The sequence below is a fragment of the Gallinula chloropus genome (genome assembly GCF_964237585.1).
Source record: "Gallinula chloropus genome assembly, chromosome: 10".
In the NCBI taxonomy this organism is placed as follows: Eukaryota; Metazoa; Chordata; class Aves; order Gruiformes; family Rallidae; genus Gallinula; species Gallinula chloropus.
Genome location: NC_140095.1, coordinates 18,086,653 through 18,158,208, shown reverse-complemented (window position 1 = coordinate 18,158,208; position 71,556 = coordinate 18,086,653). Strand labels below are relative to the sequence as shown.

Sequence of the window (71,556 nt, the reverse complement as noted above, 5' to 3'; positions counted from 1 at the left end):
GTAATTTTAAAAATCACCAATTTGACTCACATAGAAAATCTAAATGTTTTGATCCCCCCCCGCTTTGGGATGTATGTTTTTCAATGGGAAAAAAAAAAATTGCTAGGCTCAATGTACATCCAGCCAACCTACAACTTCCTGGTTTGTTTTCCTTCAGCTGAAAGATTTTCACCAGTTCCATCTCCAATTCTCCCCCAGACACTGGCAGAGACCCTCACTGCTGTGGGCTGACAGTGGGCAGCTCAGAGAAGAGCACTTTGCTATCCTGGTATGAAGAACTGGATAATCTCACTGGGCTGAGACATGGAAGCAAAGGCCATGGAGAGCAGTGCAGATTTAGAGGAGTGGTCCCCAGAAATGCCTGTTTTAGGCAAGACTGTACAGGGTGGCTTGTGACTGCTGAGATGGAGCCACTGCAGCAATAGGAGCTCTGGCTTATAGAAGCTGCTAATGGAACAAAAAGTTCCCTCTGTCCCTGGCGTGGATTGAGATATGGCCGGGCGGTGAGCTATTGACCCAGCACAGGATGTCTGTGGGATGGGAGGGAGATTTTTTTGGACAAGAACTTTGAGAAATTCTGCAGGAAAAAGTTCTGCAAACAACTGTCTTTAATCTCGGTTTCAGCTCAGATGTGGATGCTCGTGGTCTGCAAAGTTTGTTCAAGAAGGGGTCAGTCGTGTAACTCCATCATGATGGACACTGGAGGCGTCTTACTCCTTTACATAAAAAAGATTTGAACAGGGCAAAATAGCTCTCTGCTGCCAGTGGAAGTGACCTCTGAGCATTGGCTAGCCTCAGTTTGCAGTAGGTTCAATAACAATAAATGTGTGTATTTTATGCTCCCAGTAATAACCCAATTAGAGGCACTTTGAAAGGAGATAGTGCTTGATCTTTTTGTTGAAAAGTTGTCCAAAGTACAGGAACTAAGAGAAGAGAGAAAAGAACAAATTCTTTGCAGCTCACATCATGAATAATGTTTAGACAGAGCAAACAGACCTTGGTTCAATAGGTTCTCTCTCTCTCCTTTTTACCACTTACGGGAGGGAGGATTAGAGAAGTATAACTAAGACATTCTGTGCACGCAAACTTCTCGAGTTCCCTTTTTCTCCTTATCTTGCCATAACACTACATAACACAGACTTAAAAAACCTGTGAAGCTATTATAACCCCTCTAGCTTGCAGCATTGAGAGGCTCTCCCTCCATTTGTAATGTCCCAACCGGGAGACCTGTTTATACACTACTCCCATGGTTTAACATTTCTAAATCTTGTGTGCATATCTGCACAATGCTTATTCCTGGGAGAGGATCCAGCTTACTCCAAACCTGTGAGTGTTAGCAGCTGAAGCTTTGCTCTCCTGGACCGTGCACCAACACTGAATGTGATTTATCAAATAAATAACATCAAGGTAGTACTGCAGCATGAGAAATAATTATATAGTATAAGGAGAAGTATGAGATTAGGGTTGGGTGGGAAACTGTGGAAAATCTTGAGGTAGCAAATGTGCTGAGAAGAATCTGTAGGGTGGTGGGGTATTCAAAGTAACCATTAAGATACGTTATATTCTACCTCTAGGAACTGAGCGAACTGTGATTTAGATTCATAATTCCTGGTTTTGACTGGAATGGTGGGTGAAGGAGCTCTCATCTCTGAACCCATCAAACCTGTATTTTTCACTCTAAAGGCTGCTATGAAAGACTTGTGGTCAGACCTGTGTCAACTGTTGGCTTCTTTGATAAGGCTTGTAGTTAGGGAAAGCCCATCTGCTTCTGGCACACAAAGGCAAGACAAAAAAAAGCAAAGGAAAAGGGACGAAGGAACAGCAGAGAAGGTGAAAGGAGTAAGGAGATGGGATTGGGTAGCATGAGCGTTGCAGAAGAGAGAGACCCACAAAAGAACAAAAAAAGGTTTGCATTTGGGCTAGCAGTATCTGCGGGCTCTGGAGATCTGTGTTCTAATAGGTGTCTCCAGAAGAAGACATACTTGTTGCTTTACGTGGAATGGAGTGGGAGATGGATGATGAGAGAGAAAAATCCATACAGTGTGATAGAAAAAAAGCAAAAAAGCAACTCTCTTCATGGAAGAACCATGCTGGGAAAAATGTGAACAACTTGTAAGGATGTTGCTGTTATTTGTTCCAGTACTTAATATTCTAGACAAAGAGGGCTGTTCTCTGTATTTTTGTGTGACCTTATTGTGTATTTGGATATATTTGCTGGTGACCTGGAGTTTTGGATGGGCATTGGCTGGAAAATTTTTCCTTACAGAGATTGTTTTCCTGTTTCATAATAGGAGAAATTTAACTCTTCTAAGAAAGGACAACTGGGGCTTTATTTCTGTGATAATGCCAATAATAATAGTTACTATTTTCTTGTCCAAACATTCTTTCAACACAAATGACATTTTGTACAAAATTTATTTTTTTTCAAAAATATTTAAATTCTTTTCTAAATGCAGTGGGACTTTTGACGTTGATTTAATGGTTGCTGTATCAGGCTCTTGAGGGGAAAAGGCAGTATGTTCTCCTTTGATCTGCTATTCATCTTCTTGATATTGTTATCTTCATTTCAGTGAAACTTTCTGCACAAGGATAAAGTTTCTGTCCTGTCCTCAGAACCTCTGGTGGTCCTCACTCGTTTTGATACACGTGAGCATAACTTCAGTTACTTTATTTTGGCACATATATCGAAGTAGTTGAAGGAACTTCCTTCATCCTGTTGGCAATAGAGACATGGATACCTCTTCTGACTTAAATAGGTGATGAAGCAGCAGATCCTGGGTAACTGTTCATATCATAACCAATTCTAGGTAATGCTGTTTGCATTTCTGCTTGTTTATATGTAAATTGGTGAGATGAACTTGCACCACATATCCAAATCCTCCTTTTCTGGCTGCTGACATCACCTTTCCCTCATGGTGTTGGCAGCAATAGGGCCAGAACCTGGGGCTGTTTGCTGGGCTCCTTGCTTGGAGGTGTATCCTCCTGTGGTGGTGTCAGCTCTCTTTGATGGAGACCACCTTCAGCCTTTGCATCTGTGGCATTGTCAAGTGGAAGAGCAATATCTGGAGCTATTGCTTGGTGCTGTGAGTCGAAGCAGCCTGTATCCCTGATCCTCTGGCCTTGCAACCACGAGAACTTGTTTGAACTCATCCCAGCTCCTTCCCTCCCTGTGTATTCCATGTCTTTCTAAAAGAAACAAGGCTGTGGAGAGAGGTTTTATCTTGGTATTTGGGGAGGACATGTGGGCACCTGGGCTCTTGAGCTGTGGGGTGCACAGGAGAGCTATGCCTGCCCTGTGGTGTGGTCATGGCCTCTGGGAACAGCTCAGGTTCACAGGAGTATGGGAAGTATGGGAAGAACAGAAGAGTGAGTGGAGATGCAAAAGCACCTTAGATGTTATTTTGCCTCAAGGATAAATCTGCAAGCCCCTGCAGAATCTGAGGGAGGCAAGGCTGAAAAGTGGTGCATTTAAAACAGCCAATCAGTGCTTAATCAGTGTGGCCTGATGGGGCTTTAGTTATATACTGTGGTTGGAATGACCTGGGCATATTTACCATTCACGTGGTTTCCCCTCTGCAGAGATACACGGTGCATGTTTGACATGCTAATATAGCACAAGGTCTGTTGCTGTCCAGTACGGAGCAGCTGAGGGATTAGAAGCAGTTACAGAAATGTGGCCAAAAGAGATAACAATAAACAAGCTTTCCTACTCCATCACTAGCAATCAGCGATGTGTCCCGCAGCGGGCCAGACTCTGGCGAAGTGAGCAGACCTTGCAATATTGCACTCTGGAGCTGGTGTACTACAAAGGGAGTGAGTGCCAGGCCTGGGGACCATCCTGGGAGAGGCCTCGGCTTTTCCCAGGAATTTCTCCTCCCATGCATCACAGCCAGTTCCAAGTGCTGCAGCGAGACAGAGTCATGTCTCGGACCCTTCCAGATCCCATAGGAAACAGCTAGTACCATGAACCACATCCATATGTTGTGAGAGCTGGCTAACCCCCCTCATAGTCAAAACTGCAAGCTGAATAACTGAAACCTTGCATCAGGTCTGGAAAACAAAGCGTTCTGTTTCATACCCCATCACCATCCCCAGTATGGATAGCAGGGATAACACTTCAGCTGGCAGCACTGGCCATGAGGTTTAGCAGAACGCAGCTTATTCTTCCATGACTCTCAGTCCTGGAGCGCTGACAGCGAGAGACTAGAAGTGGGCCAAGGAAATTGATGCTGGATGTGAGTCAGGTACAAGGCTGAATTCAGCTTGGATTTAATATTATTGAAATACCACAGGTGGTTTCTGTTAGGATTTGGCCTCATATGGTAAGACTGAAGTCAGGTCAGCTGTTCAGTGAGATCCAGCATTGAATTCCCATGAGAAAGGTGAGTTGAGTGAGATTTCAGTCACACCTGAAGCAAAAAATAGTCCCTTTCCTGTTTGGGTGTGAACTTGGGAGCAGAAATCACAGGGGCTGGTGTGAAGTGTACACAGACCTAAGAGTGGGCTTGGGTGTACACACACTTTAGTTTTCTTTAGCTTAAATGGGATTTGTACCAACGAGCTGCAGCACGTGTCTGACGCTGGGTCCAGTGACTAGAGGTTGACCCTTTACACTGTTAATCCAAGAGTGGTTGTTTTATCAACTTCCAGTTGGTTGCAAGGGAAACTCAAGGTGTATTTTAAGAAAAGCCATGAGAATTTCTGAGACTGAGAGTGAGAAACCGCAGCAGCTCATCAGGTCGTAAGTTATGCCCGTGAATACATTGAGGCTGAGCCATGTGGGAGCCCTCACAGCCCACCGGAAACGGGTGCTGAGATGCCTTTCATGCAGCTGGCTCTGGTTTAGCCTGTGCTTTTTGGACCTTGCATTGCTTTTGGCTGTTCTGATGCATTGTGAAAGACCCACCAATGCAAAGAGAGGGACTTTCCAAGCTGTTCAGGGATCCAGTTTGCTACGTGTTGATCAGGGTTGGCTTTTCTAGCCTGGTTTGGTTAGAAATGCTCTGGAGAAGTGCCAAAGGCTGGAGCAAGATGGAGTTACAACCACAGTTAAGTATGAGCAGGATACCATCATATTCCCATACTTCCAATGTTATACCACAAAACAAGGATGACTTCTGTGCTTTCCAAGACAAGGCATATAAAAGGAGAAAAAAGCACGATTGTTCTGTGTGAAATGGATCAGCCAGGAGCCTGGAGAAACCCATTGGTGTGAGATACAGACTAGAGGTGACATCATTGTGCTTTGATGACATAAGACTCCAGAGAGCAGGTTGTGTCATACTTGTCTCTTGTTTGTCATAAAGTATCCCTACTCCCTTTTTTTCCTTTTTTATCAATATAGAAAGTACACTGGCAGGCAGTTCCCTCTGATATCTTTCACTTATACTTCTGAGGTGTTGAAGTAAGAGTTGGAGATGATAGCCTTTTGTATAGATATACATATGAGTGGCACCACTTGTCATTTCCTAGCCCAAATTCTGAGAAGTCCTCCCTTGAATAACAGGGAGACTGTAAAATACAACCCACAAAGCTAGTGAGAAAGTAGGAATTAGACTTTTGGTATATAACACTTGGTATATGGAGTGTGCTTCTCTGGAGACATTCAAACCCCCCTGGATGTGTTCCTGTGTGATTTAGTCTAGGTGATCCTGCTCTGGCAGGGGGTTGGACTAGATGATCTTTCAAGGTCCCTTCCAACTCCTAACGTTCTGTGATTCTGTGAAAGGTAGGTACACTGGATTTAAAGATGGGTGAAATTAAATGTTTCTTTGTCTATTTGGATCCCAAAGGAATCTATAATGGCTGCAGGGGCCAAGAGGTGGCACCAACCACATCCTTGATTTTCTAGGCTCAGTATTAGTAGGAACTGACCCTCGTCCAAGCTTCATCTCTGCTACGTTATTGGTCAACTCAGTCACTGGTGATTTGATTCAGTACGGTCACTAATTAACTGGTTTAATAGCTCATTTGCATTTGTAGGACAATTTAATAATTCTTTCTATTATTCTTGATTAGTTCGACAGCAAGAGAAAAAAAGTGACAGTTATTTCAGGGAGAAGCTGGCTGGTTCATTAATTTCTAATCCATAAGCAACACAGAGGGTTGGTTTTTACTTTTGAGCTTCTGCAGTGCCAGTCACCAAGGTACAGAGATTCTGAGCTATTTGACTCTATTGCTAAAAGAAGACTTTTCTCCTTCACGCTAGTTTGGCTTTACATATTCAGCCTGCCCTCTTTCCCCTCCTCCCCATGCACAGAGGATCTGGAGGAGCCTGAATCTCAGCGTCTGGTTTTTGCCATTTTTGTCATTTTATTTAGCCAGTAAAATGATCGAATATGGTTTCCAAAATACACAAAGTGCGCAAGAGCTGGTTTTTACCATAAGGCTGTTTTTCTGCAGAGTCATTTTTTGCTTATAACTACGTACTAGCAAAGCCTGAGGGAACTGTAAGATGGATTTGTGGAGCCAGAGAGGTGGTTTGAGCTTTTTTTTTCTTTCTTTCTTTCTTTCTTTCTTTTTAATCCCCTTGAATTTCACCTGTGTTTCTGAGGTCGAATCATAAACAAAAAGAGTTTCTATTAAACGAAAAAGAGAAGTGCAAATACTTATCCTCCAACTCTGGGTTTACCCAGGTATGCAGCAGTATCGTTTTATCACTGAAGCATCCATTGTATTAGAAAGCCTTGTTTACACGAGCTTAAGCCCCCCGGCTGACGGATAGAGCCGGTTCAATTTCCCTCAGTCATTCCCACTACGGATTGTATATTCAAGGGAAAATCCTCACCGCAGTACTGGACACGCCACGCTCTTAGCCGACTGACGTTTATTAACTAATACAAAGTTGCAAATGATGTACCAACACAGCTAAACAAAAGAGCCCAGTGTTGAGCCTAAATCAAGGTCCTAAATCATAAGCCGTGGTGTGACAAACTGCGTGATGTTTGCCAGTACTTTTAAAATGGGGCTTTCTTGCCAGGCTGAGAATCCATAGAGCCCAGCCAAAGAAAACAATGGGAGGGAGCCAGGGTTCTCCCAAGCCTTGGCATGAAATCCACAATAGTAGCTTTGGCCGAAGTCCATGGACTCGAGCACATGCACTATAAGGTCACTTCAGAACACCATAATTACTTGGTATTTACTTCAGTGCGTATTGCAGACATAAATAATAATAATAATAATTTTTTTAAAAGTGCCACCAACACTGCTGAGGACTCTGTTACGTTCCCAGACCTTTGCTGTCTTGGAGTGCCCCGTCTCTGGTATCACACGGTGGAGGGGGGAGCGCGATCCCAATGGCTAAATAATAGCAGTGATGATAAGTAACACGGCACGCTCGGGGAGTGAGAGTGGACTTTATGTCCTGGCTTGTCCTCGAGCTTGTCAGCGGTGTTTGTCGCTGCCATTCAGTGGCTGTTTACTGACCTTTGGGGATTGAATTCGGGGGTCACCGCTGAGTTCATCCAAGGCGAGCGTTTGCTTTTTCAGATATCCTATTCTCTGCATTGTCTCCTTACTGACGGTCCTGACAGAGAAGTCAAGATCTGAGCAGATTGTTAGGACTGGAAAACGGCGCCGAAGCCAGAGTCTGGTTCTGAATACCTTGAAGTGGGACAGGGGGACTGAAAAGACAAGGTTATTCTGAATTTCAGAGCCTGGATTGGCTGATGCAAAACCCCCTCTGAGCCAAATATGTCTGGTGCTGGAGCTCACAGTTCTGGATGTTTGCTAGTAGGACCTGATATGTTTCTTACCCCTAGAAATGATCCCCCTGGGGTTAGAGCAGGAGCAGCACTGGAGCCTTGCCCTGCCTCTGCCCAGGGCCATGTCCGCTTTTGAGCTGGGAGTCTCCAGGACTCAGCCTCAGCTCACTAACATTCCGCTTTTACTATTTACATTTAGAAAAAGAAACCACATTTGATTATTCAGCATTCTTCTTTTACATTTTTATTGCCATTTGCAGAACTCCTCCGAAGGCCAGAGGAAACCTTTCTGCTTGACATATTTAATATTTTAGCACTTCATAGTGTCTTTAGACAAAAACGTCCAACGTGCACATGTGTTTTGGCAGCTCTGCTCATGGCCTCTGTTCTGTCTCTGGCCTTGAGAGGCAAAAGAATGAAAGGGGAAAAAAAAAAAAAACCCAACCAATCCATCCAACAACTCTTAAACTGGGTCAGCACGATTCTCTTTATTTTTGGTGATAGCTCCATTTGGGATTTATGCGGAGAAGTAGGGAAAAACATATGCCCCAAGCATATGTCCTTGAAAAACAATGTCACATCTTAATTTCCTTGGGCTGGCAATGCATGCATTCCACGCTCTCTGTGATGTAGAACGAATGAAGATAGAAGTGCAAGAAAACCTATAATCAAATCCAGTACATACCAGGCATAGCACACCAAGAAGCACACCCGTCTGAATTCTCATGGTGCTGGAAGAAAAATCCAGGCCGTGCAGCCACGATAGCCTGGTATTTCTAGTTAGTGATTTTTTTTAGGCAGGGTTCTGCATCCACAGGAAAACAAAACGGAGCAAAAGTGCTTCCTGGCATTGCTTTGTGTCAAATTCCTGCAGGCAGCGATATGCGGAGAGAGGCTGCAATCCGCAGCAGCGGCTGTTAGCGAAGGCTAAAGGCGTGAATTGAACATTTTCTTCTGGTCGCTCAGGATCTGTTTCCCTGTGCTTTAATCCCCTGTGTACATCCCAGGGGCTTTGTGCATACGAGCTGTGTACTGCTGATACCATGGTGATGATTAGTAACCCCAAAAAGAGACCGTCCCTTTTCGGCCAGGATGCTCTGTGAGCCCACAGCAAGGGGGGCTCGGTTGGGTGTGCCATGTTGGGCAGCCCTACCTCCCTGGTGCCAGCACTCTCCTCCTTGCCTGTTTCCACCTGTTTTACTTTGGTTTGGGGCATAAATTCCTTCTGGAAGAAGAGGTTTGTGGGTTTTTTACAGAATTCTACGTGCACAGTGATGTGCACAATGAGATCCTGGTATCTGAGGGGGGTTCCTCTGGTAGTGCCTATAGCAGTGCTTAATGGTAGGAATAAGAAGCAGAGATGTGATATGACTTTCCAGGTGTCACATAAAAGCTCAGTGTCAGAGCCTGGAAAATAAACGGTCCTGTGTGTCCTGACTGCCAGTCCAGTGCTCTGGGCTGGAGAGGACAGCACTGGCTGATGATGTCTTCTGGTCTGGGTTGATTTACAGTCTGTGCAGGTCCAGGGAGAAAGAAATGAATAATACAGAGCATTCTTTGTAACTGTGGATTTCCATTTATGCTGTGTTATTTTAAACCCTAACCTTAAAATCCATTTAACCTTCAATCCTGTTAAACCTAACCCTGCAAATCCTGTTATCTACTACCCTGGACTATTGTCATTTGCCCAGTACCTTATCTGTCTTGTGCTCCAAGGAAGTGGCTAGTGATGGAGGCATTAGCCCAGGAGCCAGGACACTTAAAATTTCCAAGTCCTTTGTTTTCAGAGATCCTCTGCAAGTCACTTTGCTAATATCCCCTAGATACTTGCACGTAAAACAGAAATCTCAACTTGTCTGACAAGTATTAGATAAATGCACAGAAAACTGGGGGTGCCTCAAATTTCTTAGCTTGTGGTTTGTATCACCAGGAATTTTTGACCTTAGTGATTTGCAAACACCATCCATCCATTATGGCTGGTCCCTGCCAGTCATCTGGGACTTGCTTTGGATTTCTTTGCAACTGAGTGTTTGGTTTAGTCTTCACCAAGAAGTTATGTGTCCCTGTGCATAATGACCCCCTGCCCTCTTCTTAAAATTGGGCTGATGGAGCTGTGCTGTATGATTGTGTACCCATCCTGTAAAGACTTTATCTTCTGCAGTAAAAGTGAAATGCTCCCTTAGTATCATCTCCTCTCACTGTGCTACACCCTTGTTGGTGAGGTGTGGGGTTTCTGCTCCCTTCCTCCCAAGCATGCTTGGTGAGCTCCTGTAGAGATGGATGTTTCTTCATCTTCTGATTGTCTTGATCTGGAAGGAGATGCTCTGAGGACTATCATAGCATTGTGTTTTCATCATTTTGCAACAGCATTAAAGTCAACACATTTGCTGTTCATATCAGTTGATACTGTCCTAAGCTGAGGGCAACCTTCACAGTCTCCAGTTATTTACCTACCACTGACCCATTGAGTGAACCCATATTTACACAGGGAAAAGCTGGAAATAGTTAATCTGAGATGGTTAGGCAGGCATCTCTCTGCCTGTCAGCTTTACATCCCTCCCAGACATGACACCTGATAGGGAAGCCACTGGTGGGAACTGACAAAAGGATACAGAGGAGGCAGATAAGGAACAGCATGAAATTGTCTTTTGCTTCCCTGTGAGCACAAGGGAAGGAACCAACAGGTGTTTTCAAGGGGCAAATGGCTTGAATTGAACGCCAGAAACCTAACTCTCATCTCTCAGGATAGTCTTCCTAAGCCTCTTGTGAACCTAACTTCTTGGCTCTGGCCAGCAGCTCAGTATGGTTGTTGAGTAGATTCAGATATCTGCACATCTGTAAATAATGAACGATAGCAATTACATGTTCTTTCTGAAAGACAAAGCAGTACATTGAATACTGTTGGCAGGGAGCAAAGCCCAGGAGGACCAAGCTTAGGGCTGCTGATTTGAACCGTCCCCTCTATTAAAGGGGCACAATTGTCATGGTGGACTTGTCTGAAACTTAGTGCTTCCAGCCTTCATGGTTCCTTTTGCTTTCACCTCTTCCACGGCTCTTTCTAAGGCTGGCTAATGGTGTAAGGATTTGCTTTTCCATTCCTTTCTTCCCTCTTTTGGCTTTCTTTTCAGTTCTCCTTTCTATAAAAAATATATGCTACGGCCTTGATATAGAGACCTGCAGAACACAGGGGGGAAACTGAGGCACGGGGAAAGGTACAGTGCTGAAACTGGCACAGTGTGGAAATGAGCAGCAGGACCAGGCAGAAAGCCAGTCTCTCCTGATTCCCTGTCCTGTGCTCAGGCATTAGAGATGGGTGCCATTTCATTTCTGTCGAAACGAATAAACCCTCGTGTGTGTTGTCCCTGGCACATTTTGAACTCGTTTTCAGCTTGTGAGGAGCTGCAGAGAGCCTCCTGCAGTACAGTGGGTCTCAGAGCCTGGCTTACCTTTAGCACATTTGGATCCCCTGCGCTTGCCCATCCCAGGACCTGTTTGTATTGTACGTTTAAACCCAATAGCGGGGAGTAAGCTTGGTTTGGGGCAATGAGTTCATACGTGGAACCATGCCAAAGCTTAATGAGCAATCAGAAAGGTGAAGGAACATTCAACATGCTTATTTGTTGCTGCTGCTGCTCCCAGGGGCATCCTTTAACCCTCTGAGTTCAACACTGCATTATGGAAGTTTTGTTTTTGTGCTTAGTGGAGTGTGTAATTGTCCCTTCGGTGACTTGGAAGAATTCTGAATGTTCAAAGACCATTTGGGGAGCAGGGGGGGAGGGAGAAACCCAATCCGATAAGTGACCTATTTAGGCAAGGTTCACACTGATTTCACTTTCTATTTGGTTTGCGTAGCTACTGCTAATGTGGGCACCTCTTCCTTCTGCACTGAACTCCAGCACTGCTGGTGAGAGGTTATCTTACTTCTTGGCTGCTAGTGATCTTAGTGTTATGTGGTAGAACCTTCTAGGCATTGAGCCTGATACACCTGGTGTTAGGTTCCACCTACAATAAGCTAATAAATGAAAATAATTGGTGTTTTTACCTCCAGATGGAATAAAATTCCCCAAATCATCATGCAATATTCTGGAATATGAAGTGACACATTCAGAACACAGTTTGCCTGGGACTGTCTAAGAGGATAAAATGCTTTTATTAATGTACATGCATAGAAATAGATATGAAAACCATGATGAAACTTTTGCTGTGTGCTGCTCTTGCCCTGCCCTGCTCTGCCCACCAGCAGCAGAGAGCAGACCCATCTCCTGAGGGGAGCTGCTGGGGCGGTGTGGGAGGTGAGTTCTGCAGCTCCCAGGTAACCTCTGATGGTTGCACAGGCGCTTGTGTGTGGCAACCACGTTGTGGTGGGGTTAGCTATGTAGGCAAGAGATGCAGGGAGAGGCAGGCCAGGTGTATGTGTCTGGATGCTTAGAAATGCAGGGCAGAGAAAAATGACAGGTTTGGAGGAGAAGACAGAGAGATGTGCTGGCTTGGAGATTTGGCCCTGGACCAGGAACATTGCTGAAGGCAGGGTGGAAGCTCCCTGTTATAGACAAATGCAGCTGTGGTTAAGGTGGTTCTTGAGGGCAGTTTTTCTTCAGGCAATTTAAGAAGCAGCGTGTAAGCTTACACCTGTAAGGAGCGCATTCATGTAGGTCTGAGCCAAACCCTGTGGAAGTTGGGAGGAATCTTTCCACTGACTTCAATGGGCTCTGGGTCCAGATCCCTGGTGACTGGTTTGAAGTGACACACAGACTATTTTTGTCTGACAATTTTTTCCTTTCTCTGTTTTCCAAAAACACCAGGAAGAGAAGAGCAAGTAAAAACTTCATCTGTTTTGCTGAAGAAGAACTGAAGGTTGTATTATTCTCTACTGTCCCAGGGCTGCCTGTATGGATCACAGGCTGCAAAATTAAAAGTTTCTTGGTGATTTTTTTTTTTTGAATGAGATAAGAAATCTAAGCTATTTACATTCTATCTCTACAGAGTGAACCAATGGAATGGAAAGATCTCTAGAAACGTTAACAAATGTGGTGTTTACTTGCTTTAGTGCGTTACTGATTGCAGTAGGTGTATGAGATAATTTTTGCCTACATTTGTAGAGACAACTAACAAATTCTGCCATGATCTATGAAATAGGACGCTGGCCAGAGGCAGTCTAACACAATGGCTGGCAGTGCAGGGCTACTGCAGATCTGTTTCCCTCAAGTTCCCTTTATCTTGACTCTCCTCCACCCATACACAGTGTGGGCTTTCCTGCTGCCATCAGTGATGCGGATCAGTGGATGCCTCCACCTCTATGATAACAGCATTAAATATAAAATTCTTCCCTACTGCCTAGCTGCAGAAGTTTCAAAGGAGTTTGGCTGCTGTTTTGTGGATAGCTGTTGTTCTAAGGGGGTTTGCAGTTGAATAGCTGCAGATGGGCTGGTGTACAAACTTTCCTGTTGCTGTACAAGGAATGTGTAAGAAAGAACCGACTGATGCATCTCTAGAGACATCACGCAAGAGCTTAACTTAGTCCTCTTTATAATAGAAACTTGGATCTCCAGCACTGCTCTTGTGTAATGACAGGCAAAAGGAAAAACTAACAGGCTTGCTTTTTTTTTAAATCTTTCAGTAGGCTTTAAAGAGGGGCTTTGCTAACAGCACCTCATATAAGGGTGAAAATATGACTGAAGTGCTGATGAAAAACATTTTAAATGCAGTGTGAGCAATGTGATAGATAAGTCAGTCAGGACTGGCAGCCTCTCCAAGCAACGTGCGAGGCTGTGTTTTCCTGTGGCTGATTGCTGGGAATGCCTTTCCCAGAGTCCCGATGATCTGATTGACCAGTGAGAGACTGTGGCTCACATTGAGTCTGGATGGGTGTCAGCGGGAGCTGCAATCCCCCTCTCTTTTTCCCTTCTTTTAACCCTGCTTCAGCTAATGTGCATCCGCCTGCATGAGGACGTGGGGACGCGCTGGTATGTGGTTCCCGGGAGCAGGGCACAACCTATGGCTGGTCCCAAACCTTTCCTACATGTCATATTTCCAGTAGAAGGCTGTTGCTGCCCTCTTAAAATTTTTGCTAAATCATGGTCTTCTAACATGCAGTTTACACTTTCACAATGCTTTGCAACTCCATCCTCAAGAATTTGTCTCTATATTTAATGAATTTTGCCCTTTGATTAAAGCTTGTGCTGACAGCACGCTTGGCTAGGGACACACCAGGGTATATGATGGCAAAAGAAGTCTGTTGTGCTCTGAAAGAGCTATTATTACTGCTTGCATTTTCAATCACAGAGCTGGACTTCATTTTGCTACTTCACAGATTCCAAAACCATAATTACTGGCTGCTGCATCTGCTGTGAAACACTTTATTAAGTCTTTAGAGTCATTAAGGATTTTCAGGAAATTTATGGGAGCTCAGGTCATGTTGCCTGTTTGTTTATATAGCCCAGGATCTGCCAAAAATTTGGCCTGTAGAGTTTCTGTATTGAAGCCCGTGCTCACCCACATCTGCTTGAGAACCTGATGGAAACTGCCTGTTCCATCTTACATCGCCCTGTCTTGGTGTGAGCTGCCGTGGGCAGTGGGGTGCAGCCCTGCCCCAAAGAGCAGAGGATGATTCTGGCAAAATTAAGCGAAGCTGTTGGACTTTGAACAGATTTCTTGATGGAGACAGTGACCTCTAGAGCTGTCCAAGTCTGGGTACTGGTACTATAAGCTCAGGTAAAGCTGCCACTGCCCGCAGTGGGAGTAAAGACTGAGCTCACAATGGGTAACGAACCTGGGAATTGGTCCCAGTGACTATTGTTTCCTCCCACCATGGGCCTAAGGGAGCCCAGGGGAGCTCAGGGCTCACATGGCTGCTTGAGCCCGACAAGCTGTGGCTTTACAAGGGATTGTGCTTGACTGAGGAGCCTTAGTATTCAGCAGGATGGCTCAGAGGCACAATTAATGACCCTGACTCCTGTAATTTAATTAATCTGCTCTTTTTTTTTTTTTGACAAAATTTACACTTTGGGTTTTGCAGATGCCGTGCTGTGGCACAAATGTGGCATCCAAAATGACTTTCCCAGTTGTCACACAGATGTGCCTGCCATACTGAGCCAGCTCAGCAATGGAAGGCGACCTGTAAAATACATTGCACCGTGAAGATGTTCTGTAGTGTTTGGGGCTACGTTTGCAGTCTCCAGTTAAAAGGTATGTGTTATTACAGACCTCAGAGCTAGCTTTTTACTCTGCTGTTAGAGATCTGTGTTTTTAAAGTTGGAATAGGACTCCAGACTGGCAGCATTCAATGTAAAATAATTGTGTCTTGGTCTGTAGAGCATTCATTTATTAGAGGATTACGAGCACTTGTAATGAAGGTGGCCAGTTACGATTAGTCTCAGTCTAAAGATAACTTTACAGCAAGCAGCTCACTTCTGACACCGGTCCGGCATGGTCTGTGCTAATGTCAAAGTGGAGGCTGATGGCTGTCCCTACAGAAAAGGCTTACCCTGTTCTTGGGGAACAGAAAAGCCCAGTGTTTCTGTTAGCAAGCCAGACTAGCGTGTCTGCATCTACACTGCTGTGCCACTATCAATCTGTGCCCAGATTTATCTCTGGGTGCTTCCTGGGATTTACCCAGCTGGTCCCCTGGGATGGAGCCGTGGGTCTCCCCTCTGCTTTGAAGTGCCCTTGGTAGCGTGGGTATCTGCTGTGGGCAGGTTCTCTGGCTGGCTTGGGCCTGATAACCTCTGTCTCTCCCATCTGGACTTGCAGTGACAGCACATGTACAGCATCAGGCGGCCGCAGCGGTCTGGGGCCTTTCTCAGCACCTCTTGAGATTGCCTGTCAGAAGGTCGACAGCCTGAGCTCAGCTGGAAAGTGAAATGCCAGCGTGTGCCTCTGGATCTCAGACTGCCTCAAGGTGCTCCAGAGACTCCAAAGGTAAGTACAAGGTTGGCACTTGTCCAATAACGTAGGCACATTTTCCAGTACCCTTGTGTTAATAATACAGTCAGCTATGGCCTGGAGCCTATAAAGCTTTCCATCCTCATTTGTCTTTACAGACCAATAGGTGTGTAATGTAGGCTAGTAATGATACTAATTATTACCCATGAATTTCAAGGGCGTAAAAGCCCGTGCCAGCACAGGATTAGATAGCTCCTGACTCTCAGACCTTTAACAGGCCACTAGTTTCTCTTTCTCACCAGTGTTAATCGACACAGCTTTGCTGACACAATGGAAGTGTCTGCAAAAGCAAAGGCGGCTCTGCCTTGGCAGTGTGCCTCAAAGAGCTCCAGGCAGGGGAGGATGAGATATACCATACGCCTCCATTTCCTGATTTGCAGTATATCAAGATATAGACAGATCTTTATTTTTTGATGTGAAAGCAGAATGAAAAACTAGGTTAAATCAGTCTTGAGGGATATTAAGCCAGTTCTCAGGAAGCCTATGCAATTATTATGCCTCATCCCAGCCTTCTTGATTGGGAACATGCCTTTAAGAACATGATCAGCCCCAGGAGATCTCCCCCATAGCCTGGGAATTCCACCCTGTCTGCTGACGAGGAGGGAGGCTGGGCCACAGAAACTCACCATTCAGAAGGGAAAGCTTTTCTTCCTCCCTCCCCCCCTCCTTTTTTTTTTTTTTTTTCTTTTAATATTTATTATAAATGTGCACGTTGGATTCTTCTGTCAACCAAATCTAATGGGACTGGCCAGAGCTGAATGGCTGGTCTGTGTGATGCTCGGACTCGGTTACTTTTCAGGTGCTCATTTCTTGTTTCCGTGAGATGATGATTAGCATCTGCCTGTGGGCTTAGAGCAGCTGTGGGCACTGTGCTGTGTCCGGGGCTGGAGGGTGCTTGTGGGAGATGTAATTTGTCATGTTAGACTGTCTGGGTTTGGATCTGAAGAGGTGCCTCTTCAGCACCTGTGTTATCACAGAGCTGTGAAAATAGTGCAGGGCCAGGACTTGAGGACTTCTTTTCTCTTCTAAATGTTAGGAAAGGTCTTAAAGGTTCAGCTTTCATGCATATTCTCTTCTGCTCCTTGTAAAGAATTAGGTTCCCAGTTCAGCTGAGATGAACTGGTTGTGGCAATGATGAAAGGAATAAGAAAGTTAGCCAAATCTCAAGGAGTATCCCTATTCTAAAGACCAATGTGCCTGTGATTTCCTCTGCTTTCTTGCTGCCTGGTCCCAGGCTAGTTGGGAATCGGGTTCCCAGATGGAGCATTTTATTGATTTGATATTCTGATAAAATCCACCCAGATCTGGAATTCCAAGTGGAGAAAAATAACTGCAGCCACTGCAACTGAAAGAATGTGAAACCTTCAACCTGGCAACTGCTGGAATGGGCTTCCCTTCCATCCCCCCCTGCAGCCCCCAGCCCCAGGGAAACATGTGGTCCACACTCACACACACACCCCCAACCACACACAGCCTGTTCTGTTGGGAAATTTACAGTTTGCCTTTCAGAATGACCATCCATTACAGTTCAGTGCAGCTGTTCATGTGAAGACAGCTTTAAACTCTTCCAGAAATTGCTGGTACACATCTGTGGATGTCTCTCCCTCTGCCTCTTGTTCAATCCTTTGTGGCAGGGGTATGTACAGTGCTCCCACTCTCTCACCCCTTGGGGAAAAGCTGGTGTCTGTGTGCACATCCCACCCGCACGCCCGCTGCCGGCCAGTTCTTCTGTAAACGTAGCAACACACAGACACACACAGACACACACAGACACACACAGACACACACACACACACACACACACACCTCCATGCCCTGCTTGCTCACCAAACAGAGATCTGCCCCTTGTTATGAACCTCTCGTGCCTGTAGTGATGAAGTAACAGCTTCCCCCAGCTCTGCTCTGGGGATGCAAATCAGACCTTGGATCAGCTGTTGTACGAGGTGCTGAGATGGCATCAGCGTTGAGCTCACACTGTGAGATCCCAGCTGAGGGTCTGTCTTCCTCCATCAGTTCAGTGCAAAGCACTCTGTGCACACAGGGACACGCAGCCAGCGCTGCACGCTGGCTCCCCTGTCCTTCCTCACTCACCTTCCTTTTGTCACTGCACTGTGTTACAAACCTCCCCAAGGCCCTTTCGATGGGGCCTGAGTGCCTAAGTCACTGCATGGTACAAATGTTCAAAGAGGGCACATTAGCATCAGCGCTCTCCAGGAATAACCTCATGTAGTTGTTCCTCAACCCTGTAACTGCAGGAGGAAGGAGACCTGTACACTCAACTGGGTGAATAATCACAGAATCAGAATTGTAGGGGTTGGAAGGGACCTCCAGAGACCATCGGGTCCAACCCCCTGCCAAAGCAGGGTCCCTGGGACAGGTCACACAGGTCGGCATCCAGATGGGTCTGGAATATCTCCAGAGAAGGAGACTCCACACCCCCTGAGCAGCCTGTCCCAGGGTTCCCTCACCATGAAATGTTCTTTCCCCTTCCACACAGTATTTTGTCAAAACCAAGTTACTGACACGGTAGTGAGTTCCCCTCGTCACCCTTGCCCTGCCTGGGTGACAGGAGACCCTCCCATTGGGGTGCAGGGGTCTCTGTGGTGCTGCAGCAGGGAGTGCAGGGCAGCAGCATTCCTGAGCAGCACAAGTTTACTTCTAACCCCCAGGCTCTCTACTGCCCCAGGGCAGTATGAGATGCATGTGAATTCAGAATTAAGGCTCTGGGAGCGATCTGAAGTCAGGAATGACACTGCTTGCATGGGCAGTAACCTGCTGCCTTGGCACATGAATGGCCCAGTGGCCGTTTGGGTTGCTGTGACTTTTGGGGGACAGAGTACATGGAGCATCTCTCCCTAAGGAGGAGCGTTTGGGTGCCTCCCATTGATGCATAGTCCATAGGAGGAGGTCTGAGGCAGCCCAAGGCCAACTGAGCCTCCTCTGATGGTCAGCAAGGTGGCACTGGTATGAGAGGGTGGCAAGGACAGGGCTACTCCAGCCCATTAGGAGTAGTCAGGATCCCAGAGTGGGAAAAGGAGGATACTTTAAAATGTAAGCAATCCAGTCATTTCCAGCCAGAGGCTTTCCCCCAGCTGTTCATTTCCAATAGAGTATTATGATCAGTAATTGATACTCTCAGATGTCTCTGCACAATCCCCAGAGAAGAATGGCCAGGGCAATATATTTTTTTTCCCAACTCACTGGAAAATTGAGCCCCAGCTGGGGCTAATAAGTGCTTTCATTAAAATACTGATCTTAATCCAAAGCTGAGAATAATGTCTCCTCTGTATTGCAGCTCTCCTCAGCTCTGACATGGGCTATGCTTTTTAACAAGAAATGAAAGGAGGATGAATAGACACTTCTCACCCCAACATCATAATAACACCAATGTTAGGTCCCAATGAGGTCAATGTTTTTTTGATTGCACTAGTGGAATGTGTTCTTGTTTTTTCCATGCGACGAGCTCTTTCCAGTGATGGAGATTGGGTGCATGGCCAGTGTATCCCTCTGTCCTCCTCCTGACTCCGTCCTGCTCCACTGGCCATGGGTGGTCTCATCAGGGAGAAAAAGGGGAGAAGGAGTGCTTGTCTGGATGCTGTGTGCCTGCCAACATGTGTGTGTTGGACAGCAAGGCAGAGGCAAAACTGTTTCATGATTTCACCACAAGAGTTCATTTTGTCCTCTCACCTCTTCATTTTTTTTTTGCTGGCCAAGAAAGAAAGATTATTACTTATCCAGAGCTCCTCATATGCTGAGCTGATTTGCAAATCACATCTTGAAAGGCCGAAGGGTTTTTCCCCTATTCTCATGCTACCTGCACACAAAGGAAGAGGAGAGTTTTCCCTGTTTTTTCTAGGAATAGGGCCTGTAAATTGCTGGGTAAAGTTCAGGAAGCAAATGTGAACGACAAGAGCCTGTTATTTATGGGTTTGGATATTATCCTGTTTCCAAGACTGTGGATATGAGTTTTGTTCTCATCAAGAGCAGGAGGATAAGGCATGTCTTGCTAAGTGTTCATGTTGTTTGGCAAGCCATTGAGTACAACATGACACAGCTCCCCTCCCTCATTTCCCTCACTCCCATTCATCCTGTTATCTCTCTGTTATACCTTTGTTTTGAGAAGGTCCTGTCTCTGCTCACATTTTTTTCCTACTTGTGCTGTCCTGCCAGGGATGCTCGGTGAGAAGTCTCACTTGTCATGGGAGGAGAGAGAATCTCAAGATGTTTTGCAAGTAAGACTGGCTGGAGATCTCAGAATAGTCTTCTGCACCTGCATTGGGTAGAAAATACATGAATCTGATGGCTATCTGAGGATGGACTGCTGTGACTCATTGCTGGAACAGACCATGTATCCTGGTGGAATGCTCCAGGCATGCATAAAGGTATGGTTAGATAAAGTCTTGATAGTTGAGGTGTCATATGGGGAACAGCTGCACTGTGGAATGCTTCCCTGAAATGACCCCTCTATTTTTCACCAGTGGCCAGCCTTATGGCTACAGTTTTGCTTGTAGGGAATTCCGGGTAGCAGAGTTAGAAAGCAAAGTGCACAAAGATAGAGAATTCATCAGATACCTCTGTAAACATTGCTCTCTGAGGAGTCATAGAGCTCTGGGGAAGACTTTTATTCACCTTAATGTATGGCTGTTGTGTAATTTCCCTACTGAATCCAGGATGCCCTCTTTGAACATCAGCACCTCTTTTTTACACTCGCTGGACAATAAATGTGAAGGGCCAGGCTTTGATGGTTTTCCTGACACCAGATTATGTGTTATTTCTTAACAGCTGTCCCTCACTTCATTGACACCACTTGTAACTAGTGCTCAGTGCAGAGAAGGATTTCACAGAATGGGTGTCACTCACCTATAAAGCCGTAAAACACCCCAAATTTGTACCCATTAGAAGAGGCCTCACACAACACTGAGTGCACCTTAGAATCACAGAATGCTTTGGGTTGGAAGGGACCCCAAAGATCATCTAGTTCCAACCCCCTGCCATGGACAGGGACACCCTCACTAGACCAGGGTGCACAAAGCCCTATCCAACCTGGCCTTGAACCCCTCTGGGGATGGGGCTTCCACAGCCTCTCTGGGCACCCTGTGCCAGTGCCTTCCCACCCTCATAGTGAAGAATTTCTTCCTAACATCTAACCTCAACCTGCCCTCTTTCATCCTAAAGCTATTTTCCCTGGCCCTATCACTGCATTACTACATTACATTATGCCTTGTAATAGGCCAGTTCTCCCCGTGCTGCTCATTTCACTCAAGTGGATTATCTCACTGGAGGTTGTAGATCCTTTTTTTTCTGAAATCCTTTCTCTTGGCAAAGTTCTATTCAGTCTTCAGTGTAAGGATATGACATCTTGTATACTGGGTTTGGCTATCCATCTGTGGAGCTGGCAACACTTTATGATCTAGTGTGAACCGTTTGCAGATCCAGTGGATTATGAGTTACACTGGCTACTGTCAGGAGAGCGAGGTGAGGGTCAGGACTGTTTGACAAAGACAATAGTAGAACTGGAGCATTAAGGATGTTCCATGTGAACCTATGGAAACAAGTGGGAAATACAGAGGTTTTGCAGCAAATCTAAAACATTGCAGTGCTTAGTCAAAACAAAAGTTAAGAGTTGGGCCTAGAGATCACAGCTGGAAGTTACTTTCTTGTACTGCACTCGGGACAGGCTGCCACAGAGCCCCGGAGTGCTGCCACTCCAGCTTCCAGGACTGCATGCACTGACCAATGCACCCCAGGTCTGGCATCATAACAGCCCTCAAGCTCACAGCATCCTATCCAGATGTTCATCCTATTGCTAACAATATGTCTGCACCCTTATCTTTGCCTGTAGCATCAGCTTCTTTTCAGTCTGTAGGGTCTTCAAGGCGGGCTCTGCCTTGTTTGCCTTTTTTATGGAGCACCTGACACTTCTACACGGGCTCTGCAATGCTGCAACACCACTCTGCACTTGCCTGAGTCCTGTTTGGGAGGGCATAGGGTGGCTCCTGTTACCATTATAGCATAACCTGCAGTGAGTATCTGCAGCACAGCTCTGCCCTGCTGCCAGATGAAATCCGTTCAGCTTCCCAACCAGCCAGAGAAGGACAAGCCGTTCATTTAGATTGCACATAACCCTTTGTAAGCCGGGAAGCCGAGAATAGCAGAGAGAGGGGTTGGCAGACTCCCCTGTGGATTAAGAAGGAGCTATTTGTTCTCATAATTACTTGTCTAGGAGAGGGGTCTGTTTGACAGTGCTTTCCTGCAAAGCATCATGTTTGCCTTGAAGCCAAATAAAACCTTGGTGCAAACTTCTGCCCAAGGAGAAGAAAAGGCAACTCAGAGAGAGTTTATGTGAATAAAAAGGCTGTAGCTGTTTCAAAGCATCTCTTGTGCATCAAGCAAGCGTGATCCCTAATATCTCAGATGCCTAAAAGGCTCTTTAATATCCAGGAATAGGCACAAACATGTGCTGGTTTCCCTTCACTGAGGGTTTTTAACTCTGTGTAGGTCAGACCCCTCTCACACCATGCTGCACTGCCCACCCTGTGGGTTTCCTGAAACGTGTTTCAAGAGGTGCTGAAAACCAGTGTCGTCTTCCCCTTTGCAGAGCTGGCCAGGAGCTGCCTTCTGGGGTTGCTGGAGGGATCAGGTGCTCCCTAGTCATTGTTTCCCACAAACACCAAGTCTGGGATGGCTGAGAGCAATCTGGGCATAGTGGCTGCTGCTTTGCTGGTAACTGTGGCTTTTGGGTTTTGTGTTACCCGCTGACTAATCCTGTGCAATCTCCTCAGGTTTCCAAAGCATAGTTCAAGTCAGACTGTCCATACTTTTCCTCCCCTCAGGCTGCAAAGATGTACGGGAGGGGCCATTTCCCTGCAGTCCCTGACCTCTGCTAGAACAAGGGGCACAGCATCTGCAGTGCTCAAATGGCAAAAGTGGGGGTTTGCAAGGGAGTGTTGATTTACAGAAGTTTTCTTTTGCTACTTTAAGTTTAATCACTTTGACATCATCTCCAGTAACAAAGGCACCTAATTAATGTGTAGAAATATTATTGCTGCCTGTGGGATATGGTCTGAATTGCTCAGCTGTCCGCTGCACGCTCTGTTGTGCTTGAGGCTGAGGGAAGTTACTCACGTGGTGAGTGGGGCAGGTGGGATTTTATGGAACAGGTAGACTGGAGTTCCTGGTGAGTAACTGCTGTGAAGCTCAGAGTACCTGTGGCGTCCTGATCCCAGGTAAGAGTAGAGATCCTGTTGGAAATACAGGAAGGGAAACAGCACCCTGACCTCTCTGAAGTTACACTGGCTCCAGAGGGAATAAAACCCCATAGTTTGATTTTTGTTGGAAAATTCTCTATCTATGACTTGAAGACACGTAGGGAGCAGGTGCACTGTGCAGGGAAACAGCAGCCAGCAGCTGAAGTAAAGCCCCTGAACACCGAGAGATGACTTTTGCAGTTATTCAGCCTCTTTCTTGGTCCCCCTGATGTTTCCCATGACAGACAAGTTTCTTCCTTCCCTTGTGCAAATACCCAAACTGAGGCCAGTGCAGCACATGTGCATCCAATGCCTGTGGCTGCCCTGCCTGCACAGGGGCTCTTCCAAGCGTGCGGTACTTTGGAGACCTGGAAGGGAAAGATGCCTGGTGACCTGATAGTTGTCTCAAGTTGATACAGCTTCTGCTTTCCTTGGCTTCTGTGAAATGCTTGGTGGAAAAATAATGACTGGGCCAAATCCTGTTATTTTACGTCAAGGTAATCAAAGTGGTCACTTCACTGGCTGCTTCAGAATAAGCTATTTCCTCTCTGAATAAGCCAGTTTGACCTCCAGTTTCTCTCTCCTTTGAAGAGCAAGTGGGTTGGTGACCGATTGTCCAGATAAAACAGTTTCAGATTAAGCTGGGTGTGGGCTTCTGAAGACATTTGGCTGAGTAAGACTTCATTTTCTTCTGCCAAAGTCAAAGCAACTCTAGAATTCATTAAAGCAGAAGTGTGTGTGGAGAGGACAATGAAATGAAACCATGGACCTCAAACTGATAGACAGCAACATTTTGAGGACCTTTAAAAGTATGTTTCAAATAAACATTTAGAAGTTTGGATGAACATTTTGGCCTCTGACTCTTCTACAAAGCTGATAATTTTATCTCTTTAATCAGTTTTGCTGCTTCCACAACTTTTAAACAGCTTTTCTGTTTAGATTTATGAGTTTTTCCTCAAGGGTAAGTTGTAAACTGTTTATTTCCCTGTTCAAAAAGCTCTGGTTCCCTTAAGTCTTTGTCCTTAGGGGTGTAATTTCCCATGCTGAAGAGACCTTTCTTGCATACAAATGATTAGGTTTCCCTACTGGTTTGGTTACAGGATTATGTTTTCAGTTGCTGATTATAAGATTTTGGTGCCTCAGTTTCCTTTTCTGTGTACTAGTTCTCCTTGCTGCAGATGGACAGAGGTGGATGCTGTGTGCTGTGGATGCTTAGCTCTCATAAAGTGTTTTAGGGCTCATTGATGGATCATTCCTCCAGAGATGGAAATAATACTTGCACATCTTGTATTATACCCTCCTTTTCACAAGAGAAGGATTCACAAGAGTCCTTGATATAGGACTCTAAAAAAAGTTGGTTTAGACCCCCCTCTGCCTCTTACTAGCGTCCTATAAGGTAACCCATTTACACTGCCTAGAGCAGAAGAAAGACTAGAGTTGATCTTTAATATTGCATTAAAAGGTTTCCAGTGTAGCTGGCCTTAATCTCCTCTATCCTGTAAGAAAAAACCTGCTTGCTTGGAACAGCCCTTTTTTGAGTGAGATCTACGTGCTTTGAAACCCACAATTAATCAGAGTTTCAGCAGCCTTATCTGAATAGCATCCTGGCCTTTCAGAGCTAAGGTGTGCTGGGATAATGGTATGGCTTCAGGTCCTGATGAAACTAAAACCCTTCGAGGATGTGCTTTCTTCATCCCAATAGATGGGATGGAGACCCTATAAACAGAATCAGTCGATGCAGAAAGAATTTTGTCTTTTGTCCACACTAATATAATAAAGGAGACTTGAAGATTTTGGAAGGAGGTTTTTCTGCTGTGTGGGGCACAAACAGTGGCTTGTTGCAGGGAAAAGGCAGAACAGGATGAAGAGGCTGGGTGGGCGGTTCATCAGCAAGTTGCTGCAGTCATTTGCAGCAGAGCAGGACCTGGCTTTTAAGATGTTCACCATCCCTCTGGGGGTGAAAACACCCAGTGTCCCTGTCTTTCACGAGTACTGGTCCTTAAAAGACCCTCTTCTGCTTTCGTGGCTGCGGTCAGATATCCAGCAGCGATGAGCTGGTTTTCTATGTTTGCTTTCTTTGTCACGTTGAGCTGGCAGTGTTGAGTGCAGCGATTGACTGGGCAGCCGAGCTGGCAGCGGAAATGTCCAGGCAGCCCATGAACAGCAGCCTAATGCATGTGCAGGTACGGTATGTATTTATATCTGAATGCACGGTCTGTGCGCGCACACATGTGTTCCTGGGAAAGTTTCTGAGTGAGTGGCTAATGCATCTCAATTACACCCCAGTCTGGAGCAACAGCCTTGCTAAGGAATTGGAAATCTGTAAAGAATCCACTGAAGCTAAAAACACCATTTGGTTTCCTTCGCCGGAGGGACACTCATCAATATCTCTTTCTGTTAATATCAGAGGGTTAAAGCCTTGGCAATGTTCTCAGCTGCCAGATGCAGGCAGAGTTCAGATGCAGGCAGAGGTTTTTTTGTGAAAGGCGATTTCATTGCTGTTGTGTTAAAGCTCCAGTTCTGCCTGATGCTGCAAGTTTCTTAAAAGCAACGAAAAAGAGATTGGTGTCCAAACTGCTGGCTTTTCCCCTTTATAAGTGCCCTGTGAATGAACTGGCCTCTTGTTTTATCTGCATTAAGATGGATTTCCTTACAGTTCACTCCCCACTTGGGATCATGTGAAATCTCGGGTTCCCTGAAATGAGGGATTGGTGCTTTGGTGGGTTTTGCTGCATCTCTGGATGGTGCACAGCACTGAGGAACAGGGAGAGGAGAAGTTCCTGAGTCAGTCTTCACCAGTTCACACATGGTGCAGGAGGAGGAAGCCTCCTGCTTGGAAGCAACCCTAGCAGTGCTGAAACCCACGTCTCTCTCTAACATATCTCCAATAATAAATCCCATTTTCTTTCTCTGCCTGACAAAGGACACTCCCTCCCAGAGCCAGTAACAGAGCAGATTTCTTCAGAGACCCGCTGTGCTGCTCAACCACTGCCTCTTAAAAATTTAAGCCACTTACCCAAGGTTACGCAGCAACTCCTTGGCTTCATGACTGAAACGGCCCTGATTGCGTGGTGGGTTGTATTCCCATCTCCTCTGCGAGGAATTTCCTCTGGTGCTTCTCAGTTCATTAGTGTGCTGCTGTCTGACACCACCAGCCTCCACCAGCTGCCTCCAGCCCTCGCTGCCGCAGGGGCTGCGCGCACAGACGGGGACACCTGGCCAGCGCAAACCCCCTGCTCCTCGGGGGCTTTGCAGCCCAACCGCGGACATCTGCTCTGAGCTGAGAGTTGGCACTGGAAGGGGCTTTGGCCTTGGAAGGAATATATTTACTTTGTACGGATTTTTCTGTAAAGAAGCTTTGGATGGAGAAGCCTAACAATCTATTTGGTCTAGTAACAGCGCAGAGCATGCCAGTGCTTCTGGAAGAGCCCCCCTGCCAGCGCAGCTGGTGGCTTGTATAATACTTTCCTATAGGAGGAAGAAAAGATACTTTATTCCTCCCTCTTGTTCATCCCTGCCCCACAGTGCTAAGGCACTGTAATTTTGTCGGTCTTGGCAAAGTATCTCACAGGTCAGGGGAAAAAAAAAAACCAAGAACAAGACCTTTTTGGTTCCAAAGAATGGTATTTTCCTGCAGTTGTGGAGAAGGCCCTCTCTTCAGGGTAATTTCTATTCTTCTCAGCAGGATCTGCTGTAAAACTCCCTCATCATTACTGCCTTTTGCTGGTCACAGCTAAACTCGCTTGTATACTGCTGCAGGCTTTGCTTTTTACAGAGAGACTTTCAGCCACCTGGTTCCAATACAGCACAAAGGTTGACTTGAGATTGAGTGTGAGGATGAAAAGCATATGTAAACTCATTTAATCCAGGAAAAATGCAGCTGTGATTGTTGTGTGAATGAACCTGATGATAGGAATGTGTCGGTGTTAGGATGCTGGAGTCAAAGCAGGTGTGTGTGAGATGTCTCCTCAGATTGGGGAGGACCAGACCACAGGTCTTCTGTGGAGACAGAACTGCCATCCCATCGCAAGCCCAGAGCAAATCTTCTGGGGATTATTAAGTCTTGGTCCCATGTTATCTGTCCTGTTCCAAAGAAACCAGTGCTGGCCTGTGCTGTATCAGAGCAAAGGGAATGCTGAGGACAGTGTCTGAACCCGGAATAGGGACTGTGGGGAGAGGCACTGGAGAACAGAAGATTCCTGAGTGGGGGAACAGGGACAGAGGGCTGCCCTGCAAAGAGACCCTCAGGAAGGGGAGCTTGCAGGCTCCAAGCACATAGGCGTTGGGCGTGGGGGGGAAAGCGAGGTAGGGGTGACAGTGTGGGGCTGATCTGTAGGGCACTGCGTTCTTATGATAGCTGTGTGGGGAGGAAAGTGGTTTTTTTAATCTGTTACAAAGTGTTTGTGTGACAAGCTTCAGTTACCCCCTATCCCTGAGAGGGACAATTGTCACCTTGGGAATTTCATCAGGCTGGTGCCCAGGGAAGGGGCACGCATCAGCCCTGGAGACAGGCATAAAAGCAGGGTATGGGTGTCCTGCCAGTACGTGTGTGTGCCCTGAGGACAGGGTGATGGCCAGGTTGGTGGGGCACCTCGAGGCTGGCTGTGCTTGCACTCCCTCAGTTCAGAAAGCTCAGAGCCCATGTGCCTGGCTTGGGAACCTGACTGAGGGCTGGTGACGTGTCCAGGTGGGGCCATGACCCACCTCCGGCTCCGACACCTCATTTGAACCCAGGAGATGCAGTGTGAGGGGTTTATCCTCTGCAGGAGTGTGCAGGCCTGAGGGCAGGAGCAGTTTTGCGCTAGGCTGGGCTGTGCTGCCTCCCGGGAGGTGCAGGGGGGGACATGGCTGGTGTTTATGGGATGGGCCCAGGGTTGGGCTGGCCCTGCGGGGAGCAGGCAGTGCCTGCCCTTGTCCGGTTTGGAGTTGACGTCTCCTGGTTTGTATGACGTTATGTGTTGTGTGTTAATTACAAAAATGTGAAAATAGGACTCAACTGAGCAGGCAGCACAAAGCTTCCAGCAGTCCCATGTGTGTTTCCCCTCAGAGTATAGCTGCCCCTCTAGGACAGAGCCTCCTGCTTCGGATAAGTTTCTCGTTACTTCGCAGGGGTTCCTCCTTGTAGGGCCCTTAGAGCAGGGTGAACTGGCAGTGGGTGGCACAGTTCCCCCAGTACATCATGATCCAGCTCTGCATTCAGACAGCACAGGGCTATTGCAGTTGCTTCTTATTTACTGCCAAGTGCCGAAGGGGGGTTGGTGTGAGCCAGTGTAAAAGCTCTTGGTCTATCTTGGAGGGGATGTTACGGGCTGAACTGTGGTTTGTCATTTGTTCTTCCCTATTATCTGTTCAATGCCAGGTCCCCTCTGAGCCACCTCCTTGGGGAAATTGTTAATTTTGTCTTACTGGGTGGCACCAGTTTGTTTTTTACCACGGGTTTCCTCTATTTTACTGGCAGATTCTAAAGCCAGCATGGAGCTGGAGAAATGGCTCAGGAATCCAGTTTGGGATGTGCTGTGTGGCAGGATGAATATTTCTGTGGTCCCAGCAGACAATGGGACGTGTTGGTCTGTCTTGCCAAGGCAGAGAGGAAGCAGCAGCTGACTGTGGTGCTCCAGACATACCCCCAGTGCTCTGTGGGCTCCCCCTCCTGCCACTTAAATGCATTCAGCATCAGGATGAGACCTCTCAGGATGCTGGCATCTTGCTCCACAGGTTATTGACAGCAGATTTATTGAAGCTTAGGCATGTGACTTGCACTTCTATTTCTCCTGCTTTTTTGATCTGGGGGTAAGAACAACGTGGGGGGAGATGAGTCTGCTCCAACACTTGCAAAGGTTTGGGTTATCAGCATTAATTCTTACTGATGTAATATTGGCAACCATGAGCTCAGGGCTGCAGCACAAAATAGTCTGGTTTTCTTGGGAAGCACAAGCAGCTGACAGAAAGGCAAACATCTGCAAATGTTCTGTCCTATCCTGAAAGGAGTGCTGTGCTTGGCAAAGGAGCTGATGTTGTAAATGTATCCTTGTGTACCACCCTTGTGCAAAGAACAGGTGAGGATCAGTCAGCTGTACTTATTTCAAGGGAAGTCTAAATGGATGCTTCTGAACTAGCCTGAGGGGATGAGCGGAGGAGAAGAAAGAGGTGTATATGAGACAGGGAAATTCTGGGAAGTCATCCAAATAGGTGACAAAAAAAAGATCAAATTTAAGCTCATTGGTTGGCTCTTTCTGACTTCAACTGCTTCACCTTGCAGGTATGCAAACTCCCAGTCCTGGGAGAGATGCAGCAGTATTTTTAAGCTCTCTTATATTCCCATCTGTATCTGTGCTGGCCTAACAGCCCCTATGTCAATATCACCACTTCTAACCTTGCTCTTAAAATTCACAATCAGTCGTAGGCTGTTTCCAGGATAGGAAAACGGGTGGAGAACATCCTTTGGCAGCACCAACCCTACAGAATATATTGGTGCTCCTACTGTGGGTTATTTAATGAGGAACGTGGCCAGATTATCTGATTTGTCAAGGAGTATTGACCCATAAAACAGTTAGGAGAGTTTTCATTTAGTACCTGTTCCTCTCTGTCAACAAATACAGGGTTTGACTGTGAGCTCTCACTTAAACTTGAGTCCTTTTCTGGATAAATTCAGGACAGTCCTTAGGGAGCTGAAAGTGAACTGCAGAGCTGTGAGGGACTGACAGTCCTTCATCTTTCCTGGTGGGAATGTTGGGGCTGTGCTGAGAGTAGAATTGTGCACTGTTGGACTCCTTCTCGGAGAGAAGGGCTCCCCTGTGGTGGAAAGGGAGGAGAGGCTGGAGGGAGGTGTTGCTGGTAACAGAGTCCCCTTTTGCTGCAGTCAGGGGATCTCATTACTGAGAAAACATCCCTGGCTGTGCTGGGGGTTGTGTTATGGACATGGGGGACTCCTGCTTTCTGATTTGGGTCCAATTTCTGTTGGCACAAGTTCTTGGTTGTCCCAGATAAACCCTTCCTATGAGGTGTGCAGGCAGGAGGCAGTTGTTGGGAGCTGAAAGGGCTCCTGAGTCTGTTGAGTGCCCACCTGCAAGATGGGTTTTCCTCCTCTCCTGCAGATCGTGTTGTAGTGGAGTAAGGAAGTGCTTGCTTTTACCCTGCTTTTGGACAGGATGGGCAGTCATGCTGTGGCAGTTGTATAGCTCAGAAAGGGAGAACTGTAGGGCAGTGTCCAGCTCCCAGGTTGCTCCAACCATTTCAGGCCAGTGTGTTTCTGAGAGATGGCCTGGGGACCAGACCTCTCCCAGAGACCATGGGAAAGCACAGCCCCATCCTCATGCCCACCCCATCACTCCTGTCCCAGTTCCCCAATTCTGAACAGAAACATGTCTGTTGCATTAAGGACATTCAGGGATTACATTTTAAGGGTTAAAACTGGAAAAAGATACAACTAATTATGTTCTGAGTGCCAGCCTACCAAGGACAGTGATTGTGCAGTGTTAGACCACCAAGGAGAGGAAGAGGAGATCTGAAGGGGACACAAGTCTTTGTACAGGTCTGTGGCCATTCAGAGCAGCTGGGCTACAGTCATCTCTGCGTCCTGAGAACCAAGTACTAACCCATTTCTTTCTAAGACTGACCAAAAAAACCCTCCTTATGTTTTAATTCAAGAACAGATGAGGCAAGGAGAGAAGGAGGGCAAATATTCATGGCTGCTGATGTTTAGGTTCTTGTGCCTTTGGGATCTTCTCTTCCTCTTTGCTTCTCTCAGCAGCAGTTCCCACACTCTGTGGACTCTTTCTTTCACATGGAATATGCTGCATCCATCCTAGGTCCTGAATTTCATCCCGAAGGCCAACAACTTCTCCATGAGCAAAGCTTCATATAGAGGTTTTGGGTGGGAGAAGTGATACCTCAGTGACATAATCTAAAAACTGGGAAAAAAATTGCCCTTTATTCTGAATTTCACTTCACGTTGTTAGGTTTCTGTTCAATGCAGGCACCATGTGCCTTTGTAGGAAGATTCCAGGTACAGATCTGTTCAGTAAATACACTCCCTGATTTTTTTAGCAGTCCTAAAATACAGGCAGTACGTCATTGTCAGGAGACAGCGATTCTCTTTAGTTCCGTGGGAAGGCTGATTACCTGAAAGGGGTTTTTTTGGGAAGAAATTATTTGAGGGAAGGAGAAGCAGCATTATAAAGGATTATAAAGCAGGTATGATCTTTCTACCCACTGATGTAGGAAGACAATATGTCATATGTGTGAAAACAAATGAGAACTTAACAAGAGGAGGGTATGATGACTTAAGAGAAGTTGTGGTTGTTACACAACCAGAAGTCCCAGGACCTCCAAAATATTCTACAGCACAATATTTTACCCCAGTCTTTCAAAAAATAAGCAACATCTACTTTTTAACATCCAATCCAGAGGTAATCCAGTGCTGTCATGCTATTTGAAACTGCATCTTATCTGTTACCTGTTCTTAAATAGTTGTCTGTTGCACAATTTTCAAGCAAATCAAGAGGAGGGAAAGGAAATAAACACTGAGATTTTTAAAATTTCTTTTTAAAAAGAAATATTATTCCCTGGCAGCGTGCATAGCCTTTGCACTTAATGATTTGCTGCCACCCTTAAGACATGTGAGGTCCAAGAAGTATGGCATCAGGGCTTTGTGATGGATAAAATGTGGCACTATCTTATTCCTAAGGAAAGAACAGTGTTGAGACTCCTGTCCAAACCTAAGATGAGTTCAAGTGATAAAGAATGGAAAAGTGTACTGATACAGTGTACTCATGCGCTTGAGCACCATCCCTTTGAAGGGATGTAGCAACCCCATTGTGACAGCATGCAGGGAAGGGGTGTTATACGGGGGTTTTTTTCAGAATAACTATTGTTAAAAAAAAATTAGAAGAATGCTGTCCCAGGGGTGGTGGATCCATGATAAGGACCTGTGGGCAGTGAAGCTGCTGAAAGCGATAGGCCGTGGCAGTGCCAGAGCTGATAGTGAGCAGGGCTTGAGGCACGTCTCCATGTGCTTTGGGATGAAACCCTTCGTCCAGGTGCAAGGACCGATGAGGTCTCACCTCCAGAGACAGCTGAGTGTGGTCACTAAAGCTGTCATCAGACACAGACCTGCAGACAGCAGGGTCAGGCAGCAGATTTCTAAGCCATTACTGCCGACTCCGAGCACAGGGTAGCACAAGATACTCACGTTGTGGTGTTGCAAGTCAAGTTATGTTTAGCCTCTTGGAAAAATTCCCAGCCCACCAAGAGTCATTTCTGACTAACTGGCATCCCTTAATCTGCCTTAATCCCCTCTATAATTTTACACTTATTTAGCCTCATCCAAATAAAAACCTTCAGTTGCTTAAGTAACGACCGATGATGCTTCTCATCTCTGCTGGGAAATAAATATTATAATCTCCTTTTCTAAACAAGCAAACTTGTCCCTTGGTGCGTCACAACTTCTTAACTCAGGGAGTGCCAGGTCTGATAATAGATGTGCTGCCAGTGCCCAATGAACAGATATCCTCACTTTGCCTCTGTAAACCCCTTGGTGAGGACAGACACCAGCACTCTGCTGCTGAGCTCACGCCAGTGGCTGGTTGCAGTGCAGGGAGCGTGTCTGGGCTGCCTGCAGAATGGGACGAGCCATCCCTGATCCCTGATGGAGTCAATGTGAGTGGTTCTTGTGCGTTCCAGGTGGCAGGCTGGAAAATGTTTGTAAAAATGGAGTACTCCAGAGAAGCTGCTGACTATGGACTGTGTTGTCTGCAGAGCCTGGCATTGGCAGCAAGCTATAAAACATCCCTGTTAGTCTGCTAGCAGCTGCTCCAATTTCAAATTTGCCAAAGGTACACGAACATGGGGCTGAGTGTGTGGCACCTTGCACTGCCACTCACTCAGATTGTGCTCAGGGCAGACAGCAAGATGGTGAGGCTGGGATGCTCTGCCCAAACAGCAAGGCTCTGCTCAGGGACTTTTCCAAACTTCTCTCTCTTTCATCATCAGATAATCATGATGTAACTGTTTTCCCTTGGCACTGGAAAAGTACAGCATGTATTCTTCATCTGATGCTCTGCGGTGCTCCTGAACTGAGGGGTGTGCCGTGCTTTTGTGGGACTAGGCTATCCAGAACTGGGCTGAGCTTGTGTGGACTTCCAGAGAAGCTGGGCCTGTTTTTTTCCCCCCACTGTGAAAAATACCAAGAAAAGTTGCAAGAGAAGTTCCTCGTATTGTGTTTCCTGAACACTCCAGAGCTGCAATCTTGGAAGGAAAGGAGTGAAGCCAGCTGTGCTCTGCAGGCGCTCACCAAGAATAGCTGAGCACTGGATGGGAGCAGCAGCAGCATCTGCGTGGAGCAGAGAAGCTGTTGCAGATAGTCATCAGAAGATTTGCTATTCCCAAACCCTAGCCATAATAATGTTAAAATAGCTGAGCTTTTAGAGATGCCCTCTGGGAAGGGCTCACTGCTGCACATTTGTGTATTGTTTGCCTGGATTACGAGCAAACAGAGTGGTTTGGGCAGGCAAGGGAAGGGTTGGAGGCTGTCACACAGGCAACACCAGGGACAACTTCCTCCTGGTTTTAGCACCTGAATCCTTAGGTGGTAAAGCTGCTTGTGTACAGCTGAGGGAGGAATTCAGTCTCATTGTACACAAGTCTTTCCTGGTGCGGTGGCTTCCTCTCTGCAGGACAGAAAGCTTGGCAGAGGGAATAGGTCTTACATTGATGGCTGTGGCTGGCAAACCTGTGCTCTGCCCCACTGGCATGAGTGCGGTCTCTGGCCATTTTCCCCACCTGGGGAAAGATGTCAGGATTGACCTGAAAGGTTTTCAGGCTGGCAGAGTGGAGCTTAGGGACCCTGGATGTGGCACATCTCTGCTGGGGAGCTGCTGGTTCTCACTGGCCTTGGAGAGGGTCACCTTGCTGGTTAACAGCTCAGGTGGATTATGGGATCTCCCATCAGGCATGATGCTCTTGAGGGTCTTGTCCCTCTTTCTTCAGAAGCTCACCAAGCTCTGTTGGTACTGGTGAGCAGCAGTGGCTGGTAGCAGCACTGGCACATGCTGGGCTGGGAATGGGAGCTGCATACTGGGGATTTTAGCTCACAGCGCAGCACAGGTGAGGTAGACCTCCCTTCATCTTCTTCCCCCCTTTCAGAAGTGGATTTGCTTATGCCCTTCACCACACTGCCTTCCCTCTTTGACTGACAAGGATCCATCTCACCCATAAATGATTTACTGGCTTTTTTATAATAGGGAAAATGGCTTTTTGACACCCCCAAGGAATTCTTAAAGAATCTTTTTTTATCCTCCCCAATCATTGCTCCTTTTTATAGGAGTTCCCTAATTTAAATGAAAAATGCAGATAGAATTGGAAAATCTTTGTTTCTTTAGGAACTTTTCATGGAGAATAACAAAAGCTGTTTTTTTTCTTCAGAAAACAAGTCAAGTCATGGGATCTGAGTTGGGAGGTCAGTTTTCTTCATATTTGGATTCTGAAACATTAGACCTAATTTTGTTTGCCATGTCTATTAGTGATGCAGAAAAGATGGGCAGAGAGCACAATAACTAAATTTCCAGCCAGTACTGAATTGGGGGAGGCACTGTGAAGGGTGACAGAGAGAGAGACGTTGTAGGATAAGACAAAATCAAACCGCATGTGCAGGAAAAGTAAAGTGATTTTTTAAAAAAATAATTAAAAATAGGGAACTAATCATCCTAACTTCAAAACTTACAGCTCTGGTAGTCAGGACTACCTAGAAGGCATGAAGAGGGCTAGAAGCGACAGTGTGAACTTGCTCTGCAGCCTTTTGGCTGAAGATGCAGGGATGAAATCTTGTACAAAAGAAAACTAGCTGTGGGCTGCACTTGTGGATGGCACAGATGACATGGCTGTGCAGCTCCCCCTGAACCCCAGCTATGAACGTGGCTGCTTTCTAAGCCGCTGCATTCAGTGTGTGCAGCAGCGTATTGGTCACAGTCTGGCCACAGCCCTTGGCTGAAGAATTTGAAAGAGGAGTAGTTAAAGCGGAAGAAGCAGCTTCATATGAATGTCTGGAAGACCGAAATCTAATACTGGCCTAATCTCTTACATTCCTGTCACAGTGTCTGGGCTGGCTCCCACTGCCCTGCGCCGGGCTGGGCAGCCATCTAGAGGTATGGCTGTGCTGGGAAAGGGGAAGCTCAGACATGGTGCAGGACAGAGAGGATGGGAAGGGACATTGAGAGCATCAGGAGACATTGCTGAGCAGGGAAATGCACTAGTGGCACAGGAGCAGCTGCTGCCAGTGGTGAAACCAAAATTTCAGGTCTTGGAAAAAGGTCCACAAATGTATGTGGGTCCTTTTGTAGAATTTAATAGCTGTCAGAAATACTTTCTAGAACAGAAAACTTGCTCTGGATGGTGAGTCCTGGTCCTCACCTTGTCTCTACCAGGCTTTGGCTCTCCCTCCCTGAATAGGCACTTCACTGATTCCTCCTGGAGCCCGGCCCTGGTGCTACAGCCTGGCTTTTCCCCTTTGCACACCAAAGATGCTTGGGAAGTGTGAAAGAGTAGCACAAACCCTAGGAATAATTGTCATCCATTTTAAGGACCAGTTTCGTGATGAAAGCTCCAGGCAGACTTGCAGTCTTCTAGTACCACGTGTTACAGAGCTTGCAAAATATTGGGGCTGGAGCCTCCACAATCCCAGGACTATCCTGGCACTTGTAATCCCAAGAGAACACGGGGGATGCTGTTAGTTATTCCAATTGCCAGGGGACTCAAGGTAGTGATCTGGCAGTGGAGAAGTGCAGAGGGGCAGGTATAGTAAGCACACCTCCCCTGCCACTCTGACATGGGGCAGTAATGGTTTTCCTTCCATCCAGTCATTTGGGTGATTTTTTCTTTCCAAAAAGACCTTTTGAGATATTATATTTTTCAGCATTCACTTTTTTTTTTTTTACTTTGTTTAAAAAGGCTTTAACTGTAAGAATTAAAAAAAGAAAAGAGAGAAAGATAACTCAGGAATGGCCAGGGGTCAGGAGCAGTTATGTGACCCATTAGTGAGCTGAGCATTTTGCCTTTTCAGTGATATAAAATTTCCTGGAGATAGTTGGCTTATGAGTCAAGGCCAAACGTCATCTGCAGATCATCAAACCTGTCAGCCCAGTGCTGCTTGGTGCAGAGGGCACTGGTGACTGGCTGGGAGGTGTTAACAGATGAGTGAAAGATGGTTGTCCCAGCCTGCTCAGAGCAGGGACTTCAGGAGGGCAGTGACTTCTCAGGCAGATGACATGGTCAAATATGCACGTGATGTTCACCACAAGATACGACTTTAGTCACGTATCAACCCCATGGAGATAAGGTGTGTGTCAGTGCTGCTCTTTGTGCAGCCACAAAAAGTTTCCATGAAGCAAGCTGAGGCAGATGAGCCAGCAGCGTGCTGGAAGGGCTTCATGAGGCACACTCCAGTGTACTGTGAAGACCCAGCTGGTCAATTAGTTACTTGTGTTAACAAATGAGGTTCAGAGGGTGCATCATGGGCCTCATATGAACCTCCACCATTGGCTGCCTAAAGTTATCCACAAGCTTCCAGCTCTTCCTTCTTGCACAGAACACGGTCCACATGAGGATCTGGTTGGTGCTGCTGTGGGATGCTCTCCACTCTCAGAAAATCCAGCAAAGCTGATAAAACTCTGCAAACAGAGGCACTATTATGGAAGTTCTCCCCTGGCTTGGAGAGAAGCTATTTCTCCTCCTTGAAATACTCTCAGCATGGAGGTAATGAGATAAAGCAGACCTAGATACACCCCCAAGCATGCAGCACTGGACTTAATATAGGAACTAAATTTCAGGGGCGTTATGTTAGTCTCTCTGCTATTCAGAGGGGGCTGTCTGTTTAATCACTGACTTGCAGTGATTTATAGAGGGTTAGTTAAATGTCCGTTAAAGTCAATGGGAGCCTTTTGATGTCAGCAGACTTCAGTTAGGCCCACAGCCTGCCCATTCTTGTAGCATCTGGGTAGTGGCAAGCGAGAGGCATGAATGATAAAGCAGTCAGTGAAAGTGAGGGAGGGCTGAAAGACAAAAAAGCCTGCGCTGGAACAAAAGCCTGGCTCAAAGGTACAATGTTTCTCAGAGCTCTGAAATGCACAAACTGTTGTTCTTTTCTGGCTTTTCAATGTTCCGTTTTGTGTTCTAACGGACAGTCTGTTCTCGCTGCTGTTATTACTTTTAAGGACTGCAGCCCCCATTGGTTGCTGGTGTTGTAGAAATGACTTCATTAGCATTTATTTAGATGTCTGCCTTAGGAAGCAGCCTTGATTGATGTCCTCATTGTCTGGACTTCCCAAATGACTCTGCGGTTGCACTTATCTCCATTGTGCCATTCAATTTTAAGCAACTGTGATGTTTTTGGGTGTGTGTCGGGGCTGGATTTAATCTTCAGGATGTTCTTCAAACCTTAATTCTCACAAAGCTGATTTGGGGGTAGGGGGTGGGGAAGGTCGTTGCCGCTTTCCTGTTTTACAAGTTGGGGTAATAGATGCAGAGAGGTTAAAAGTGTTCCCCCAAGTCAAGCGTGGCATCCCAGCTGGAGCTGGAGTCAGACCAGAGGAGATCCCGGCTCCATGCTCAGTGTTGAGGCTGCGCTTTGCTCTTCTCCCCTTCTGTCCTAATGAAGCACGGTTTCTAGATGCCATGCGGACAAGGGAGCCAGATCAAACACTTGCCAGCTGACACTCTCTCCTGCACTATTGCAAAGGCTAAAAAAATTACTTTTCTATTAGCAATGTGTGACTGTTTGGATTATCTACAGCACAGCCACTTTGACCAGGACGTGTCTCTGCACAGTGGACTTTGAGGAGATAGATCAGGCATCTGTGAAATGTGTGTCATTTAGGGGCAAAAGCCCGTGTGAGGGTGGCTCCTTGCAGAAGCCAGGCTTATTTTGGCATCTGCAAAAACTCTGAGAGGGTTTTTCACCTCTGAGTTGCTAAAGCCTGACAGGACTAGTCTTTTTTTCCATGCTGATGTTTAAATAATAGCAGTAATAACTCTATACCCAGATACCTTTATTTTTAAGACCCTTTGGTCATTAAAAATAACACCCTGCTTGAGAACAGCAAGAGGGCAAGAAAACAAACTTGAAAGGCTTTTTCCTACACAAAAGGTTTGTTGCCTTTTTGAAAGCCAGTGGAGTTCTGGACTTTGCCTTTTGAAGTCAGCAGAATTAGAAAACACAAAGATAATGGATACAGGAGCCAGGGGATCAATTCCTGAGTGCTGTGGGGTTTGAGATCAGGAATAATCTCCCTGTTTCCCATGTAGTTCTTTGTAGGACACTGAAGCGGCTGTGAAGGTGGCACAGGCATAGCAATCCTTACGTGTCAGTCTCCCATGGAAAACTTGCTGCTTTGGGAAGCAGGGGTGGTGGCTCCCATGACCGTGAGTCGCTGAGTGGCTTTGGAGAGGTTGCCAGCCTTCAGCTGTTGAGGTCAGCAAGTCCTAGGGTTAGTCAGTGATGTCTGTGAGCTAATGCTGGCCATGGTTTGCTGTGGGAGACCCTGCTTTTCTGATGGGATGTACAACTGGTACCAGCCTGATGAAACAATGAAGATCAGATATTTTGCATGTGTTGGGTTATTGTTCCCCCACCGCCCCCTTTTTCCTTTTAATTCCATGCTGCTGTAGTTGTTGTTTATACTCCCTCCTAAAGTCTTATGGTTTATTTATGTTAAATGTCTGCCCTCCTTTGCTTCCAGTGTAGGATGAAGCAAATCTCTGAAATTCAGTCTGATTTTGCAAAATACTGCATGCTTTTGGCCAGCCTGGATTTTGGTGGAGAATCAGCTGTTTAGCACCTTACAAGTCAGAAGCCCGCATGGAGCATTGAATACAAAAGGAAAAATACATTATGTTGGCAAGAACTTGATTTATCACAGTATCTTATGTGGTTATTAGTAGAAACTACTGTAGGATTGGGATGTAGAGAGGAAAAGAGGAGAAAGCAAGTGGATAAGGGACACCTTACATTAGGCACATGTAGCACAGACTTTCACAGGGGATAGGGACAGCTGAAAATTCTCACTCTTTCCTGTTGCTGGATCGGATTCCTTTGGTAGAAAGAGGGCAGGGTGCCCTGGGGAAATATCTCAATAGCCCGAGGCCCCCTCTGACATCAGGTCAAATATTCTGGGTCACATAACTGAAGGCCGCGTGATGAAACTCAATATTACAATGGATCAAGTGCTCCTGCCACATGGAGCTGACGAGCTTCTGCCCCAACAGACCTGGTGTGCTCAGCAGATGCTCAGGGGGAATAGAGGTTTCAGCCTCGGCTGAGCAGAGGGCGCAACCAGGGTGATGGAGCTCATGGATGAATAGTCCTGAGCTGGACTTAGGTTAGCACTGGTGGTCACCAACTGCAAACAGGACAGTGATGGTGGCAGATGAAACTATGGTTTGGCTGGGATGGAAAGGGAACAGGGGAAAGTGTGGTTTGGGGAATAGTCGTCTCTGCTCTGTATGGAGCAAGAAAAAAGCTTGAAAAAAGTTGGGAGCCCTTATGTGCCCAAAAGAAGAGGGGTCACTTTCATCTTGTCCAGTGCCAAAGTCCAAAATTAAAGCCTATTAAATGTCTAGCTCCAGAGAGTGAAAAAAGTAAATGTTGCATATATTTAAATGTGACTGACAGGCTTTCCAGTGAAGAGACCAATCCTGCACCAAGACTGTGAAGTCCTTTCTTCCAGAAAAACTAAGCCCAATGAGTTGCCTCCAAACCCTATTTTCAAAGCTCAAACCACCTTAAATCAGTTTCTGCTCTAGATGTCCAAATAAGCCCTGGGGTTCTATAATCTTTTTTTTTTTTTCAGTAAAAATAGCTTATCCTCTGACATCTTGGAAAGGTGAAGGTGTTGCCAAGCACTGAGCTGTCATAGTTGCTGTCATAATTTGCTTTCTGATGGTTTGAAACCCCATCAGTTAGATTTTGTTCTTTTATGCTTATTACCATCTTTGGTTAGAAGCGAGAGTGTGGCTGAGGGGAAGGGCTCCCATGTTCTGCCAAGTGGCACAAACTTATTCCCTGCCTGCAGCCCAAAGCATGTTGCAGGCTGAACTCTTGAAATCTTGAAAGCTCAAAAAGCAACGTGGAGTAGTAAGATAGAACAGTAAAACCCAAAGGTATTTTTTGCCCATGCTTGCCTCTGGTTTTTGTATAAATAAAACTCCGACCTGTGGGATGATGCAGTGTCAGCAGTATTGATGGATGTTACTTTGCACAGGGAGACAAGTGCTGGTGGAGAATGCTGGATGTGAACAGAGATGGGTCACGGGTGTGTGTGCTGCAGCTTGGGCAGTCCCAATCTCATTTTCAATCTCCTCCTCCTCCTGTTTCTCAGACTTCGTTCTGAAGAGCCCTGTTTAGGGGTTCCTGTGCCCACTCAGGCTCCCTTCCCTCCACTGAAATGGATGAAAGGCTCTCCAGTAATTTCTGATTAAAGTCTTGGGGTCTTGACTAATCCTTTGCTATATATCACTTAGCTGCTTTTCAGTGAGGGTGATTTAATTACTATTATGAGCCAGTATCTTGTAGTCTTGTTTCTTTTGGACCTTTTTCTAGTCCCCAAGACGTTATTTCCATGCCTTTATTTCTCTTGGATGGGCTCTTGCATTGCAACTGCCCTGGGTTAACGCTTGCAGAAGCCTGAACTGGTTTGGCTGCAAGCATTCTCCACTGATCACCTTCCAATAACTCCCAGTGACTTGGTGTCCTGCAGGCTGGTATCTGAGCTCTGCCTTTGCTTCAGTCCAGTTTCATTAGTATCCCTTTGATTTCACTCTTTGCAGTCAAGTAGAAAGCTCTCACAGAGGTAAGGGGTGACATACATACTATATCTACAAAACCTACAAATTATTCATCACAGCTAGATCCAAACCCACAAAGGCAGTTCTGTCAGCTGTCCTGCTGCCGCATTTCAGAGCTGTTCTCTTCCAGATCCTGAAGCCTCCAGAGTAAAGCTGCTGCTCTGCCCAAGAGAGGTTTTTCATCTGAACATAAGAGAAGGAGCTGAGCTGGAGAGGGACAGACTGGGAGGTTTTTATCTGACCAGTGGTTAGGGCAGCTAAAATGCTTCTAATGGTGAGATGACAGATAATCACAACAAACCTTTTTGTCCTTAGGTTTGTCCTTAGACTAGGAATACTCCTGTTCAGGATTATTCTACAGGGTCATGCTGCTTCATCATGAGCTTGGAAGATTTCCCTGTCATAGGGACAGTCAGCACTTCTCCCAAATGGCTCTTTGCTAGGGATCAACAAACTGCAGAGGGACCTAATATTTGTTTGAAAACACACAGGTTCATGCTTCCTGGAATGTCCTGTGTCTGTGGTATACACCAGGAACTCAATGGCCTCTTTATATGGGAGCTTTCAGGCACTTCAGATAGGTTTTGATGTCTCTCTGGTGTGCTGCAGACTCACTAGCCCTTGCCCCTCAGGGTGCCATGGTGTGAGAACGGTTCTTCCACACGTGACAGAACCTGGTTCATGTGCTTCCTTGGCTTCACACACAAATTCCCACTATAACTTACTGCCTGCAGCTCTGCAGGACAATGGGGCTTTGGCACTGCAGTCTGCCTGCCAGCCCCAGTGCTGCCTGTGAAACCCTGCCAGCAAAACCTGTATTGATACAACATTGGGAAGGACCTGGCTTGCCTGACAGGGACCAGGGGAGGTTTGCTCACTTAAGCCTCTGCTTTTTTCTTACGTGCTCTGCAGAGGAGACCAGCTTCCCACGTGGTTTGTGAGGAAATTTGGTTTGGGAGTCGGTGAGTCTCCTAACCAGACAAATGTTTTACTTTCTACCCAGAAATCACACTGCAGCTTTTGGGAGAGCTGTGCTCTGGGGCAACCCATCTCATTTCAGCCCCTCATTGTCCTCAGCAACCCTGCAGTGAGGGTGGTGCCAAGTGGCAAAACAGCAGCATCTTGGGGCCAGAGGTTGGGTTTGGTCTGAAAACCTGTGACGTTAGGTCCCTCCAAAGTCTTCCTCACCTGTTTGCCCTGCCCTTTGCAGCAGGCAACCTGCAGGCCAGGGAAGCCACTGCCTGCCCTGGAGCTGAGCTTTGCAAACCCGCTGTCCCCGGGGGTGCTGACAAGGGCAGGAGGCCGGGGCCATCCCATAAATCCCGTGGCTGCAAAATCCCACCCTAATAAAAGCTGTACCCTCGGTCCTGCACGTCGGCAGTGGCGGGCGGGGGGGGGGAGGGTGAGATGGGTTAAATAACGGTTAAATAAGGCGTGCTGTTGCCTCAGCAACCCCCTCCCCATACGTGTTGGAGCTGGAGCTGGTGTCTGCAGCTCTCCAACAGCGATGGGGGTCGGGGAGGCTGATGTAAATCTGTTAAGATGGAGCAGCATCCCAGCTGCCCTGGTGTGCTCCTGTGGCCCCAGAGAAACCACACTGGGCTCAGCGCTGTTTTAAAAGGAGAAAGAAATCTTTCCACATAATAAGCCCCTGAGGGTGGCTGCCAGATACCCCCCACCTTTGTGACATCTCTGGAGGGAGGGGATGGGATATTTTGGGGTGCAGTGTTACCCTCAGGGACCTGAAAATTGTGCATCCTTGAGCAGGAATGAGCTGGAACTGTCAGGTATCACCTGCGGGGCCAGCAGCTGCCAAATCCCACTTTTCCATGCCATCTCAGGAAAGATGGGCTTTTCCCTTGGATGATGGCTACATCCAGGCTCCCTTGCAGGAGGAAATTCATGCAGGGTTGGAGACAGCTGGTTAACCTTTTTGCAATGAAGCGGTGTGGCTTTTCCCTCAGGAGGAGGTTGGGGTGGGAAGGAAGGGGCTCAGGTGTGCCCAGGGTACAGGTGAGCTTGATTGCTCTACAAAACCCCTGAAGCTGGGGCTGAGCTAGATGGGAAATGCAGTGGGTGCCACAGCCTGGGGTGAGCAGAGAGGATGGCTCTCCAGAGCAAGGTAAGATTGAACTGGACTTTATTTGGGTTTTCTTCTGAGGTTTTGTGTTGGTAGGGTGCTTTTTGTGAGGTCTTGAGTTTGCAGTGTGGTTTCTGTTGGTGGAGGAAGCCAGTGAGTAGAAGGTTTGGAGTTCTAGTGTTGGAGGAGACCAGCTCAGGAGCTGGTGTTGGTAACTCTGAGGCTGGTTGTCTTGGTGAAGGTGGCTTTTGTTTTGCTGTGTTTTTATGGTAGAAGTTGACGATAACTTAACCTGCAGGACTAAGGCATAGCAGGAGGAGCTGGTGAAGGTGAACATTGTTATGTGAGGAGAGAGTGATTAATGTGTTGGTGTCTCACCATGGTGCTGTGGGGGAAGTTTTATGGCTGGTTTTTGGTTTGATTTTTTTTTTCCCTTTAATTTTTTTTTGTTGCAGTTGTGCTGCCCCCTTGTAGAAAATGTGAAATTGCTGAGTGTTCTCTGAAGCAGGATTATTTTATCTCTTTTGCAGAGTTGCAATGAAATGTGATGCTCACAGATGTCATGGGTTTCTATTTCTGTTACAAATCCCTTCCAAAAGGGATGCATTTACTGTTTGAAGCTGCTTGGACTTCTCAAAGGCCCCAACTCTGCAAAGCAAACCAGAGTCTTCTGTTCATATGTTTGCAGGGCAAAGCCCTGAGCTGGTTTGGGGATCTTCTCTTCTCTCTTCCCAAGCGCATCGGTAGCTGTTGTAAAGACACTAGTGCGAAAGGTTTCCTCCTGTGACAGCCAGTGAGATGAAACCTGTGAAATGCAAGGTCCTGGTGCTCCCTTAGCCTGGGCAGGTGGATTTGTTGCATTTTGCTCCCATGCCTTTCCTTGGGCTCATCCCAGTGCTGGAGGGAGTTTTCGGTGGAGCCAGCTCCCGGTCTGACGGCTGAGGTAGCACATTTCTCTGCGCTGTGGCTTCTGACAGCGTCTAGACACGGGCAGTTATTGCTGGGCTGGTTACTGCCCAGTCATGTTTCTGAGGCTGACTTGGCACTGATGTGGGCTCGCTCTTGAATCACAAAAATGCAAGAACTGGAGCTGTGGTTCTGATAGGATCTCAGGGCACTGCCATCCGGGGCCTCAGGCACGAGTGTTTCAGCCTTGACCTTGTTCAGACCAGATTGGGGAGCTGCAGATGAGGGGAGGCCAGAATTTACCCTTTCACATCCTAAATCTGTGGTTTTGCCCCTGATCACTTGGGCTGCGCTCTGTTCTCCCCAAACTCTCCCTAATCCTAATCGTCACTTGCTTCCCACTATTAACCCCCTTGAGAAGTTACTGTATCTGCCGTGTGGTTTGTGTTTAACACACAGAGAACTGGTGGAAGCGCTCGGTGAGAGCTGTCTGCACACCTTGCTGGGCTGGCTTGCTCAGCAGTTAGCAAAGGCTCTGGAGTCTTGTATCTGCTGGAGTTTTTTAAGTAGGCATCCGGACTGAGAAATGAAGCAATAGTTTATCTCCCTCTTATGGCCAGAGTCAGAATGACTGGGCTGCACATGCTGCTCGGTGGGTAGGAAGGGGAGCAGGGAGTTCCTGCACTTGTGGGCTTTGTGGATATGAGGGGCCATGACCTTTCACAAGGAATTAAGCTGCTTTCCCTTTAAGGAAGCAGATAAAAGGTATTTTTTGCTTATAATGTAAACAGGAAAATACCTGTGAAAGAGTTAAACTGCTCCACTTCCTTATGGATTTGAACAGGAACTGGAGAAACTGGTCTCCAGATTAGGGAGAAGCTGTGAGAACAGGATCCTGCTCAGTGGTGATGGCAGCTACAACCCCTACACTGGGAGAGGTGCTGTTAGAAAATTTGGCTGGTTCCCTGTCTTGCCCAGAATAGTGGTGTGTTTGAAGCAGGTGGTATATAAGCAGCATTATGACAGTGGGTGCTGCTCTTCCTACCTTTATTGATGTGGCAAAAAGAGAGTAAAACGCTTCATTGAATGTCCCAGGTATGATTTCTAACCCTCCTGGCACCTCTTCTTCTGGCTGAGATCAAAATGATATGTTGGAAATTCTCTCTTCCAGGCATGCTGGCTGTGCCTCGTTAAAACCAGTCATGCCTGTCCTAACAACAGGAGAGGAAGTGGATCTGGATGAGGTTTGGGTTTGAGACCCCTATGTTGATTCTGGTGTGAATTCAGACTGCTTTGGCAATGACCAGCTTAGTGTTTGGGGCAGGGGTTGGTTTGGCTCCCTGTCCTGACAGGGCCCCAGGTTTGACCCTTCTCTGTGCCAAGGATTCAGAGTTGTGGTTTGGACTTGCCTTCAGTCAGCAATGGCCATTCCCCTTTCCTGGAGAGGGGTTTTATTGCCTGATCTGTAGGCTGGGGACCCACAGGTCTCATATTGTGTCGAGATTCAAAACTGGGCTGGTTCTGAGTTCTGTAATAAATCTGAAGCTGCATTAACATGAGGTGGGAGTACTTGAATGATGAGGAAGGCTGGGTACTAATGAGTGAAGGACCAAAGATGCGATGTCTTCTAACATGTTACTCTTTCCTATTTGGATGTCCTCCCTTCAGCAGGAATGCTTGCATGTAGGTGCTTGGTTACAGGTGTCTGATCTAACAAACCTGCTTGCAATTACTCAGGGATTGAACTGGAGACTTGGGTTGGGCTCAGCTCTACCAGACAGAGACATCATGCGAGCTCTGGGATGGGATGTGGTTACAAACACAAGAGCAGTCACTGGAAAATACTGGCTGGTTTAGGCAGAGGGTAAATAGATAATGGTGACTTTGATTCTGCTTCTTTTGGTGAAGTATACTTGAGTCAGTTTATGACTTGCCAGTGGATTAGATACTAGTCAGTAAAATAGCTGATGAGGGTGGAGACCCGGTTTGGCTTGAATGTGGAGAGCTGGTTGGGCTTGAGTCTTTGTCCAGTGAGTTACCATCAGGTAGCAATGCTGCTAAGTGACACAGAAAAAGTGAGATGTCTCTTGAGCTGATGTTAAATTAATGCTGTAATTAATTAGCCTGAACCAAATGACCTGCCAAGAGCCTTCTTTGCAGTTGGAAAAGCGCTAGAAGAATGCCTGTGTGCAAAATCCAGGCTCAGGTGAAACCATGGTCTTGTTAAGGTGGTCAGGAGCTGCAGGGACTCTCTTTGTTGGCAAACTTGTTTTAAGTTAAATTGAAGCATCTTTGGAGTTACTGCCACAGAACAGCTAGATAGCAAGTATCTGGGGCAGCATTCACTTATTTTATGTAACAATTGCATGAGAAGTTGCAGAAGAAAAAAAAAAGCCTATTATAATTTATAGCAAGAGTCAGTTTTACTTTAAGACTGTTCTAAACACATTACTCATCACTTCTGTTCAGTACTTGTCATTAAGTTTCTCTTGGACTACAATATGTATGTTCATAAAAATAACATCATTGTGATTCCACCTAGATTGCTCCATGTGTTTGGTGGCCTGTGTTACATGTGTATTCTTCAGGAATAATGGGGAAAGGCAATGGACTTCTTTCAGTTTTTGTAACGTGTCAGCATTTGGGACAGTGTCAGAGGAAAAACCAGCAGAACTGTTGTAAGGCTGAGGTTCAGGTTTTTACATAAAAAAGGGAAAATAGATGGTGGGAAAGTAAGAGAAGTGCTGCAGTGCTGCAAGTAACACTTGAACTAAGATGTCTGTATCATATGAGAACTCCCACAACAACTAAGAGCCTTCCCTTCTCTGTTTTCTCTAGTAAGGCTGTAGATTTAGTTGGCTTGCTTAGGAGGACCTGATTATACTTGTCTTTGACTGAAGAACATTAGAGTTCAATGTCTGTGGAAACCTTAAGAATTCTATATCCAGTAGAGTTCTGGGTTATCTGGAGTGCAGGACTGTGGCATTTTCTGTTTTGCTGGGACATGTTAAACCCTGCAGGGCACCCAGCTCTGCAGGAAAGCTACAAAAACCTGGGCCACGCTGCTGGTGCCCAGACTAATTCCTCAAGCCTGCTTTTGCCAGAAGGGTCGGCTGGCAAAAGTTAATTAATACAGCCCGCTTCCTTGTGCTCTGGCTTAAGTGGCCAGTGATCCATCAAGCCCAAAGGGAGCCCAGGAAAGAGCAGCTGCTGAGGCAGTGCTGGAGGGAAGGGTGCTGACATCTACCTATGGCTTTTTGTGTGGCTGTCATCAGTGGCACCCTGCTCTCACTACTTCTTCCCCCCCATCTTAAGGACAGGGTGGGTTTTTTCTTTACTGTAATTTAATCATATGGGATGTGTGATTAATTACTTTAATAGCCAAGCAACAGCTAGAGTTTCAGCTACTGCATTATATGCCAACTTGGCCACGATTGGTGTGTGCCAGAATGACTGACTGGTGCATGGCAATGCAATCCTCCCAGAGAGGCTGGTGGGTTCTTCCTCCTCCACAGGGCTTGTGAAAATGCATTCACTGGTTCATAGTTAATCCATCTGATTCTACCTCCAAAGTCACAATCTGATGCTAAATGGTGTAATTAAACCCCCCAGCCTGGTGTTAAGGATTCACACCTAGAGTCTGTCACAGCCTACTGGTGAGCACGGGTACCAATGTGTGTGTCACCTTCAGTCTGTGTGTTCCTTGTATTGGGCCCAGTTCTTATACCAGGACTGGTGCAGGAGGGTGAAGCTTCTTTGCTTTAGAGACAAGCAAACAGGTAAAACGAGCCACAGGCATGGGCTAGCAGAACTCTGCAGAGGACCTGTGCCTCCTAGTTCCTGGTCCAGTACCTACCTACTGAGACAGGCTGGCTCCTGTGGGCTTTGGACTCGAGCATTTCCACAGGACAGAGCAGCCAGGGAGAGGCAAAGCTGGGTTTCCAGGGATCCAACTCAAACTCCCTGTGTGTTTTTAAATGGCAGCTGGTTGTGACTGGGTAGGAACAAGTGCACGTGGCTGGGACAGGCAAAGCCAAGGAAGCAGGAGACCTGTTAAGTTCCTCCACATTGTTAGTATATCAGATGAAGGAATGGTGCAATCTCTTGGAATTTATTAAAAGGATGAATGGATTCATCTGAGAGAAATTTTGAGGTACTAAATGACTGTTCAGGAAACAGGTGCATCCAACTCGAATGTGAGGACTCTGAGATCAAAGAGAAGGCCCCTTTGGCTGCTGAAGCTCATCCTCCAAATGTACAGCCCTGCCCCCTCAACACAAAGGCATCTAATTCTTTCTTGAATTACTGGAGTGTCTTTGACCTGCTGCCTCACCATCTTCTTGAGGACTGTATTTACCATATCCAGCGTAGCAATGTCAAGTGAGACACTAGCTTTGGTTCAACAGCCTACTACATGAGGAAACAATTTCACTTCTGCAGTAGGTACAAACTTGTTCTTTGTTCTGGTGTGAAGAACATCACTGAGTTATTGCAGCTGGAATTCCATTTCTATCAGCTGCCAGATACAAATGTGTATCAAAGGGCACTACCTACCCTTTCTTCCTCGTGGTAAGGACTCAGGTGTCCCATTAGATGTAAGGTATGCTTCCAAACCTTGTTCCCAGGCTCTGATCCAAACCAAGGACTCTGGAGCCCAAACATGAAAAACTATGATCCCCAATGTGGATTGGCTGCCTGATTGCATTAGGCACCTCAGTTCTGCTCTGAAAGTTCCCCTGGTCACTACAGTCGTGCACCACAGCCCTGGCACAGTGAGCATTAGGGTTCAGTTTAACACTGCACCACACTCAGAACAATAAATCCAGCTCTACTTCCTTTTAAAAAACTGGTGTCCCAACTCCCAGGCCACTTCTGTAATCCAGGCTTTGTCAGAATCCTTTTCACTTGCTCTCTAGGCTCTTGAACTTTCCCTGCCATTGAGAATAAATGGCTGAATTTCAAAGAAGTGGTCAAGGCACCCTACCAGGAGGTAAAAGATGGATCTTCTCCTGCCAAGAGCTGCCCTTCAGGCTCTTAGGGAAAACACCTGCTACTGATTTGGAGAGCAGTCTTTAACCACCAAATCAAGTGCAGGTGAAAGCCCTTTCCTCACCTACCCCTTGTCCTGTTCTAAAGCAGGAACACAAACCATGTAACACTGAGAGTTGAGCCACACAACCACATTATCCCAAAATACAGGGTTTTTTCAAGCTGTATTAGGGAAGCTAAGGGCAGTTCAGTTCTCTGATAGTTTTAGGGGTTTTTTGAGAGAGAGGCTTTATAATGGAGAGGAATACTGGTATCAATCTTATTTCATGATAATTTCTACTAACCATTCCATGTTGTCATACCTGGATTAATCTACAAAATGTGTAAGGTCACATTTCCTTTAGGGTTCCAGCAAGCAGACTCCTGGATTTCTTTAAGGTAGTTTTTCCTTAAGAAAAAAAAAATACTCAAAAAAGCTAGGGGTCAGAGATGCTTTTTGAAGTCTTTTATTGCAAAAGGTAGGGATGTTTGCTGGCAGCATATTTAATCACATTCTCTACTTGACTGTCATCCAGAGGACACTGCATGCATTCAAGCTGAAAGCATAGGACAGTTTCCACTAGGCACCTGAGAAATTTCATGGGAAAGTCTTTCAAGTTGAAAGAGACAAGTGTCAAACTAATCACCTCCTCTGGTACCCTTGGCTTCCCAGAGTTACCCAGGAAATAAGAATCAAATCAGCTATAGTCATAGCCAACCGTAAACGTTTTCCTGCAAGAATTCTCTAGATAACTGATCCTGAAGTGTTCTTTCCAGTTTTAAACAGGAAATGTCTTCCCTAAAAGCAGGCAGTGCAATGAGTTACACCTGACTTGGCCCCTACTACTTAGTGCTGCATTACACAGCAGAGGTGCATAATGCTTCCTCTTGTCTGGTTTATACCAAAGAAAATCTGACAGCTCTTAATTGGTCTCTGAGAGACTACCCCAACCCCAAAACATCTTTCCTTCCTGCTCCCAAGCCTACTGTCATCTCAACCATTTCCCTAGGCCCTTCAGACAAGGGCCAAGTCCCTTTTCCTTCCCACCCCTTGCCTGAAGACACAACTATCTAGAATACATGCTGCTCTCTGTATTGCAGTTAATAGCAAAAATATCTTCACGCTTTGGCTGTCCCTCCACATGTGGAACTCTGGGTGCATCTGAGTTTCACTGATTTCAGTGCCTTCCCACAGGTCTGATAAAGGTCAATCATCTTTGGCAGTCAGCAATCCTGCACCCAACGGAACAAGTAATCCAGTGCCAATCTAACAGGACACGTGTTTTGCAACTGCAGCTGCTGAGTATCAGGAATTCGCTGCAAGACAAAAGAGAGTTCTATTCTTACCTTCACAAGTAAACGTATTTCATCGCAGAATAGATGAGAACATTTTAATTAACAGCTGCACTTAGCTGCAGGTTATAATGGACTTTACTTGAACCACACAAACACACAGATCTGTCAAAGCATTAAGCCTGCAAGTCACAGGTAACTAAGTAACTCAGGATGATACTACAGGCACTTTAAGTTAAAAGTTGTGAAGTTAAAAGTTGTGCTAGTTGCTCTAATCATCCTAAGAAGAGATAGTCAGTTCCTTATTCCTTCTTAATAAATTAGAAGTAGATTGTAAGGAAAACTTTTGCTTTCAGAAAGCCCCAGCAGACTAAACAATTCACAATTAACTTCCTTTCACGCTGCATGGTTTTAAATTCCTTAGCAGAGCTGCAGATTGAGTATTTCCATCAGTACAGTGGTTCCTCAGTAGTGTGCACACAGGCCTCACTAGTCAAACCAGCATTAAGATGCAGGGTCTTAGCAGAGATAGGTGCACGGTCATTTGTGTTGAAACAGAGTAGCGATTACAGCCTCCTGAGGCCCCCTGAGTTATTTTAATCACAAAAGCCAGAATGAACTTGTTTGCAACAATATCACCCTCAGTCCTTTCAGCTGGAAAGATAGAGGTTGCTCTATTTAAACCAGATTTGGAATGAACAGCTCTTTGCTCCCAGAGACATTACCCTTACTCCAGCAGTATTTCAGTCACTAGCAGTTCAACACTCCAACCTATGTTCTAAAGAGGAGCTATCTAAAACTTTCAATGCTAAAGCACAATAACTTGTCACCACTCTACTTTCAGCTGCATTTCAGTAAAGGATATATATTTTTAATCCATTTGAATTGCTGTGAAAGCAATCCAGCCAATTCCATGTCAGTTACTGCTGGATATGCTTTTACAGGAATAAAAGGCCTTTTGGTCTGATCCAAAACTAGCACTGGCAAAGTTCACAGTGTTCCTTGATAGCTGTTTTACATCATACCTATGTCTTCAGTCCTAAGATATTTTTAGCAGACACTTAAGTGGAAGCAGCTCAGATGACACTCTGACATTGACAACGTGCTGACAATCAGTGTCCTCCCTGTCAAGCCAGGAAGAATACAATGTCTTTTCTGTCTCATGTTACACAAGCTACAGAGATGAGGTACATGAAAAATGTAAGTAGTAAGTGTGGAGATACAAGACCTTTAGGAGGCATCCTGAGATGGAGCAGGAGGATCCTTAGTCTCGGGCTCTGGAGGAGGAGCTGGCACACTTTCCTCTTTCTTCTGTGCAGCCAAAAATTCATGAATCGCCCTCTCTATCTGGGGCCTGAAGATGTGGTTTAGTTTTGGATCCACCACCTGAGAAATAATTCTGTCCACTCCAGCTTCCAGCATTCCTGACCTTGAACAAAGACAAAGCAGTCATTCAGCTCCTCTGAAAAACTTCTCCCCAATCTCCTCCAGTAATTCTCCAGAGCCCTCCTGTCAACTGCAATTAGCATTAACATGGTGAGAACTGCGGCCCACTCAGTAGATCCTTAACAGAGAGTTGTTTCAATCACCTATTTTCCCCCCCCACCCCCTCTCACTTCTCCCTACAGAATTAACAACTGACATCTGGTCTCCCAGGTACTTAAATGACATGTTGGACAAGAGCCACTTTAATAGGGCTCATGTGGAAATGAGGTCAACATGAAAGCAAACAAACACATTTTGGCACAAACAAGGGAAACAAGCTATTCTGAGGAGGAGGGCAGGTGAGAGCAGCATCTTTTTTTTGGCTCACTTGAGGGAGAAGAGGCCTGTCCCCTAATAACATTACTGTCACTCACCCCTTGTAACTGTTAGTCTAGACAGATGGGTATTAATTATAAAAACAAGCACATGTAGCACACAGCAAAGTTTCTGGAACTGAACACTAGTAATTGCAGTGACTTATTACTTCAGGGGCTGCGTCAGGCTCTTGGATTGTGGGGCACAGGCTGTCTAGCAGGCTTAAGTCATGTCTGCAAGGGAGCAGGGGACAGGAAATGGGAGATGCTGCCCAGCGCTCGGAAAAGGAGCCGCAAGACTCCTGAGGCCACGAATGCCGGTGAGCAAGCGGGTGCTGGGTCGCAGCACGTCACCTCCAGGTACTGGCACACAGACCTGTGCATGGAACAAAGGATGGGCACATGTTGGCACTCTCAGTACTCAGTCTTGCAACTACAGGAGTGACAGGGACTTGTCACACTCCCTAACACTGTCTATTCTTTGTGCTATTACCCTTCTCAAAGGGAGCACCTGACATTCTCATTACAGACTCTCTCATGTAACAGTCTTCACCTATCTGTGTCATTCTAGTGGTAATGTGGAATAAGAAGCAGCATTAAATGATAAACCTGTCTCAAGGACTCCAAGACAGGAAACTCAGTACTTGAAGTGGACAGCCCCTTCCCTAATTACATATTAAATGATGTTACCTACTAATACAGGTTCTATCAAGTGCTCTGAAATAGTTTCTTCTGTGTGTGAGACACTCTATTAGCTTCCCTTACAGCATAAATGCCATTATCAAGTTCCCTACTGCCCTCCCTCCATAGCTTTTACTATAAAGTTTTTATCTGTGACTGAGCTAAGGTTCATGCTTCAGACTGCAGTGAGTTAGCAGCAAGAGGTACTAACCCTAAATCTCTAAGCAGCATGGTTTAAGCTGGTTCTCCTGTCATACACTACCTCAAATAGCTACCTTCTGCTGGGTGGAATCAGGTTAGCTCACTCTGGTTGCTGCCTGCTAGTGGTCAGACTCTACTTAAGCAACTGTGGCATCTTCAGGATTTTTCCTTGATGTGATGTAGGCTCTTCTCTGAAAATAAAGGTCAAGGTCATTCAGCTCAGCACATCAGCTATGGTTTTGCTAGCAGGCAGCACTGGCTATCTGCAGCAACAACTTGGCTAGACAGCAAGTATGAGCACTTATCCCTGCTGGCCACCTCGTGAAGGTACCAGTTTCAGGAAGAGCAGTGCTGTAAGCTTCTTACTGCGAGCTGAGACTGCATCCACCATTACACTGAAACTCAGGAAAGCAGAACAGAAAGTGGTGTGAAAATCTTAATTCTGCACGTTCTCATTTGACTCCAGTGATGATAATAAGTTAACATATTATTTACCAAATAGTTTTACCATTATTTTACAGAATGTTGCTTACTTACTGAATCACACTCTGCCTTAGCCCATTTCGTAATTGGTTCTTGTTCATTGCTGGATTCCACTCCTGTTTGTCCAGGTGGGTTGATACAAAGTTGTCTACTTTCTGCCTCAAATTCTGATAGGCTGGCTAAATAAAAAAAAAAAAAAATTAAAAAGATCTGGTTAAACAATTAAAAGATTTCAAAATGATCCCATCAGAGTCCTTCATAGTACATCGTTTGCCATGTACAGTACTGTTCTGTTGTCTATCTTCTTCATCCTTTCACTTTCTGTACAAAGGTATGCTTGTTTTACCTAAGAACACAACCAGTAATTGCAAAGAACAGTTGGTCAGTGTGCCATTATGATAATTTAAATAGCTGCATAGATTGGTTTTAAAATTGTGGTCTACTTGGACTATTACTTAGTGAAATGCAAACTGCCTGTGCAGACAGGAGTTGTTCAAGCAGGGTTCTTATTGTCTGGAAACACTCCCTCACAGAATTCAGAGGAAACTGGATGAGTAATACTGTCACTAAGAAAGAACTTTTATTATTTGCTCCTGTGATACCAACAGAGAAGATAGTATGTGGGTTTTATCAGTGGAAACTTAATTCTAGTGAACAGGATTTGAACTAACAAACCCACATAAATATATCCAGATCCTGGTACTGTGCATGGAAAAGACAAAAAGATGGCAACAGATAAATTTCAGAATTTGATACACAAGATGATGAATGAAAGGGTTGGTAACAGAGGTGCAGTGTCTGTCCTGGGCAGCAAGATCAAAGGTTATCCTCACAGAGGTGCTCTGACCTGTGGCTGTTCTGTACAGCTGACCTGATGTGGCTTCAGGAATGGTTGTTACTACAGCTGCTGGGGGGGCCTGGAATGATGACTGCAGGTCCCAGAACAGGAGTCTTGATGAAAGCATAATTGTTTAAGAAAGCAAACCAGTGGTTAATTTTGACACAGCAATTGTGGACAATCCAAGCTCAGAATTGCCAGCAAATGCTCAGGTGTTCATGTTGTGACTGCGAAAGAGAATAGTTTCCAGCAATGATCTGCCAACATCTACTTGAGAAAGTAAGGACATCGTTCTCCTCACAAGGCCTGGGCTGGAAAAGGGAAACCTCCTGGATCCCCTCTGGGGTGCTGCCGTCGCTTGGAGCCCGGCCCACCCCTGGAGCAGCCCGGTCACAGCGAGGGAGAGAACCCCCGCTGAGCGAGAGAGCCGCCCCGCAGCCGGCCCACCCCCGCCCCGAGTGCGGGACGGCGGGGGAAGAGGGGAGGGAAGGGACGGCGGGTGTTCCTCCGGCCTGAGGAGGAGACGCCGGCCGCTCCCCTGCGATCCCGGGGGCTGCCGTCCCGCCCGGTTCGGCGGCGCTACCTTGGTGTCCACGTCGGCCAGGCAGTCCCGGCGGAAGCCGTCGAACAACCCGCGGCTCTTGAGCTGTTCCACGATGATGGCGATGAGCTGCGCGTCGCCGGGCGGCAGCGAGGCTGGGTCGGTGGCGCCGGGCCCCGAGCCGGAGGCCACGCCGCCCCCACCCCCTCCGCCGCCTGCTCCGCCACCACCCCCGCCCGGGGCGGCCCCGCCGGCGCCGCCGCTCTCAGACATGGCCCACGGCCTGCGCCCGGGGCCCGCCAGCGGCTGCGCTCCGCTTGCCCGCGGCCTGCGGCACCGCGACCGTCGCCGTCGTCGTCGTCGCGCCCCGTTCTTCGTAACCCTGGCGCGCTGCATCACGGGGAAGCGAGTCCTCTGCGGGAAGCACCGGTATAGCCGTGGGCCGCTGGGCGGCTCGGCAGAACTACGAATCCAGCGGTGCGCCGCGACGGCAGCGCCACCAGGCAGCGGAGCGGCGGGCGCCTTGCGTTCGCAATGCAGCTTGGGAGCCGTAGTTCGCACGGCGCTCCCGTGCCGGCCTTACCCTGCTCCCCCTGTCCGGGAGCGGGGCTGCCCACAGCCCGCCCCGCCGGACACAGGACGTCCAGCACCCTGGGTCAACCCGCAGCGGAGTCAGTCAGGCCTCTGCTGCGCGGGTCTGCGCCAGGGGCAGGGGGCTCCGGGTTTACCTCAGGCCCTCGGGACTGCGGCTCGGTGGCCTGGGATCCCCGTCCCGGGGAGGAGTTCGGACTCCTCGGGGGGGTATCCGCCGGCTTGCGGCGTTGGGGTGTTTTCCGGGGGTGTAGTGCGGGCAGACTCCTGTAAATTCAGAAAAAAATCCACTGACGTGTCAGCATCCCGGATCTGTGCCGGGACCCGACCTCCATGCGCTGCTCAGCTCAGAGGCCAGGGCATCACCTGCCCCGGTACCGGTCCCTGGGGAGCGGAGGGGGCCCTGCTGAAGGTGCTTGTTCTACTGTGCACACTTAGACTACCGGTGCCGTTTACTGTTCTGGTTACATCTGCAAGTTACAGGGTGCCAATTCTGTGTATTAGTTGTTATTTCTTTCCTAGTCACGTTGTAAAGAAGAGCTGGACTCGTGTGGCTATCGCCATCCTAATGCCGGAGGACAAGCCATGCGTGAATGTAATAACCCACTCCTCCCAGCACTGCACAGATGCACCTTCACCTTGCTTCCCGTATGCTGCTGAATAAGCAAAAAGCTGGTGATGTTTTGTGTGCGGCGCATTGTCCTCCTCTACCTGATTAAAATTCAGCGGCTCTGAGAAGCGGCATAAGCTGTCCCTTTCCATCTGGCACCTTTGAGGAGAGAAGAGGGGAAAATCACAGTGTGCGCAGAGCCCGAGCCTTGCACTGACAGAAGCATCTTGTGCCACTGCTGTGTTCTGCAGGGACATGAGCACTCTCCTGCTGGAGCAGAAAAGCTGTCCCTCTGTCCAGACACCTTGTTGCTGTCATTAGTCCATCTTGGCTATCTTGAAGTTAGGCATAAAACCCCCACGACTCATCCCAGCACTCGGAAGTATCCAGGGGCTTGCATTCCTGCCTGACAGCTGCCCACAGTCCTTTCTCCCCACAGCTTGTGACCAGCTCACACCAGCACGTGCTTGGTGCATCGTACTAGGTGCGGGCGCTGTCCTTCCGTGTGAGGATAACCCTGGATAAGAAAGCATCACTCTAGCTGTGTCCCAACTGGATGCACGGGGCCGTGCTGCTTACTGCTGGTTCGGGCCCTGTGCTGGTGCAGTGCAAGCAGCAGCATCGCAGGACACATAGGATCATAGAATTGTAGGGGTTGGAAGACACCTCAAGAGATCATCAGGTCCAACCCCCCTGCCAAAGCAGGCTCCCTAGGACATATCGCTCAGATAGGCGTCCAGATGGGTCTTGAATATCTCCAGAGATGGAGACTCCACCACCTCCCTGGGCAGCCTATTCCAGTGCTGTCACCCTCGCTGTGACACGCTGAGGGCCGCTCTAACCCGCGCAGAGATGCTTTTCCTAAGACCAAACCCTGGCACCTCCCGGTTCGGTGTTTTGTAGGGGACACGGCTCTGACTCCTCCCCGATCCGAGGGGGGACTGGAGCAGGTGGCGGCAGGCAGGGGCCGGCACCGGCTGCCCGGGCGGGTTTCCCCGGGGGAGCGGCGCAGAGCGTGGGCCCCAGCAGAGGGCAGGCGGCGGCCGGCGGCGGTACCGGGGCCGGCACGGTGCAGCCTGCCCTCTCGGCTGGCGTCATCCCGCCGGGCTGGGACGTAATTCAACGATTAGCGTCATTAGGGAGCCGCGGAGGCCGGAGGTGTGGTCTCTGTCTGCCTGCGTAAATCGCAGCTGCTCAGGCAGCAGCTGAGCAGGAGCTCAGGAGAAGGTGGGATTTTTCCATGAGATTCCTGCTGGCCTGGGAAGAATGTCATCTTCTCTCTGCATGGCTGGGAATGAGCTGCCTAACGGCAAACCCAGCCTCCCAACGGTACACTGCATCCAGCAGAATCCAGCCCAGGCTTGAAAATCCCTTCCAATTAACAAATTACTCAAAGAGGCTGTGAGCATCCATGATACAGGAGAGGTAAAGCCTTAGTGCAAGCCCCTCTTTCCTATGATGTCTCCCAGCTGCAGCACCCAGAGCAGTTTATTGCTTCAGTTAAACTCTGTCACCATCCCCAGCCACAGCAGCTTGTCTGGAAGCGCCTTGATGGTGCCGAGATAGGAAAGCAGTGCTGACGCTGCCCTTCCTAGCCAAGTGCTCTGCACAGTCCCTATGCTAGGCCCCTTCCTTTATCTGTAGGTGGATGCAGTGATCTGTTTGTCAGCATGGCACGGAGGGAGGGACACGCAGTTGGTGTTTCAGGGTGTGGGGGAAGGGGTAAACCTGGTGTTTAGCAGGGATAATGGGAATTCACAGGTTCCTCTTCGAAGCTGGCAGGCTGTGTGACCTAGGTCAAGCAGTGTTTCATAGTTTTGAGATCTGTAGCTGGGGCAGAGAAAGAACATGGTGTTTAATCTCTCTGGGTATTTTTGCCCAACATCATAGCACATCAGCAAGCATATTAAACTGGTGTGTTTTTGCAGGGAGGACTGCGTCCCTCTCCTTGCATCAGATCTCTAGTACAAAATTTATGAGATCTGTGAACTCTCCTTACATCCACGCCCTCAAGGAAAGCTTTAGGCAGGTCACACAGTTCAGGTCAGTAGGAGACTGAGGTAAGGAGAAGCCTTACCTGTTTGCTGCTTCTTTTGAAGTCATACTTCTCACAGTGGTATAAATGCTTAGGCTGGGGGGAAGCAAACTTGTAAACCTGAGGGAGGAAGTTTTATTTCAGGAGAAATAAATAGGAATAACGAAGAGTTATTTGGATGAAAATGACAAAGCAACGATTTTTAGCCTTATTTTCCTATGTTACAATCCCCATGAGACCCATTCCTTTGGCTGACCAGGTAGATGAGGATACTTAATTGTACTTTGAATTTATAAAGGATGGGCCTTCCAGGGTCACACTTTCTGTCACTGAGACAGAGCTCCATCTTTTTTCTTTTTTTGCCTGTGTTTGCCACTGCTGCATTTCAGGTTTCCTCTTTTCTCAGCCCCTGTTCTCCACTCACCCTCCTGTCGCCGCTATCGCAGGAGCTGTAACCCAGCACCTCTTTCCATGGAAATCCTGATACCACAGGGAAAAAGTTACCCTCCGTTACAGCTGCCTATGAAGAGTTCATGGACATTGTAATTAGCTGACAAAACCAAACTGTTCCATACAAGTGGTGTGAATGAAGTGTGGTTTCATGGGTGTTTAAGTCCGTCCTGTCCATTAAAGTCATTGTAAAACTAGCACTGTTGTGTAGGTCCTGTATGATCCTTCTGTCTTGGGAGGGGTGTGTAGCTGGCAGCCTGGTGCTCACCATGCAGAATACAGGGCAGTTGAGTCCTGCTTGCCTTTTTTCTCTCTGATGACACTCATCTGGGGCCCTGTCCACCCAGATTCTGATTTTCATTAAGTCTGTAGAAATGTAATTACGGTTGAGGGGTGTATCCTGTATTGCGTTATCCCTCTGCGAAGATACGAGTTTGTTCCCTTCCTCAGCAGTGGAGACCAGCTTTCTACCTTTGTTCATGCTTTTGTTCAATACCAGGTCTGGTATCATCTGCCCATCGCCAGTGCTTGGGAACAGGGCAGCTGGGGGAGAAGCAGGAAAGGCCAGAATGTATTGTAAACCCCGTCTCACACAGTGCTGTTGGCTTTTCCAGGTTTGACAAGATTTCTGACTTAGACCAGATGTGTGGCTTTTCCCTGCAGAGCAATCTAAGATACCAGGCACTGATCATGAGGATTTGGGATGGGGGTAGTCACTGTGGCAGGGAAGAGGGGAAAGGAGATTCATTTTCCTCTCTTAAGGTTATCCCCCTCCAGCTCCTGGATTGTTAAAAGACACAGACAGTGTGGGGGAGACATAGTTGGCAGTTTTCTCTTCCTTGTCCTGGCAACCTCTGGCTGCAAAATCAGAAGCCCGTCACTGAGCCTGGTTTCTGACAGCTTTGCCCTTGCCAATCATTAGGCAGAGAAACCTGGAATAGGTGGCTGTGGCCAGGCACTGTGTGTGCTGAAACGCAGATGGAATTGCCATGGGGACCGTTGCAGAGGTGGAGGGTGAACCTACGTGTTCACACACTCCCACTGCCTCTCGCACACACAGATTGCTAGCAACAAGATGATTAAACTCTGGCTGTTTTAGCTGAAAAATTGTTGTGTTCCAGTTAGTGCTGGGTTTCTTGATAGATTAGGCCACAGAGCTTTGAAGAGGGACTGTGACTTTGCACCGCTTATGTGTTTTGGGTTTGGGAATAGGTAAGCAGCTCAATGTGTTTGGGGGAAAATCATATATATTAAAACTGGAATAGTAAATTATGAGCTGTATCAGTAATTTGGGAGTGGTGGGGAGCAGAGGCTGCCTGGGATGCTTCTGAAATTGCAGATAATGCTCCTGGCATAAAAGCTCAGATGTTCCTGTGTCCATCTAAAACATGAATGGTGACTTGAACTCGCAGTGCTCCAAGATGTCCCTCATTACCAGCTCTGCAGAGCTTGGTGCTGGGGAGGGATTTGGGGCAGAGAAAGAGTGACACATCTCTTCTGATATGAGGAATCAGGGTGGTGTGAAAGAAAGTCTGGGTTAACCCCAAGAGGTTAGACAATGCTCGATAGGTATGCAGGCATTTCCTTCTCTGAATGGAATACCACCCCCACCCCCAGTAAAGTTAACGGATTTGTAAATTAAAAATATTAAAATTATTTTAAAAGATTTCTCTCCTAATATTCATGTAGGAGAAGCCCCCTAGGAATCTTGCCATTATCAAAAAATATAAGGCCTTACTAGTGTTGCACTTTTAATTCTGTTGCTCCAGCCTAGTGTGTGCAAAACGGGTGTCTGACAGCTGTGTGTGTTTGCCATGGAAAGTAACATCGGTGCTAGGTTTCATCAGCACCTGCAGGAAAGGCTTGCAGGATTGGAAATGGGGTTACAGGAGATGGAGAAGACCATGAATGGGGCACAATTTTGCTCCAGTAATTCCATGTCCCTGTAAAACACTGCTGAAGCCAGAGTTGTTATCGAGTCAGCTGTAGCTTGTGCAATGTGAAAACCAGCTGCTCCTGGGTAGGAGCTGTGGATGCTGCCTCCCTTTCTCCCTGCACTGGGACCTCCAGCAGTACAGACCCAAATCTGGTTTGCTGTTATTAGCAGGTGAGCTTTTTCCCTGGTGTGTTTGCAACCTAGATATTGCCCTGATATGCTTGGGCATGAGAACTGTAACATGCGACTTCGTACAGGCCGACTGTAAACCAAGGTGAATCCGGCAGCAGTGTCAATGAGGCTAAATTAACTCCTCTCCTTTAGGAGCGTACAAGCAATGCTTGGCTGGCTTTCCCTACTTTTTGTAGGGTCCTGTCATTTTGCAGCAGCTCAGATTCTGTTCCCTTTGTGTGGTGGGCTGGAGCTGTTTGTGGATGCAACCCCAGTCCCCTGCACTGTGGTGGTAACCAGAGCACAGTGCACAAACCTCCAAAGCAGAGAAAATGCGTGTGTGAGAGAGTCGCCAGTTCCAAGCTCGCTGTTGAACCTTCACATCAGACTTTGAACTAGTTAATGCAGTATTTGCCATGTGTTGGGTGGGTCGGGGTCAGCGCTGCAGTGAGCTTTCTTTGGTAGCCAGAGGAAGTGCCAGAGTTTTTAGATCCTGTGGATTTACAGGATGAACAGCTTGGCTACACAGGTGGCAAATTATTGAAAGAGTTGAGAGGTCGGAGGAATGTTCCCCAGCCCATAATTCTCTCCTGAAGAATGTGCACCACGCACCCAGCCTGCCAACCTTTCAGAGGATCCAGAGCCCTAGAAGAAAACGTGTGTTCCCTGCGTGTTTGCCATTTGTGCTGGGCCACATATTATCCATGGAACACATGCTGTATCTATGACACACTTGCTGAGCACCCTCAACTCAGGCTAAGGCCCCAGTCCTGCAAATGTGCTAATGGTGACAATTCCAGTACAGTATATTTACTCTTCAGGTTCAATTTCTGTGTGTTGCTTGCAAGACTGGGGCCTATAGCATTATAACAACTATTACTGGTGGAAAACACTATATTGCAATTTATATATTGGTTTATATGTTAATGTATACATGCATGTATATGCATAATATGTGGGTGTTGTAACAGCAGGTATACGGGGATTAGGGTAGACAGAATTTGTTATGCCCCTCTCCAGAGCAGTATCTGTTCGGTGGTTTCATCTTGTAACTGAAACAACTTGGAGCTCCAAGTACTGTGTCTTTAAGTACCCAAGGAAAATAGATTTGTAAAGCAGAGCCGCTGCAGAACTTTTCAGAGGAGATGCATGCTGTGTCCTCAAACAGAAATGTCAGTTGTTCATTCTTATATCATTCTTTCCGTTATTATGAAAGACTAAAAGCATGTGGGAAAAATAATATAAATATTATTGCCATATATGCAGAAGGGGGTAATTTTCCATACTAGATCATCAAGTGAAACCTTGCAGTGTATCTGTGTAATACAATACTTTGGAATAATTTGCTTTCACTTGAGGTTTTCACATCTTTTCTAAATATTTATTTTAAAAAATGCCAATTAAGCCGATAAACTCAGTAACTGCTCCGCTGTGCAGGGAAATACAAACTTTTGGGTGGTGAAATGACTTGCTTGTGATTGCTCTGGAATGTAGTGTCAGAGATGGGAGCAAAACCAAAAAGCCTCGGCTATCTGCGCAAGCTGCCTCACAAAATCCTGGTTCTCAAAGCACAGTGTTTACCTTCCTTGCCTGAGCCTTGGAAGTATCTCACTTTCCATACCACAGATTTTGCTATTGAGGGCAGTACTGCTATAAAAACCGCCACTAGGAGTGATGGGTGTGGGAAAAAGTGCTGCTTGTTTCTGATCTTTCCATTTCAGTATCTGTGTCAGGATAACACACTGTGCAAGTCACTGGTCCCTTGCTTGTTTCTACTGCATCATCTTCCCAGAACTTCTTGCCTGGAATTCTCTGTAGTTTTGAATTCGACCAGGGTCTGACCCTTTTCTTCTCCTTGCCCTATCCTACCTCAAACTGGGGAATGAAGCCCCATATTTAGGGTTTCTGAGTGGGAGGAAAGCATGACATGCTGTGAGCATTTAGGGACCTAATGCTGCCTGACAGCTGATTGGAAATACACTGGTGTCAGAAAGGAAGCCAGCTGTTCACTTACCTTCTGGAGAGAGGCAAGGACTAGGTTCTGTCACATCCAGGAGTGGAGGAGCAATTACCCTGACATTAGAGGATGAAAAGATGAGAACAAGGAGGCTGAAAATTAATTTCTTTTGCCCCTCTGTTTCATGTGTCCATCAGCAGTACATCAGGGCATCATGGATCTAATTTAAAAGTGTAATTTCTATCCCCAAAGATCATACTTGCTGTACTATCTGCACTCAAGTCAAGTTCAAGGGGGAGCGAACATGGAGTAGAGGTTATTTCTGCCTCTGCTGTTTCTGGAGCTCTGCTTTAGCCTTTGTGGATATGTGCATATGTATATCTGTGTGTTGCCTCATAACACGTTTTATGCTCCACATAAGTTACTTGTCCCTTATTTACAGCTTGCAGTTTTCCTCCCTTCTCTGAGGACCCGCAGCTCTTGACCTTTTAGCCTAGTAAATTATTTACACGTGAAACAGTGAATCAAAATGATGGGGCTCAGGAAGATGCTGCTTATTCTCAGTGAGCAAAAGCACATTTCTTTATGAAATCTCCTTCCTGAGGCTTTGGTTTTAGGCTTGGGTCCCCTATCCACCTCATCCCCTTCCATTATGAGAAGGAGACACACTCCTTTTTCGCACGGCTGTTCCATTTGTGAAGGGAAATGTTTTTCTGCCTCTAATTTAAAATATCCCCTTGACATTTTGGGGATGGGGTGAGAGGATGTTAGTTTGATATCTTTCTGGAACCAGAACACAATGAAAGAATGCAAAGGAAAGGTCTGCCTAACAGCCCACGTTGCTACAGAAATCCCAAACTGAGGGAGATTGCGGCAGAGTTAGAAATGCTTAAAGCTCCAAACTGAACCCCACCTGCTCAGCTGAGCTTCTGGCTGCCCAAACACCCGTTCTTTGTATGAACAGCTCCATCTGATGTGAAGCTGGCTGGCTGTGGTGCCCTGAACAGAGCATGGCCATGGCCATTTCACGCACTTGGCTGTGCGCTCATCTGGGATATGAGAGGCCATCCGCGCTCCTCTCTTTGTTCCTTATGGGGTCAAAGGCAGCTCACAGAGGAAACACTTCCCAGCACATTCACTTTTTAGGTTCATCATTGGCTGCCCAGGTGATCTAGTTTGGGCTCCATCTTAAATGTGTAACTTGGGGAAACATCTCACTTTTAGAGTCTGAAATAAATATGCTTCATGCTGAAAACTAAAAAAAAAAACAAAGAAAAAAGTCATTTGACATCAAGGACTTCTAGAAAAGGTTATTTTAATACACTGCAAAGCACACATAACACTGCTTCTCAGCACAGCTCTTGCAGATTTTTTGATGAAAGGCGCTATTGTGAGAGAGACAATTGTGCACAATGGGGCAATGGGGGATTTTTTTTTTTTTTTCCTGGAGCTCTATTAATCAAATGGAGAAAGTGGTGCTGTAGTTCTTGTAGCAACTACCTCATTGATACTCACAAAATTTTATGTGCAGTACGGAGAAAACACAGACAGAGGAACGTCAACCCAAGAAACCCAAGTCGATTAAATAACTTTCTGGTTTTAAATACTATGATTTCTTACCACAGAAGTTTGCCCACTGCAGGAATGTGGGAAAATAAACATGCAGACAACACTTGAAAAGCAAAGATTTGTTTTGGAATTCTGTCTATCAGCCTCTTTGGGTTTTTTTTCAGCAGTGTCTCCCTTCACATTAAGAGGCTGGAGCATGTCAAGCACCTCCTTTTCTGAAACTGCCCTGGTCCCTGAGTCCAAAAAAAAAAAAAAAGGGAAAAGAAAGCATTTTGACATTATAAACCAGAGCATTCTCTTAGATTAAAGTGGTTTATTTTCTCAAGAGCATAAGGAATTTTATAATGCATGCATATTTCATGAGGGAAGTGGCCAGTTTGTGGATATTTCATGAGAAATGAAATTTCTGCATCATTAAATGGCCAGAAAGTAAATTGAAAAGGAACATGTATACATTTTATGAGAGCTTTTAAATTAATTTGTTGTAGTTTTAGGAACTATAATGTGATTTGATAGTCCTGCTATTGCTACTGCTCATGGAAAGGTGGGGCACACCAGTCAGGTAGTGGCATACGGGCCCTCAGATGTTGTACCAAGGCAAAGAAAGACTTCTGTAAAGGGTTTTTTCACAATGTGGCTCTGAAAGGAGTATCAGGTTGGTAATTGTCTCCTATAAATTTTACATTAAAAAAAAGAAAAAAAAGCTGGGTTTGATCATGAAATCCTTGCAGTGAGAAATAACTCATCCCTTCCTCCCTGTGCATGGCTGCATCAAACTGCTGCCTTCTGAGCTCTGCGCAACGCTCAGTGCTCGTCATTTGCCTAACGCCAAGTAGCCCAACACACTGCAGCTGGTACTGAGATCCTTTTATCTGTTTTTCTTCATACACACATACACACACAGACAAAAGTTAGTTTCCTTTAGGCAATCCAGAGCCCTGGGAGAGTGGCAATTTCTTTGATTGCTTATTGTAGCTGTAGCACTGGAGATAAAAGTTTAATGTGTTCTTATTGTCTCAGTGCTTTTAAGTATTCAGCTGCACTGAGCTATGCATCTTCATCCACGTAACCAGCTGAATGTAGTGGTTTAAGATTAACAGATACAATGTCAGTGCTGTTACCTTTTTTTGTTGGTGCTGGAGAAATGATTTGCATTTGAGGTAAGCGTAGCTGTAATTGTCTCTGGCAGATGGGTAACGTACAGCTCAGGTATGAGACAATGCAGAGAGCCCAGTTAATAGCAGCAATTCACAAATGTGATATTACGGTAGCAAACGATGGGCAAATTGGCTTGGAAAACTGAGACTGACCCAAAATTCACCTGTGGAAATCTGCTGTTGTTGGGCTACTGGGCTAAGCATGTTTGTTGTGGGCCAGTGCTGGGCCACAAGCTTCTGAGAGCGGAGGGGCTGCTGAGATGGATCCCTTGTCTTCACCGTTCCCTCCATCTTCCTAGAAGGAAGAGAGACAATTGTTTTAACTGAGACAGAAATTGCAATGCTGCTCCCATTAGACAGAGACAAAAGAAGACTGAGGCCAAGTTTTAGGCTGTCCTAATTTTAGACCAACATTTAAATATTTCTCTTGTCTTTTGTCACAGCCCTGGTTTCCCCTTGCAGCTCCTAGGAAGATGCTTATTGTGCTGTTTTCCTGGCATTTCCGCTCCCCTCTCCTAACCACCATTCAGCTCTTGTTGCACAGGGGAGGTCAGGAGAATAATGCCCTCTTGCTGACACACGGGTAACCCAATCCTCCGCCCTGTTGGTCTGCTGTGCTGAATTCCAACTCATCTGATTGCACTGAGGGCTATTGTACCATCCCTGCCATCGGAGCTGGGTAATTGATATGCTTGAAGGGACTTTAATGAGGAAGAAAGCTAATTAGTTAATGTAAGGAGTGAAAAATAAGTCCGACAACCTTGTAGTCCATTTTGTTCCATTGCTGCTTCCCACAGTGCTTAGCATGGAGCTTAATTTTGAGCTGAGCATGACTGAATGGAAAGCTTGGCAAATCCTAGCAGCAACTGCAAAGCAGAACTGGGATTAAGTTCAGGGCTTGGGTCTTAGCTGTGCTTGGAGAGGATGGGGTGTGTGCTGGCACACACCAGGGAGTCTGCTCTGGCCAGTATGTATAAAGTGGGGAGGGCTGCAGGGCAGGGGGGGGCTGCAATGCAGGCTCTGAAATTAGGAGCTTCCTCAAAGGGGCTGGTGAGATCCAAGGCCCCTGTGTTGGCCAACCAGGCTCAGGGCAGCAGGGAGGAAAGTGGCATCGTGGGGATGTGGTACCTCAATGTGTACAGCTAAATGCTTCCACCAGCTTCTGAAGGCATGTGCAAATTCGCCAAGGCCCACGTAATTTGGTGGGATACAGCCTTGCCTCTCCCAGGAGGAATGGAAGGGGATACAGAGGGGGGGAGAGCAGAGCTGTAGAAGTTGTGCAACTGAGCAAAAGGGATTAAAAGAAAATAAGCCAGAGAATGAAAAAATCATACAAACCAGATGTTGAATCTGAACTTCACATTCCAGGTGCGTGTAGAAATTATCTAAAGCTGGACGAGTGACAGAGCTTCTGGTGGACTGTTTTAGGCTGGTAATTGCATCTTTCAGGTAGTGTGAGGGAGGAATGGAGGTGTCATCGAGGAGTTCAGGATTCCAAGTGACACTGGTGTGAGTGTCTGCCATTGTTCCTTTGTCCTTTTTTTTTAAGTTGACGTTAAAAAAAATTACAGTTAGAATGATAGTCTAACTCCTCCACCAAGTTAATTTAAAAGATCAAGTTCAGCCTTCAAAGGTGTCTCATCTGTGGTTTCCTGAAACCTCCCTGAATCCATCTGGGCATAGCCCAGTTCTCACCTTTTTAGCCCTTTTAGTCCAAACTGGATCAGAGAGATAGGCCTCTCATGCCCTTCATGTTGTTCACTGGTTTAGGGCTCTCCCCATACTTGGACATGGTGAAACTAACTGGGGTGAACTGGAGAGGAGAGGTCAGAAGGTCTGAAAAGCTTCAAGGACCACTGAAGTCTGTGGAAGTTTCCTCCCTGACTTGTACGGATGCTGGCTCTGTCCTTTAGAGAAGAAAAGACAATGAGGAAGGGCGGAAAGAATAGGAAAGAAAGAAAAAGAAAGGGGATAGGAGTAAGACAGTAAAGAGATACATAATCAAATACATCCAAACAGTGTTTGTTCTGAGTAAGTTATGTTTCCTAGTGTGGCCTTCAGATTTGTATTCTTTGTGCAGAAATACAGGGTTTTTTTATAGCAAGTCCTGTAAACACCACCTGCTTCTGGTGCTTTAGATATAGAGATGGGCTGGAACTGGACCAGACCTTGGGCACAACTGGGGCTGAGGCTGATCAAAGTGGGACGGCATTAAGAGCTTATCAATTGAGAGGAAAGAGTCAATAAAAAGCCTTTTTCAACATAAATAACATCTCATTGAATGTGGTGGGACTCTGGGGAGTGAGCTGTTCACACAAGATGAAACTCTTCTAGTTGATGGTATGTACTGTTTGAAGACATCTGTGAGATACTGCTCCAATGCTTTGTCCTCAGCCTTTCTGCAAGAGCCTGGGAAAGGTGCACAGCCATGCTCTGCAGGCCAGCACGCTTCCAGGTCCTGGTTCCTTTTTCCACTCACCAAATTAATCCTTCCCAGAGGTGATTCGTTGTAGAGTCACATCAGAGCAGGAGGGCAATGAGAAGGAAGAGTCCAGGTTTAGGAAGAAGGTATTCACAATGCCAAATGGCTGCCACTGCTGTTGGTGCCATCTCACTTGACAGTTCCTAAAGCCCTCTGGATTTGTGCTCATGGGTCTGTCTGGAGTATTATGTACACTTCTGGGCTGCCCAGGACAAGAGATGTGCCACCACTGGAGATAGCCCAGTGGAGGGTCTGGAGCATCTCTCCTAGAAGAAGCTGAGACTCTCAGCGTGGGGAAGAGCAGGCTCTGAGGGGGTCTCATCAATGTATATAGATAGCTAAAGGCTGGAGGGTGGAAGAAGACAGAGCCAATCTCATCTCAGTAGTGCCCAGTGGCAGGACAAGAGGGAATGGGCACACACTGAATCATGAGAGGGTCTGTCTGAACATCAGGAAACACATTGCTGTGGGGGTGACTGAACACTGGAGCAGGTTGCCCAGAGAATTTGTAGCCTTTCTGTCCTTGGCAATATTGAAAAGCCATCTGGACATGGTCTTGGGCAACTGGCGCTGGGTGGCCCTGCTTGAGCAGGGGCTAGATGGGCTCCAGAGGTCCCTGCCAACCTCAACCAGCCTGTGATTGTGTGACTTTGTGATGTGTCTTTGCGTAGACCTGTTTTCTCCTGAGCGTGCTGGTTTCCACATCTAATCACATGCTCTGTAGCAAAGGTGACCAGACGAGTAGGTGAGGTGCACGGGCCCTGTTTCCTGTGCACCCACACGCTCTCCTTTGCTCGGCAGTGCCAGTGAGCATGCACACGTGCACCAGTGTGCTCACACCTCTGCAGTACACTCACAGGTACAGCCTGGCCACGCTCTCCCCATGCTGCTAGTGCTGGTGCAGCTGAATGGTTTTTAGCAGCCATGAGAAATTTTCCTGAAAAAGATCCTTTTAAAAGGAAAACTGGAGAAAGGGAAGGCTACTTCCTCCAACATCTTATCGAAGAGGTGTGAAGCTGCCATTAGCAAGCAGCCAGCTTCAAGGCTTGGGTTTCTCAGACCTTTTCCATTTGCTCTTGCACTTTGGACCCTGGCATTTTAATGGTATCCGTGTCATTTACATTGCAACATCCTGATGTGTGAATATTCATCACATCAGTGTGCTGACAGTCACACTTGCCAGGTCCTAGGTGTGTTCGTTAAATAGCCTGTGTCAGAAGAATCATTATCAGATACAGCTACAAATATGACACTGAGTATCTAGGACTTAATGAGATATTTTTGTCCTGTGTATCTGGTTGCAAAATTTAGGCAGTTCCTTACTGTGTGTGCTTTCAGCCTGATTTCCAGCTTGACAGCCTGCACATCCAGTGCTCCCCTTTCACTTCAGAAAAAGCTTTTGGCCACATTTCAGCTAGACTCATCAAATCAGAGAGAGAATGAAGTTCCTACAAATTTTATGAAAAATGATGACTGGATACTAGAGAAAGTCCAAAATTAGTCCCCCAGTGAGAGCAAAGTAGGCAGAATTTAGCAATCAGCCACTGTTTGTAGCTCCCAGCCAGCCAATAAACAAGTTTATAGCTGTGACCCAGCTATCACTTCTGCTCCCTCTTGCTCTGCCAAGCAGAGGGGAGATGTTGGAGGAAGATCCTGGCTTTTGGGAGAGAGAGGGGACATTGCACTGGGGAAAAATGTTCAGGGACAAAGGACACAAAGCTGTAGGAAACCAGGCTTCCTTGTTTCTGGTGTGCATGGAATAACTTGTTTTGATAAGTAGTTCAGAGCCCTTAAAAAAAAATCAGTAATAATAACCAGTGCTCCCTAGCAACCCTACAAAAACAAAGCACTCGGTGTAGATTAGTTTTCGGTGTGCACTTCATTGCAGTCACAGATTTGAGCCTTTCAAGGGGTTGCCAGTAAGCAGAGAGCATGGGAAGGAGAGTGGCTTGGCCCTGTGTGCCGGTGTCCGATCCTGCAGTCCTTGCGTAGAGAAGTTAATGGAAGAACTGGGTGTACAGGGAAGTCTGACTTAGGGTTGGTGTTGTGCTGTTTAAGATCTGAGCAGCAGCAGCAGTCATGCGTGTGGACGTGAGACAATTATAAAGCTCCTCTGTTTCCTTGCTTTGCCTTGTACTTTGTGGAGTATGAAAGATAGAGGAACTTAATCTCATATTAAACTCCTTCTTATATAATAATTACCGCGAGCGTGCCCATGAGATGTTCTCGTTAGGATTCAGTACAGATTGGTTATCGGAGCCTGGCGCGCTCAAAAATCCTTCTTCTGGGGCTGAAACCTTTTCATTGGCCTTTACTCAGGGACAGCTTATCATTTTAGGGAAGTCAGGTCAGTGGGTCGAAGCGGCAGGGTTTGATGATGGGTTGCATGTGGCACAGGGGTAGCAGAGGCAGATCCCCTTCTGCAGGATTCCCAGTTCATACCCGGCTGGGAGCAGCAGCCATTTATGCATCCCATGGGACAGAGATACTCTGACATTTATACTGTAAACAGCCCCCGTGTTTTCCATCACTTGACATCTCTGCACATTCCACACGCGAGTGAGGTTAATGCCAGTTTGCTCATCCCCTTATTGGAAGCAGTACAGAAGTGTCGGCTGCCTCCTTCCCACCCTCCGGAGTGCAGGTCACTGCTGCCCAAATGAAGGGGCGCCCCTTGCTCTTTCCCAAGAAACAAGCTGTTAGCTTTTAGCTCCCTTCTGGAAAATGAAAGCAGTGTGTGCTACAGCAAGAAACTCCTGCGTGGGGGACAAGACCCTGGCACCCAGGAAAAGAGCTGCAGGAAGTGCTGAGCCTGGATATTGCCTGGCTCACCTCCCTCGAGGGTTCACGTGGCATTGGGGAGCACAAGGCAAAAGGTAGAGAGCCCTTGGGGGGAGCGCTGAGGCTGCAAAACAGGAGCTTTCCCTGTGCTGCTGCGGCAAGGGTGACAAATACATGTGGGTCCTGACTCTCCTGCCACCCTTGGTGTTAGGGACTACCTGGGTTAAAATGTTACTAAGTCTGATTAACTGGGGTTGATGGGAGGCAAACCACTTGCATTTCTATTATTCATGCGTGGCTGGACCTTCTGGGTCTCCAGTGCAAATTTTAAAGCCTGTCCCAGATTGCAGCTCTGATTTAATGGCTTGGGGAGTTCTGCAGGAGCACAGAGCAACCAGGGCTTGTTCTGCTCCTACCGTGCACCTGCTCCACCTCCGCTCTCCTCCTGTCTATACCCTACCACAGCCCATGAAAACACATCCTGTATTTATACACTGAATATTCAGAGGCACACACGGGGATCTCTTAGTCCATGAGAAAGCAATGCTGTTGCAGGCTGCATGGGATGGACCTGTTGGTATCTCTGCACCGAGCGTGCGACTTGCACGGTTAGCTCCTGCCTTGCCTTGCCCCTCTGCTAGTGCTGCCTCTTGCAGCTCGGCACAACGACCTCTCCCACTTCATGACCCAGTGCTCAAGACGGTGCCCAGCTGCCTCTGGCATGTGGGATTATGCAGAAATGGAGAGCTGAGCGCACTGTGCTGCAAATAGCTGGTGAGCTGTTCAGCACCCCTTCCTCCGACGGGCTGTGTTAATGAGCACATGCTGCAGCTCCAGCTTATGCCTGGGGTCCCCTGCAACATCCCAGCATCAACTTGCCAAACACAGCCCCTCACCTTGTATGTTGGAGAAGAAGAAACTTCCCAGGCTTGACACACTGACTGTACATGCTGTCTTGCTAGAGAGTTTGTTAATATTTACTAACTTTTGTAATGACCTCTGGGATCCCTGAACAGATTTGGGCAAACCATATGAGGCTTCTCTTTTGGCTGAGATTTATTGTGCGCAGAGCAGATTCAAATCCCAGCTCAGGGAAGTTTGTGGAGTGGGGTAGAATTGAGCAACACACGGAGCAGACCTGAGGAAACTGCTCCAATCCTCTGCAGAGACAAACTGCTGAATTCCACATGTTCGGAGTGGCTACCGTTGCGGGCCACGAAGGGTCCCTGGAGTTGTAAGACCTG

The 71,556-nt window shown here is 46.8% G+C and overlaps 1 protein-coding gene across 1 annotated transcript; it reads right to left on the bottom strand.

Moving 5' to 3' along the window:
- Positions 1-49,187: 49,187 nt before the first annotated feature.
- BOD1 (biorientation of chromosomes in cell division 1) lies at positions 49,188-54,846 on the bottom strand (the record flags this gene model as incomplete). Its single annotated transcript, XM_084268830.1, has 4 exons — positions 49,188-50,054; positions 51,259-51,459; positions 53,249-53,373; positions 54,616-54,846. The coding sequence occupies 3 exons, from the start codon at positions 54,844-54,846 to the stop codon at positions 51,261-51,263; spliced, it is 555 nt and encodes a 184-aa protein (XP_084124956.1). The 3' UTR covers positions 49,188-50,054; positions 51,259-51,260.
- Between the last annotated feature and the right edge of the window lie 16,710 nt (positions 54,847-71,556).